This window comes from Ursus maritimus, unplaced genomic scaffold, assembly GCF_017311325.1.
Source record: "Ursus maritimus isolate PB19 unplaced genomic scaffold, ASM1731132v1 scaffold_6, whole genome shotgun sequence".
Taxonomy (NCBI): Eukaryota; Metazoa; Chordata; class Mammalia; order Carnivora; family Ursidae; genus Ursus; species Ursus maritimus.
Genome location: NW_024426774.1, coordinates 14,036,996 through 14,109,084, shown reverse-complemented (window position 1 = coordinate 14,109,084; position 72,089 = coordinate 14,036,996). Strand labels below are relative to the sequence as shown.

The 72,089-nt window shown below is 39.1% G+C and overlaps 1 long non-coding RNA gene across 1 annotated transcript; it reads right to left on the bottom strand.

The window, feature by feature from the left end:
• Positions 1-27,065: 27,065 nt before the first annotated feature.
• Positions 27,066-61,719, bottom strand: LOC103671710. The gene is made up of 3 exons (XR_571033.2): positions 61,585-61,719; positions 59,390-59,449; positions 27,066-27,178 (listed from the first exon to the last, which is right to left on the bottom strand). It is a non-coding gene; the product is annotated as an uncharacterized LOC103671710 (long non-coding RNA).
• Between the last annotated feature and the right edge of the window lie 10,370 nt (positions 61,720-72,089).

The following is a 72,089-nucleotide window of genomic DNA, read 5'->3' as shown; positions in this document are numbered from 1 at the left end:
TATTTTAAACAAAGATGTTCAAGCAACATAACTCATTCAAGGTAAAAGACTGAATGCTTTCCCCACTAAAATTGGAAGGAAGCAAAGGCAAAAATGCTTACTCTCGCTGTTTGTATTGAAAATGGTACTAGAAGTCTTAGCCAGTGTAATAAGATAAGAAAAAAGAAAGAATACTACATATTGGAAATAAAGAAATAAAACTGTCTTTCTCTGCAAAAGACATGATAGTCTACATAGAAAATCCCAAAGAATCTACCAAAAAAAAAAAAAAAATTGCTAGAACTAATAAGTGGGTTTAACAAAGTCACAGAGCACAAGGACAACATAAAAAATCAATTTTATTTCTCTATATAGCAATTAATAATAGGAATTCAACATAAAAATATAATACCACTTGCAATAGTTCCCCACACAGAAAAAAAAAAAAAGTAGGTACAACTTTAACAACACATGTGTAAGATCTACATACTGAGAAAAGCTAACCACTGATGAAGGAAATCAAAGATCTAAATAATTGGAAGACATTCATGGATTGAAAGACCCAATATAGTTAAATGTCAATTCTTTTCAAACTTGGCAATAGTTTTATAATTATTCCAAGCAAAGTGAGAGATATGTGGTTTTTTTTGTTTTTTTGTTTTTGTTTTTGTATAGACATTTTCTAAAATTTATATGGTAAGGTGTAAGAATTAGAGTAAAACAATTTTGGAGGCAGCCAGGTAGCTCAGTAGGTTAAGTGTCTGCCTTCATCTCAGGGTCCTGAGATCAAGCCCTGCAACAGGCTCCCTGCTCAGGGGGGAGCCTGCTTCTTCCTCCCCTTCTGCCCCTCTCCCTGCTCATGCTCTCTCTCTCTTCATCCTCTCTCTCTCTCTCAAATAAATAAAATCTTTAAAAAAAAAGCAATTTTGAAAAAGAAAGTTGGAGTATTTATGTTATCCAATTATAAGATTTACTCTAATGTTGATATGTAAAACAATAGGGATGAATTTCAAAGGCATAATATTGAGTGGAAGATGTCAGTCTCAAAGATGACATATAATTCTGTCTATATGACATTCTAGAAAAGGCAGAACTACAGTGACTGAGGTCAAATTAGCAGTTGCCAGAGATTGGGTGTGAGAAAGGGTATGACTGAAAAGGGGAAGCACAAGGGAGTTTTTTGGGGTGATAGAGGCGTTCCGTATCATGATTATGGTGATGGTTACACAAACCCATACATGTGGCAAAACAACAGAACCGTCTAATCCAAAAGGTCAGTTTTACTTTATGTGAATTTAAAAAAATTAAATTTTATCTCTAAGGAGGTCTACTTAGATGGTACAAATAAAAAGAGAAGTACATATTTAAAAAGTGCTCTGTCATAGGGTTTCTTAATGGTATATAAACCAAAATGTCTCATAATCAAAACACCTTAAACTTAATGAAGCATGGTCTATATATATTATTTTAAAGTCATCACATAAAGATATCCTCTAAAGTGTTAATTAAGGAGGGCACGTATTGCATGGTGCACTGAGTGTTATATGCAAGTAATGAATCATGGAACTTTACATCATAAACTAGGGATGTACTGTATGGTGACTAACATAATATAATAAAAAATATTATTTAAAAAAAATTAAAAAAATAAAGTGTTAATCACGGTTGTTTTAGGTTGTGAAATAGAGAATTTTTTACATACTTTTCATGTTTTTTAGAATGAGCAAAAGTTCTTTTTATAAGTAGGAAAAAAAGAGTCGAATAAATACTTAAAAAAATTAAGAACAAAAAATTGAAGCAAGTGGGCCTTGTTTGTCCCAATTCTGCAAATGCAAAGGGTTTCATCCAAGGATGTGATATGACAAGGTGATTCACCAAACTCGGAACTCCCTGAACATTTGTTTAGTTCTTATTACTCACACCTATCCTCTCACCAGATAATTCCTCAAGATACACACATCACGAACTATCTGCAAAGCAATAATCAGTTTGGGATTATTTCTGGCAACTGTAAATGTGTTATAGTTGGAGAACTACCCACAAAAGTAAAAAAAAAAAAAAGCAATTTTTATCTTTATTAGGGAAACAGAATACTGTCTGTGGCTGCTTCTTTTTAAAACTCAAATTATGGGATGTGATGAGAAAGCCAATATTTCAGAATAGGTAAAATAATGCTCGTGGCAGATATGCATTTGTTTTCTGTCTCTGCCCCCTCATACAAATACATTTCCACACGTCAGTCCTCTGAAGCCCTCCTCTCTTTGTATTCCATCAGTAATGACTCCAGTAATAACGTCAGGGGCAGGAATAGTAAACATTTTGTAAAAGCAAATGGCTTCCAAATGTGGACTTTCTCTCAGCGAGCATGTCCCTCAGAGCCTGACCCAGAACACAGGAGCAGGTAGAAATGTCAAGCCCAGAGCACTGTGACAGAATCAAGAAGTTAAATGTGTGAGGGCTCAACTTGAAAACCACCTGCAGTCCCCCCTCTGTGGCTGCAGAGTTGACTGGCCAGTGGGTTCAACAGACAAGAATGACCCTTCACGAGGCCTGTGCACTGTGTTTGCCCAGAGGACCATTTACGAAGGTATCTAAGCACACCCTGCACTATGGGCAGGGGTGTGGTTGGGCAGGGGAGGGGAGGAAGTGGTTGATTAGCCCCCCTGGCCTTTGGATCTTGGGTCTAGAGAAAAATCCTTTAATTGTACTAAGACTCATTTTCCACATTTTCAGAATGGCCACAAAACCTCCGGGAATTACCACTTTGACTAACTAGGTCAGGAGCCTCAAAGCTGTTTATTTACTTTTTTGTTTCATGGGTACCCACAATATTATGGAATATTAATAAAAAAATAGTATACTACTGGATTTAAGAACTATGTTTTCAAACATTTTAAGGATGTGACTAATGAAAATGGCAGTGACAGAATAATTATGTACAATTTTATTAAAGCACTCTGTCACAAGGGATGTGTGTGTTAGACCAAAATATTTAGGAAAACAACAACAACTTTTATTGCTGGGTGGTGGGATTAAGAGTAATTATTTCTTTAATGCTATTTATATGTTCTCAATTTCTTTGTCTAGAACGCATATTTCTTTAAAAAAAAAAAAACCCTGAAAAGTAACAGTCTCAAACATAACTGTTATCTCTACATTTTGGAATTAGATTGGATTTTTATATCTTTATAAAGTGGAATCTCTCTACTATAATTTCATGTTATCAATTAAAGATGTATTACTTTATTATAAAATTATATAATTTTAAATACTAAAATAGGAAAAAAAATTTTTGGCATCTTAATCAAAACCATTTCACTGTGTTAAATAAGTATTTCAAGCCACCCAGAAAATACTCCGTTGGCACTTCCCGGCTCTTCCTCCTGTATGCCCACGTCAGAATCCCCCACGTTCTGCATTGCTCCCCTTCAACATTCTCATCAACTCTTAGGCAATTTCTTGGTCATTCCCTGATGATAAAAATCACTCCAGGGGCAACATGGGACCAGCTCCTGTTACAAAACAAAAGGGGTTGTTTTAAAAAGCAAAGAATTTCTAGTTCGACTGCCATCTAGAATTTCTAGTCTAACAGCTTCCAGCCATCAGGGCAGCTGAATGAATTTTGAGAAACACACAACACTGGGACATCCGAAGGTGATTTGAATAAACAAAGTAAAATAGTGCTCACTCCCCAACCAGGGGGCTTCATGCTCCATAACAAACAGCTTCATCCTGGTGGCCTACAGCTGCTATAATCCCCTCTCTGCCAGAGTGGGGCCTAGAAGCAGGGGTCAAGACATCAGAATATACAGATGCCAGGCTTTTGCTGAGTCAGTCGGGCAAACGCCATCTTCAAAGGACCTCCCCCCCCACCCCCTCCCCATTTGTCCCTTTCAAGAACTTGCTTTGCTCAGGAGAAAATATCAAAATTCTTGCTGTTTAGTTTTTACAGGAAGCCAGGGCACTGATAAATGAGAGCTCATCCATACATGTTTTTACTTTGTTACCTAAGAAACTATCTTCAAAACAGAAGTCCTCATAAATACTCTGGAGATGCATCAGACACTCTCCGGCGCTGTGCGACACTGTGTATATTGTTTGGCAGAAGTTCATTGGGGGAAGATAAACTAGCACATTTCGCCAGGATTCTATTACTCTTGACCTTGACCTTGGCTAGAGGCTGTTTCCAGTTACACTCCATCTTAAAGACAGTGCCTACTCTTTCCCCAAGGTTCTGTTTTCCCTTCTCTTTTCAGTTGTCCTAAGTACAACTCTCAGGATGCTGCATCATTGAGAGGAAGAAAATCCTACCGCTGCTTCTCCTCCTTCGATTTCTCATTGGAACACAGCATTCAAGTGCACCAAGACATCCTCTTCTTTAAGCAATGGAGATTGCCTCTTAGTACTTGAAGTTCACAAAACCGTGTAATAGCGTATCCTTAACTATAGGCACTCTGCTGGCCACCAGATCTCTAGAACTTACCCATCTCACATAGCTGAAACTTCACACCCATCGAACAACTCCCCATTTCCCCCATCTCCCAGGCGCTGACAGACACTATGGTATTCTCTGCTTCTATTAATTTGACTATTTTAAATACCTCATATAAGTGAAATCCCACAGTATTTGTCCTTCTGTGACTGGCTTTTATCACCTGGCATAATGTCTACCAGGCTCAGTCATGTTGTCACAAATGGCAGGATCTCCTTCTTCTTTATGACTGATTAATATTCACATATACGTATATGTTCACATATACGTATATGTGAATATATATTAATATTCATATACACACATCCGAAGTTTGCTTTATCCACTCAATATATATATTAATATATATTAATATTCACACTAATATATATATTAATATTCATACACACGCACACATCTAAAGTTTGCTTTATCCACTCACTGGTCAATGGACACTTGAGTTGTTCCCATACACCAGCTATCATAAATAATAATTTTTTTAAAGATTTATTTATTTATTTGAGAGAGAGAGAGAGAGAGCATGAGCATAAGTGGGGGGAGAAGCAGAGGGAGAGAGAGAATCCTGAAGCAGACTCCCCACTGAGCACAGAGCTCCACGCAGGGCTCCATCCCAGAACCCTGAGATCATGACCTGAGTTGAAATCGAGTCAGATGCTTAACTGACTGAGCCACCCAGGGGTCCCTGTCATAAATAATTCTGCAGTAAACATGGGAGGGCAGATATCTCTCTAGATCCTGATTTCAGTTGTTTTGGATATACCTACTGTCTTGATTGTCGTGATGGTATTGTGGGTGTTTCTTATATTCAAACTCATCAGATTGTATACATTAACTACATTGCAGTACTTTGTATGTCAATCGTATGTTAATAAAATCTTTTAAGTACTCGATCCTGGCACAGTATTGCTCACTATATCTTCTTCCCCCTGACAGCGGTGACCCAACTCATCAGCACCCGCTCTGCAACACGAAGTTCCCAAGATTCCACTTCCAGTGTGGGGTTGACGGGTATGGCACCCTGTCCCCGTCCATTGTTCTCCCCAGCTCGGGTGGGCTCATTTCCACCATTCTGAAAAAGGAAAAGCTTCCCAGTGAAGTGGAACCAGAAACTACGAAGCTTGTGCAGCCCAAACGACTACTGCACCTACTCCCTGAACCTAACCAAAGGCTTCGCGAGTAAATTCATTCTATGTAAGAATTAGAACCGAAGCTGAATATTGCATAATTATACAGTGTTGAGCCGTTCAGGTTTAATAGTACCCTTAAAAGTGAAAATAAGGGCTAATATTTATTAAACACTTACAATATGTTCTTTACATATATTATCTCATGTTATCCTTAAAATAATCCCATATGGTGGATGTTGTTATCCCAGTTTTACTTATGAGAAAACAAAAGCTTGGCAAGGATAAGTAATTTTCCCGTAGGCAATCAAATGGTCACAGGCAGAGAGCAGGTTTGAAGCCAGCTCATTTCATTCCGAAGGCCAGCTGCCCCACCCTGCTCTACCCTATCCCAGTATAACACAGACAGATCTGAAACAATACCAAAAAAAGAGAAAATCCTTATGAATAAAATACCTTCATACAACTGACTAATATGTGAGATATATTTAATTCTTACAGCAAAATACGGACCCTCCAAGTTGTTAGAAATTATTTACAAAAACCATGAGGCCAATTCTGACATCTAGAGATCCTACTATTCCACTAGATAAGAATATAAAAATCCAATCTCATTCCAACATGCAGAGATAATAGTTATATTTTAAACTGTTCTTTTTCAGTTTTTTTAAAGAAACATATGTTCTAGACAAATATTGAGAACATATAAATGGTATTAAAAAATTTAAAACCCTCATAATTCCATCTCCCAGTAATAAAAATTGCTTTGTTTTCCTATTTGTTGTTTTGGTCTAATGCAGCCATCCCCTGTGATAGAATGCTTTAACAAATATCTCTTTTGTTACTGCTTTTTCCTCGGGCACATTCTTAACATTTTTTTAAATCACATTTTTAAAATCCAGGAGTATATTGCATTTTATAATTTTCATAATTTATTGAACTACTCTTTTCCTCTTGGGCATTTAGATTTTTGCAAGTATCTCGTGTAATAATTAAACACGCACATAAATATATCTACATAGTTCTAGGTACTTGTCAGGATACATTTTCTTTTTCCCTATGGAATTACAGGGGTAACAATCAAAACGTATTTAAAGCCCTATATGAGCAATGCCAATTTGTCTCCCAAATAAACTATTTTCAGCTTGTTTAGGGGATGTGCCAGAGTCTTTATTCCCTTGCATGTTCACCACACCAGGTATTTTTAATCTTACTAATATGACAGGCAAAGAATGGTAACTTTTAAATTTTAATAAATTTTGTGTGGGATTAAATTTGTTTTTGTATTAACTTTGGAAATTTAAAATTTGTCCTTCACTTCCAGTTTTTTGCCCCATTTTGATCCAAGAAATTCTTAAAATTTATTTCTAAGGATATATAAAACATTAAGGTATAGGGGAGCCTGGGTGGCACAGCGGTTAAGCGTCTGCCTTCGGCTCAGGGCGTGATCCTGGCGTTCTGGGATCGAGCCCCACATCAGGCTCCTCTGCTAGGAGCCTGCTTCTTCCTCTCCCACTCCCCCTGCTTGTGTTTCCTCTCTCGCTGGCTGTCTCTCTCTGTCAAATAAATAAATAAAATCTTTAAAAAAAAAAACAAAAAACATTAAGGTATAAAGCTTAATCTTTGTTCCAAATATTTTCCCAAGTTTTTGTGTGTGTGTGTGTGTGTGTGTGTGTGTTGTAGATTTGGTCTATAATATATGTCAAACACATTTTTTTATGATTAAAATATTTCAATTTTATTATAATTCCTTTATTTTGTTATTTATTGGCTTTTTGGTTGTCTTTTTTGATTTTTTGCTCTTTCTTTCTTTCTTTCTTTCTTTCTTTTTTTTTTTTTTTTTTTTTTTGCATTAAAGCCCTCATATACCTCAGGATCAGGTACCTATTTACCTTTTTCCCCCTGGTTCCTTCAAAATTTCTCTTTTTATATTAATTTAGAACTAAGTGTGACAAAAGAATGAGTTAGGATTTTAAATAAATACATGTATGTTTTTCAAACTAGTTGTCATGTTTATTATTTCTGGCGAATAAAAATTAATTTAAGAGGAATGGACATCTGTAAAACCCAATATTCCCATCTAGGAATAGAATATGGCTCTCCTCTTTTTGTTGTTTTAAATTTTTTTATCAAAGTTAATAAAATAAAATTTCTTATCAAAGTTTTATTACGTCCTTAAGTGTGATTTGAACATTTTTGTTGGGCTGGATATTTTATGGATATTTTTATTAACAAAATGAATAAAATATTTCCCTGATCATCTTCAAACTGATGTGTATATCTACATGAGAAAACTATTGATTTTGATTTTTTGTTATTCCCGTAACTTAATATTAAGCTATTATTAATTAGAAGAAATATTTATTTGATTAACTCCTGGGTTTTGGTTAATATTTTTTGCAGCTGTAAACTCCAATTATTGCTGTTAAATGCGTGTGTGTGTGTGTGTTTGTACTCTCAAGAGTACGTTTTGGTATTTGCTTTCTGTATTATTATCATCAAATTTACAATTATTATTAAGCTTCTGTTTCCAACACTTAATATCATTACATTAATACTATACTATTAAATTATAGTGATCTTTGGGTCATTTTTTTTTTAAAGAAGGGTATGGGAGAAAGATATTTTCTAAGCCCTAATCTATCAAAAGAAGGAGAAATTCTACTAATTATGCTCATCTATGACATGAACAAAAGCTTACTTTTTTCTTCTGTAATGCCTTTCCATATATATATCAGAGTACAACCTTAACAAAGAAAGTAGCACAAAGCTGGGTTAAGTATTTAAAAGACATTTCAAGGCTAGGCAGATATACCAAAAGCATTCAGTTGCACAGAAATAAGTCGAGTTATTTTCTTATCTACTGAGTAAATCCAGTGGACTGTCTACATGGTTGCTGTTGTAAAGCAATGTTAAACATTAAGGCAGTAGAAATGCTGGCTGAATCTTAGAATATCTCCTAATTCCCAGTTCTCTGGAGCTAGCTAACCCAAACTGCGTAAGTCTCTAAGGGTTTGTCAACATAACACTTCAATTATCGTGGCATCTTTAGAACAAGGTCTGCCCACAATCAGCAGTAGCAGGTTTCCTAGCCAGTATAGAATCCTTTTATATCTCTTTCTAAAACACTTATTATTGATAAATGCTGTTGCATTATCCCATGTTTTCAGAAGATAGGCCGTATGTTCTTTGTATTTCTAGGGACAAACTTAGTTCTTAAATAAAGTGCAATGTTTAAAAATGTCTTATAATATACAGCCCAATCATGAGCAGTTGGAGCTAGCTTTAGAATTTGCAAGTGTTTTTTCCTTATCGTCAAGAGACTATAGAATTGCCACCTTTTAAGTAGAAAGAGGTTCTATTAAAATGCCTTGCTCTTGGTACAGAGAAAAATCTCTTAGTTTATTAAATTTTTCCTTTTTGCCATGTTTACATAAGGGCAAGAAAATTGGAGCTACCAAGAGCATTGGAAAGAAAACAATGTCTCTTTCTCCTGTCACCCCACACTGCACCTCTGCAATTCTTTTCTGTCAAGCAGGAAGGGTGGAGGGGAAGATGATAAGGATTATGGAAAGATATACACCAGGAGAGCAAGAAATTTCAGGTCCTCAGGAGAAAAGTCACTAAGCATTAAGTGAAAAACTAGAGGATGTTTAAGTTCAAACTAGTCTTGAAGGAGAGAAATCTATACAACCTCATTTTGACTCTGATTCTAGAATGGGATATAATTAGAGATGTTGAATTAAAGGAAGTTAGAGGGAAGAGAAAAAAGCTGGGACTAGACCAATCTTTGGTTTGCAACCATTACAGTTGAGGAATAAAGGAGTGTCTAGACTTTAAGGCAGGCTAAATAATAGTATTAAGAAAGTCCATACACACAAGTAATCTTGCCTATTTTGGAGCTAGCAGTAGCCATGGTAATTTCCCAACTCAATAGGTGGCTCTCCGGGAATAAGAGTCTCTGAATTGACCTGGATCCACTCTAGTCAGAGTCTTTCTCTTCATTCTCCAAAGAAACCTGTACACCAGATGATATTCTGCAATGAATCCTCTTCGCTTGAAACTACAGTAAAGTGGGTTCTCTATCTGTACCTTAATTCCATTTGAGACATTGCTAGGTAAATAAGTGGACAGATGGATACACACACACACACACACACACACACACAAATAAAAAGTACATGGATGAAAATAAGCAAATACAAATGTCTAGTAATATACTCCAATAGTTCAATAAAGTATATATGACTTAGTCACTGTTGCCAACTTTTAGAGATGACTCCTAATTGCAAATTCTGAATTTTTTCTTAGTTGTGCTTTAACCTCTCTCTATATTGAAGTCTTTGTGACTTTAGTCATATGCAGCTACAGAACAACTACATATTAGAAAGAATACTCTAAAATATCACAAAATTGTATTATCTTGTAATGGAACTTTCTAGACTTTGCATTTAGATACGTGTTTATTGCTTATGGAGTTGGAAATAATAGTCATGGCACATTTTCATTTTATAGCATTGGTTTATTATTAATACCATTCTGAGAAAAGTACTGGCAACTGGGGATTTAGGATGTGCAAGAGATGTCTGATTCTCTGTGGAAGCTCACTCTATGAAAACAGCTTAGAATCAGTGGCTTTACCACTGGGCTAATAAAATGTGGAGCAAAGTGTGCTGGGAGCTCCTTGTTTTCTTACTTCCAAGAAATGGTCAAAGGAAAAATGTCTCTGCCCCTTGAAAGCTGTCAAGTTTGACTGTGATGCTAGGTACCGCTGATGTGTCTTACAACCATAAAGGAAGGGGGAAGCCAAACTATTCAGCATTCCTCAGTTGGGATTCTCTTGTGGAACCACCAAATAAAGAAAATAATAGATGTGGCAATTTTCTTAATTCTCTTGAGGGTGGTTACAATAGTACACTGTTCAGATGCACAGGAGAAAAGTCAATTCATTATAGTCCATAGATGACCTAGGGCATTAGGGCTCAATTCTCTATAGATCTAGTTGAGGAAGGTTGTGTGATGAGTGAGATAATGTATCCACTGTATTATTCTGGATTTCTTTTCATGAGAAAGAACACATTTCCTTATTATTTAAGGTAATTAGAAGTGGACTTTTCTGAAACTTGCAGCTGAAAGCAATTTAACCTATATACCTTACCATGAGACATGGTGGATTTCAGTTTACCTCTCTGTTTCCCCATTGATGGATATAGGGCAGTTAATGTAAAGTCAGTAAGTACGTATTAGATAGCAAAGAAGTTTGGTATCTGTAAATAAACAACTATTCTTAAAGTCATAAATCATGCCTCCACTGTGAGTTCCTTTTAGAAGAGTGATAATTTGTTAGCTTCATTAAGATCTTGTGGTTTCAAGATATTTTATTCATCATTTGAAAAACAAAATTGAACTGTACTGAGCACTGTTAGGGTGAATAAACTTTTGACACTTAATGATTTAATAACTAGCAATAAGGGTAATTCAGTCTCAACAATTTGCTGACCGTTGACAGCAGAAGTATAAACCTGGCCTCAATTCATATATTTGCTGACAGTCCTTCAAAAGCTTAAAGACATGGTTGACAAGTGTGTATCAAGCATGGGGCAATTTATTTAAGATAGTCATGTCCTTGGAGGAAAGTCAGGGACGGTATTTTCTCAGCAAAGTTTTTCATTTGCCTTACTGTGGTGACAACAAATGACAAGCTATTCCTTGGGGACTGGTCCTTGTGAGTAGGCTGAGGAGTTGGGTCAGGTTTGTCACAAAGGTTTTTTCAAAGAGGGATTCAATTAATAATTAATTGCACATAATGTTGGTTTTAGTTTTACCGAGTCAGCTGTAGAATGACTTCATTCCCTATTTCTATATTTTATTTCAAAGTATTCCTACAAGAATTAAATCTGGGGCTACATTTAAGGCAGAATTTTGTGAATTTTCTTGTTACAGTTATCTGTCTATCACCTTCATTTTTTATAAAGATTTTATTTATTTATTTATTTGACAGAGAGAGAGCACAAGCAGGGAGAGCAGCAGGCAGAGGGAGAGGGAGAAGCAGGACTTCTGCAAAGCAGGAAGCCCGGCGCGGGGCTAAATCCCAGGACCCTGGGATCACAACCCAAGCTGAAGGCAGATGCTTAACCACCTGAGCCACCCAGGCGCCACTGTCTATCACCTTCAAAGTGAAATCTGATATATCATTTCAATATGTAACACAGATAAAAATGTTGCATTGATTGAAGTTGGGATAGGGCCACAGATCTCCATCCTCTTGTATCTATTCTCAGTCTTCTAATGGTAACTAAGTGGGCTTCAAGGAACAATTACCCAGCTTCTCAGAGGGTAAGTAAAAGTTTAAACATACTCATATAAATACACACCTATCCACTGTAGATCCTCCTTTAACTCTAACTTGTTGGTTGCAATATGGGCACAATCCCCCAGCTAAAAAACATGGTTATAAATAGTGGCTTCCATATTATTGTTACAGAGTTTTGATATCATCAGTGAAAGCATGAGGCCGTGGGCAACATATGACTCAGCAACAGATTTATCCAGGTGATAATCATGGAAATAGAGGTAAGGCTGTCCACCAGGAAGTTTGAATTCGAAGAGATTTCATTTGGATCCATTATTATTTGTGTTGAGGAAACAAGGTGACTTTACCATCCAGGTTGTATGGAGGGGTGTGACCTGTCTAGAAAATGGATTCTGCCAGGGCACTTAGAGGTACTGAGCTCATTTACCTTAAATCGAGTTCATAGAAACTGACTTATAGGCTAGACAATGACTTTAATTCACACTGAGAATTAAAATTCCAGAATAAAGAAGAATACTTATGCCGTCAGGTTGGCCATGCTCTCCCCTACCGGGAACACTAAAATAGTTTCCAGAATTTTGCTCTATAAGCATGGGGTCAGAGCTGGGAGCAGGAGAAAGGTGATTCTCCATCTCTGCCTTGGAATTAAGCCTATCAATGCTTAGCCCGGTCCATATGAGCATGCTTTCCCCTGGACCATGCAGGAGTAACAAATAGGACCTGTCTTTTGCTCCCCCCTATTAAATCTCCAAGTAGAAGCATCTTTTCTCTGTTAGTTCATCCTGTTATGGGTTGAATTGTGTCCTCCCCAAATTCCTGTGTTGTGGTCCTAAACTCACTACCTCAGAATATGATCTTATTTGGAAATAGGGTCTTTGCACATAATCAAGTTAAGGTGAGTTCATTAGGGTGGGTACTAATCCAACATGACATATGTGCAGGAAGAATGCACTCTGAAGATGAAGGCAGGGATCTGGGTGATGACTTTAGAACCAAACACCGACGGTTGCCAGCACACGGCCAGAAGCTAGGAGAGTCATGGTATAGATTCTCCCACAGACCTCTCGGAATGAACCTAGCCAATCAACAGCTTGATCTTAGACTTTTAGCCTCCAGAACTATGGACAATAAACTGAGACAATAAATTTCTGTTGTTTCAGCCACCCGGTTTGTGGTGCTTTGTTACTACAGTCCTAGGAAAATTATACACATCTTTTCTTCCATGATGTTTGCACAATTCTTATGTTTAGTTTTTCTTTCTATGCCCTAGATCACAACCTTTAGTTACATTTCTATTCTTTCTGCTCTGGTTTGGAAGATGCTCTGTGCCCTAAAGGGACTTCTGCAGAAATCTTATCTCATTGACTTGGATTTAATTTTACCAAGTTTTAGCTTTTAGAGGTGGTAATGCTTTTCATGTAAAAGTCATATTCTCTCATACTTTTATAGTGAATTTGCATAAAGTACTATCCAAGGAACTATCCTACTTTTAATTTGGCTACCTACCTACTCTGTGAGATGGAAAGAACCCTTTGTTACAACTTGTTATAATTATCACATGATATCCAAATTACAAGCATCCTCATCTTATTTGGCTACAATTACCAGATCCAAGACTGAGGATTTGATTTTCAAAAATAATGTATAAGACAATGGAGATATCAACAACTTAAAAACTCTACAGACTACCTGACACAATAACCTGAAGAAATAATCCATCATGTTATATTTGAATGACTTATCCATAAGCATCAATAGTCTACATTCCTGGGCATTGAGAACTACTCCCTCACCCTCACATGATTTAATTTTTGTAGAGGTTACTGAAAGTTCATTATTGCTTTCAATAATAAGAATAACTTGGGTATCTAGTATAGTTCATGTACTTGCTCTCACCCAACCATCAGTATTTATTACATGCCTACTCTGTGTTAAGTAGTGAACCAAAAGGACATGGTCCTCATTCTCATGTTATATATTCTAATGGGGAAATGACATTCAATAAATATGTAATTACAAATTGTGATAAACATTAGAAGGAATGTTATAAGAATGTAAAATCAAATGCCCAAGTAGCTTGTATTTTTACTAAATATATTAGGACTCCTCTCATTATAGGTGAGAGAAATCTTACACAAGTGAGAAAAAGCAACAATAATGCAGAAGAATGGGACAGGATTTTAGAAAGAGCAATGACAGGGTTGGCTTCAGGAACAACTGAATCCAAGTACTCTGAATTCTTGACACTGTTATCAGTACCCTTTATTTTCACTTCTCTTGTCTGCTTTTCTCTGTGTCCCAACTCCGTTTGCTTCTATTATAAACTCCCTCTCTCTCCTCTGACAATTTCAGGCTTTCATCTTCACAGGTTAGACACAGTGCATGAAGAGGGCCTTTCTTGCTAGTTCTGGTTCCTTGGTAGAAGAAGTACCTAGGAAATACTCCGATTGGCCCAGCATGAGTATTTTTTTTTAATTTTTATTATGTTATGTTAGTCACCATACAGTACATCCTTAGTTTTTGATGTAGTGTTCCATGATTCATTGTTTGCGTATAACACCCAGTGCTTCATGCAATATGTGCCCTCCTTTATACCCATCACCAGGCTAGCTGATCCACCCACTCCCCTCCCCTCTGAAACCCTCAGTTTGTTTCCCAGAGTCCATAGTCTCTCGTGGTTCATTCCCCCTTCTCTTTATCCCCCCCTTCATTCTTCCCTTCCTTCTCCTACCAATCTCCCTGCTATTCCTTATGTTCCACAAATGAGTGAAACCATATGATAATTGTCTTTCTCTGCTTGACTTATTTCACTTAGCATAATCTCCTCCAGTCCCATCCATGTTGCTGCAAATGTTGGGTGATCGTTCTTTCTGATGGCTGAGTAATATTCCATTGTATATATGGACCACATCTTGAATATTTTATTTGAAGGATGGGCAATACTAAGAGAAACTGCATGCAAACACCTCTTAGCTTAAACAGCTTTCATTTACATGTTTCCTTGAACCAGCTAAGCAGCAAGTGTGAGCAAGTAAGAAAGGATATAAGACCCATTCCTATCTATGCGGGGAATTGGCCAGTCTGACATTGTTTTGGCCTCTATTCATTCCCAGCCAATGTCTCCTGCTTTCTGTTGCCTTATGGTCAGTGTGTGCTAAGCTGAGAGTACCTGAGAGCAGCTCTAACGCAATGCAAGGGTGAACGCTCCTTGTGGTCCGGCAGGGGCTGGACATATATACTTATTAGGAACCTGGGTACTCGGCGGCCTCACATCCCAATGATTGGCAGCGGCAACCTCATATTCTGATTGCTTATAACCAAAGTTACCTGAACTATATATGGTGTTTATTATTCTTTATCAGCATGTCATAATTTTTGGTGCTTTCTCAAATATGTTTATAACCTTGGGGTACAGTGAGTGTTTATCTCTTTTGAGAGAAGTAGTCATTTGCTTACCCGTAACAGTCAACATGCTTTAAAACTTTACATTTGTGGAAACTGTGTTTACAAGCACAAGCTTGTGTGAGGCAGGAAAGCTTATTTACCACTTCTAAGCATAGGACACAGATTTGTATTTACTCCTGTTAAAATGAAGAATGAGGACTGTCACAGCCAAGAGGAGACTAAGGCGATCTGATAGTTGAATGCATTATGGTATCCTGGATGGGATCCTTGGATAGAAAATGACATTGAGCAAAAACTAAGGAAATCTGAATATAGTATGGACATGAGTTAATAAGTGTGTGTCAACACTGCCCATCAGTTGTAAGCAACGCACTGCACCAGTGTAAAATGTTCGTAATGGGGGGAACTGGGTAAGAGCACATGGGAACTCACTGTACTATCTTTCAAAATTTCTGTAAATCTAAAACCATTCTACACTTTTTAAGTTCATTTTCAAAAATTAGAATGAGACATTCTTTTCAAAAATTCATTTCACATATCAAAATGAATCCTATATCTGCCCATTCCTATCAAATCATCACTGTCAGAAGAATTGCATATTATGATTGAAAAGCAGAAAAAAACAAAGGAGAGGTGTTCTGGGTCTCATAAAAAAGTAGCAACTGCATTTGGTTAGTCATTGGTATTTGAAGCTGGAATTTATCAACAACCTTAATATACTTTGCTATTAATTGTTAATAGTGCATAGCTAAAACAATTTCTCGATGCTAAGCTGATGAACAGATTTTGAGATTTTAAAAAAATTCAATAAATATTCATTGCCTTTATTTTTATTTCTGACCTCATCAGTGTGCAGAATGCTTGATTTTTCTCCTTTTCCTTATGTGGAAACGCAAAACTAAAAATCCTACTTCCCCCATGGTTCTCGCATTCTCTCTTCCTGCCGTCCTGCTCTTCCTCCTCCCCTTTCTCCCACTCTACTGCCCACATTTACTAAGCATCTGCTCTGTTCCAGACACTGGGTTTAGGCCCCTTCAAGTAAGACACCACCTAGTGGGAGAGACACATGCACGGGACACAGAACTGAATTTGTTCTCCAAGGAGAAATAAGGCAGCTTTCTCTTCTTAGATCTTCACAGGTTTGTCCCCTTGAAAATTTACCTTTCCACAGCTCAGGATTAGAAAGAGCAATTGGCAGAAGCTGGCCAACGGCACAGAGAGCTTGCAAAGGGATGGGGAAAGTCAGGAGGCCCGCGTCCTCGGCCAGGATGGGTGAGACCCTGGGCAAGTTGGCCACTCCCGTGGCCCAAGCTATCTCAAAGGGCCACGGGATAAAGGGGTTTCCATCTCAACTTTGTGGTGTTTGATTGCAAGGGTGTGGGCTCTTTAAGAAACATTTGCTCCAGATGATATTTAAAAATGTCTAATTCTCCAAGGATTGGCCAAAGAGGGTTTTCCTGTTTTTCCAAGCTGCCCTGCAGAACATATTATACTGTCCAGAAATGATGTTTAAAGTTTCAATAGCTTCTGGTTCTCTGGGCCACATCACCTTGCAGTTGCCCTCAAATTGTTTCTGAATCACGTTTCCTCTGGCACGAAGCAGGAGCCCTCGGTTCACATTACGCCTTACAATGCACAGCGCGCTCACCCTGCTACGGAGGAGCTTTATGTCAGAATGAAAAATGATAAAGCATAAATGAAATAGCAACCACATGTTCCCTGTGGTGTGGCCCTGGGTCTGCGTGGCCTTTCAGCGCAGGGAGCAAACCCTCTTTGCAGCACTTGGTAACAGAGATAGGGTCTGCTGGGTGGGGGTAGGGGGGCTCTACCTTCACGAGCCGCTACCTGGGGTAAACTGAGGCCAGGAAGGGTTGCCTAGCTGGCCAGAGTCACCCCAGAAATGGCCGCTGTATACAAAGGGCAGCATGGTAAGTGAGAGGAGGGATGAATAGGATGGACCCAGGATACTGTGTTCAAGGCTCCATAGATCAGTCTCCCAGTGGACTCTACATCCTGATGGTCGACTTCTTTCCCAGTCATACCCAGCCATTTGTATTCTCAACTGAATTCCTGTGGCATCACTGTCTCATTACCACACGTCTTGTCACCTTTAAATCTATCCGCCACTCTGCGGGCAAAGTGAGACACTGAAAAGGAAATGTAGTTTCAGTTATGCAAGACAAATAAGTTCTGGGGAGCTCATGTACAGTGTGGTGACTGTAGCTAACAATACAGCATTGTACACTTGCTAAGAGGGTAGATCTTAAGTATTCTCACCACACACACACACACACACAAAAGAAAATGGTAACTATGTGAAGCGATGGATATGTTAATTGGCTTGATTGTGGTGATTATTTCACAATGTATACATATATCAAAACATCAAGTTGTACACTTTTTATAGACAATGTCAATTTGTCAATGATACTGCAATAAAACAAAAAAAATCTAAAAACACCTATTTAGTTTCCTCATGACGAAGCAAGTCCAGATTTCTTAACACAACTTAAAATTTCCTTGGTGCTCTTACTTCTCATCCTCCAGGACTCTTCAGGACACATCCACTTTATCTCTTCACAAACTACTCACATTTCCCAGCAGACTCTATGCCCATGGACATTCTCATACCCTCTTTCCCAGCCTGTGAGGCCCTTACCTCACACCGACTGCCTGGGGAATTAACACTCATTCCTCAAGATTAATTCAGACATGACCTCGTCTGTAAAGTCTACCTGATCATCGTTCTAGGAAAGTGAGTCTTCTCACAGGTCCGTATGCACATCTTTATTCCATCATTTATAAAACTACATATTGTAAATGTCTATTTACAATTCTGTCCCTTGGCTAATACAATGAGCAACTCAAACATAGCAAATATTTTCTATCCTTTGTTGCTATAGACTGAACGTGTCCCTCCCCCCAAATTCATATGTCAAATCCCAATGCCCAATGTATTGGCATTAATAGGTGGAGCCTTTGGGAGATGATTAGGTCATGAATGTGTAGCTCTGATGAATGGAATCAGTATTCAGGAGAGACTCCAGAGAGTCTTGCCTTTGCCCCTTCCTCCATATAAGGATATAGTGAGATGACCGCCATTTATGAACTAGGAAGTTGGCCTTCACTACACACTGAATCTGCTGGTGCCTTGATCTTGGACTTCCCAGTCTCCAGAACTATGAGAAATACATTTTGGCTGCTTATAAGCTACCTAGTATATGGCATTTTTTGACAGCAACCTGAACAGACTAAGACAGTTGTCCAGCGGTATGCTCAAACAAGCTTTGGAGAGCTAATTGTGCATAGAGAGCTAATTTCCCCACCTCTGATTCAGCAATGTCACAATGGTGGTTTAGAAACCAGCCATGGTGGGAACATTTATACCACAGTAATTGGCAAAGACTATAAATCACCGCCCCCCAGAGGAATTTGTTAAAATATTTACTAGCACACCACTGCTTGCTTGCATCCATCTTCAAAACCTAGTCTCTTAAAACAGGCTCTAAAACATAGTCTCTTACAAAAAGAGGAATGAGAGCAGAGGCCTGAGGGGAGCCCTGAACTTGAAACACAGGTCCCTTGGGAGGAGCCCGGCCCAGCGCAGGCTACCTGGGGACCCGTGAGCTCACCAGGCCGTGGATCCCCTGTTGTCCTCCTGAAGCTGGAGGGGTGTGCACTGCCAGTGTGTGAACCACCCAATTTATGGCAGCCAAGGACCTAGGGTCAGGGCAATACATTTTGAAAGGAAAATAGAGCTGAATGAGTAAATCTATGGATGAATGACCAACTAATGATGAACTAATAAATGGTGAGACCAGAATCCACTTAATCTCTCCAATCCTTTCATAATAAATTCTCATCTATAAAATGAGGATATCACATTGTACTCACCTGTAAGGACAATAACAAGGTGATCCAGATGGGAAAGTATTAAAAATATACATATACAAATCACCTGTGGTTCAAACGTACCTCTTTATCTCAATACTTGCCTAGAGATGGTGCTGGCGTGGGGGGGGGGGTTACGTGAAGGATTTAGAGCATCCTGAATCCCTCCTGTGGGTCACATAATCTAACTTTCTCCCTTTGTAAGTTTTAGGTGCCATCCCCAGTAATTTTCAGACTCTTGTAATACCCGAATCAAATTGACTGAAATACATACTATCTTGTCTGACTAAAGAATTATATGAAATTCAGCTTTCAAATGGCATCTGGTTAACAGTCCCCGAATCTCATTGAATCCTCGTTGTCTCCCAGCCGTGAGTTTGATGGGCCATCCCCAATACCTTGTACTCTGCAACGGCTTCAAAAACCAGAACTGACGCTCATCTTATTGCCAAAACCTGGGAAGAATTTCCACTTCTAGAAGTCTTACTAAAAACATAATGAGCAAGATGATTTGGGATCTAGTCTTGCTATGTTTCTGGAATACAGTGAGCTTGCTTGCATGAAAGAAGTAGTGATCTTTTGCTGCCTCCCCTGTATTTGCAACTTGGTTCAGAGTTGAAAGTCTGAAAAATGGGAAAACTGTCCCTTTACCACAATGGTGCCTGCTTTTTAGATCCAACACTCACCTCTCCCCACCCTTTCTATGAGGCTTTCCTTTTGTGAAACCATTTGGAGATTGCAACTCCCCTCACACGGTCGGTAATGACGGTACAAGCCTATGAGTGGAGAGGCCTTGTAGGCCAAGACTGGCAGACAGTAGGACCAAGGGGGAACCATCTTATCACTAGACCTGGAGCCCCTGGCAGTGCACAGACCTCAGGAGACCTGGAAGCTGGGGTGCCACATATACAGAAAGCTCAACTATTTTTCCAGAATTTATCTTTTTTTAAAAAATTGGAAGGAAAGATAACATCTTGATGAGATTCTTGGTAGGGTTTCTGTTTTCTTCTTTAAAATTTAATAACTTCTCTTATTTTCCATATATAAAATGCACTCCTTAGTATAAAATGGATACTCTTAATTTTGAGGCTGGGGGAGAACTATTCTGGCATGTTTGTGTCCGGGGAGGGCTTTCCAGCTATTCACTAGCAGGAAAAGGAGTTCTGGACTGGTCTTCCCGGTCAGTCAGAGGCCAAGTCAAAGCTTTGAGAAGCCAGGAGTGCATTTGCTCTTGGCAAGTCCACAGGGGATCTGAATCAGCAGATAGAGGGGAGTGTGTCTCCTGAGCTACCGTCTTCAGGCCTCCACTGAGCACGGTTCCCAGGTCAGAACTGGGGGAGAAGCTAGCTCCCCGAAAAGTTTCCTCTCCACCTTCTCACCCTATCACTCTGTCCACAGATTTGACCCATGCCTTAAAGGTCTGAGAGCTTCACAATAAAGCATGGGATTTGTATTTGTTAGAAGGCAAGACGTTAGCCCAAAGTGTAGCTAAAACGAAACTTACGTATTTTTTTTTTTTTCTCCTGAGGGCAAGAGAGAATGTCAGAGACTTTTCCTTTCACACCCACAGAATATAACACAGTTCCAGGCATCTGGTAGTTTCTAAATTGAAGCACAAAAATGTATGTTCAATTGTGTGAGAATAAACAGACTACAGCCCCGGGCACGCCTCTGTGTCACCTCTGAACGTTTCTAATGGAAATAACCCCGTGAAGACACTGAACCACAACGTAAGGGGTGGGCCTGTGAAGGCCAGGGCCGAGTGCTGGAGGGCAAAGCATGATCTTGATTCTGTGCCCAGTGAAGCTTCGAAACAGGAAGCTCAGACGGAGACAGTTACCATGATGGCCAGCACCAAGCAGATAGGTCTGTGGTTGGCGGCTGTGAGTGGCACTCCGTGATTCTGCATGTTATTGCAATAAGCACCGTGCCAATTCTAAAGAGAGGGGTGAATGGCTGGTCGTTCTGTAGGAAAGCCACTGAGCGATCACTGACCTAGACAGTCGGGCAGGTTGGGGGGCAGCTGCGTTTCTTTAGCTCCTCTATTTTCTTATGCTCCATCTGACCTCCGTCCTTAGCCCTTGGGTCAGAGGGCCCGTGATACACACGGCCGAGGCTGGAACTTGTACCCAGAACTGCTGGTCAGATGCCAATGTGCAGCAGCCCTGGCTTTTACTATTTCAGTGCTTTCACGGGCACCTCTGTCCTCCTTGTGAAATGCATTTTGGGGTCTAGAAGCAAGGTAATTTCTTTGCAGATGCAAGGCAAACTCTTTCTGACGATAAGGCATGCCCACAGTTCCCAAACTGGTCAGAGGTGCCCCAGGATGCTGCGGCCCATGCCCTGGGGTGCACAGGCTTTTCCAATTTGTTGTAATTAAAAAATAATTTCAAGGGAAGCATAGCGACACTGGACATCTGTCACATCATGAGAACTACTGGCTTTAGGTGGGGCACAGTTCAACATGAGGTTGTATCACATTCCTTTCGATGACATCATATTTTTGCAAAGCTAGGTTTTTGGTGGTTGTGAATAAAAGAAGAGCACTGTATGAAAATCAATGTGGGGCAGGAAACAGGAATGGCGAGCATCCAAACTGGTTCCAAGTTTTGACAAGTTGCACAGAGCTCAACGAGCACACTTAACCCATTAGTGAGTAATTGTGTTTTTTAAAGAATGAAATAAATATTTTTTTCTTTCTCTTAAGTTATGCACATATATATGCGCATATATATCTGAAATACATATATATTTCAAGTGGCTACTAAATTGTTAGAATGTAAATGTGTATCAAGTTATGTGGACCTAACTGTTTAATACATGGAAATATTGGTATTGATCTAGAGATACCCTGAAGAAATTATGGAGTCACCAGGGGCACTGTGATTCAAGAAAGTCTGGAACCCTCTGCCCTATGCAAAGCTGGTTGGTCATTCTCAAAGTACAACTCACAGGATTCCTATTCCAGTTTAGGCCCCGCAGATCTGAGGGGACGGAGGAAGTAACTGGCTTCAGTAAGCACCCCCTCAATATTTGTGGATGGATATTTTCTCCTAACATTTACTGAGCCAGGCACTATACAAAGCATTTTAAGTACATTATCTTATATAATTCTGATGGTGCCCTGATGAAGTGGGTGTTACAGTATTTGTATTTTACGGATGAGAAAACCAAGGCTCAGAGAGGTTAAATAAATTTGCACGTCACACAGCTAGTGGATGTCATCTGAACCCAGAATGGTTTCACTTGAAGCTCATGCTCTTTTCACCACACTATATTCTCCCCAGATGGATGGATGGATGGATGGATGGATGGATGGATTCCTGGACAAATCAAAGACCTGGGAGGGTGGTCAGGGAGGAAATTCCAGAGGGCATGGGATGGTAGAGAGACCTGGGGAGCAGAAGTTCTTGTGTGAAACCAAATGTATCAGTTAAGCCGTCTTCATTAAGGACTGAATAAATAAACCCGGAATGCCTGATAAATCTACACTGAGTTCTGCAAAGTTCCTCCTTTCTTTCACGTTTTGAAGATACACAAGACTGTATTCTCTGTTACTGTACGGTTAATTCCTAATGGCTTAGAAAGTCAGAGGTTGATCCAAGTTCAAAGAGGACAATCCCTTAGGTCTGCGCGTCCTTCTAATATTTCCATAGCCCACTAGCCCAAATACTTGGGATGTTTGAGATACTTCTGCCTGAATCAAGTATTTCTATTTGCATAAAATATTTAGATATTAAATTTCTAATGCTTTAAAAAAAACACTTCAGAGCAGAAGTATGTTTTCCTTAACCTCATTTGTTTTAAAGGAGAAAGAATGAGAGAAAAAAGAAATGCATCATGTTTTACATAAAGGAAACAGCTCCAGGCAAACCTTACTAAATATTTTAATGGTTTAAACATTCATTTTAGCGAGTTTTCTTTAATTTTCTTAACTTTGTTCCTTTTGAACTGGCTCAACCTTCATGTTTAATCCTTGGAGCTTTCAAGGAACAGCTCACAGAAAGTTATATACACAAATATAACAAACATTTCAAATAAAGCACAATGCATAAAACAGAGAACAGGAGAACGCTGACAACAGCTGCTAGATTTAACACTAATAGTTTTGAAAGATTTTGGCTTGAAGGTTAAGAGTATCTTATGACAATAAGCAGGCTTTGTATATAATGTCAACAGTCCTGTTGCAACATGTCCAGCTTTAATTTATTCTTTTTCATTTGTATAAGACAAATAATATAATTATGGATGTCTGGTTCATGACATTGAAATTTAAAAAAAAAGCTCAAAATCAATCATGTTTTTCAAGAATAACAACTTTTAAAAACCTCTGGCCTATATGCCTGGTAATAGCTACAGTTTGGTTTAAACATGATAATATGCTTCAAATCTTTATGCATCTATTTTATTCATATTAGTGCTTGGTGCTTGGGTGCTTCTGCATATGTGGAAGTGATTCAACTTTCCGCCCAATTTGCTTCTCCAAAGGGTACCATGATCGAAGCTGAGTCTAGAGAAGCGGGGTGGCACAAGGATCCCGCCCCCTTGGCCCACAGACCAGGAACACATGGAACTTTTCAGAACCAACCACTGGCCTGCCCCGGCAAAGGCTCAGAAGCCACCCTAAGCAGATCAGTGAGTGTTTTGCACACACGTGTACATACACAGAAACATACATGTACATAACACACACATACGCACACATAATTTTATAAATAATACCATTAATCAGGCTTTGCTTAAGATGTCAAATTGGAAGCCTCAGGAGAAGGGTGCTACGTAACGTTTAGGAGACACAGAGTAAAAGCAGCTCACGGCCCAATCACTATGTGGGAGGCAGAAGAGGCTGGCTGGAGTGCGGCTTTCAGAAGGAGGAAGGGCTCAACGTGGTGTTGGTGATGAGCCTCCTCTCCTCGAGAACACACAAGTCACCAGTGAACGCCAGATAAGGTGGTTGTGTGGCATGTGTGCTTATAAAGGACAGCAGCTCTCTTTCCACATCCAGGTGGGCTTATGCCATAGACCTCAGATCCAGTGTCCAGGTCTGGTGAGACCAGGCAAATGCCCCACTCTTGTTACCGAGGGTGTGCCTTGGCCTTGAGTACTATTCTCTAGGAGAAGGTTCCACAGTGAAAATAATAGCAATAATCGCAATAATAGTATTTATGAGTACTTACTATGTAACAGGCATTGTGATAGTGGTTTACTGATAGATGCGCCCTGATTCCTCACCACCATCCTACAAAGCAGGTATTATTACTCCTATTTTGCCCACAAGAAAACGGATTCAATTCTCCAAAATCCATGGTAAAGTCAGGACTCACACCAGATGTTTTTCGTTAAAAAATATGTGACTATAACCAATCTTTCTTTCCCACAATGAAAGTGCTGAGGATTGACCAAATGACCTCATGTGTGACGATGGTGTGATTTTTTTTCTAGGTCACAGTGCCCCCCTTTGTCACTCTCCTCTGAGTACTTAAGAACCCTATGCTCCCCCCACTCCCTTCTTCATCTTTCTATTCCATGATGCTTTCTTACGTGCCATCTAGAAGTACACCCCTTGCCTTAACCTTGGGATCCTTGTGGTCTGCACTGGAACACTGGCATCTGCCAATTACTTGAGCCCTCACCCTGATACATGGAGGCACACACAGGTAAAACCGGGACGTCATAGACTCAGGCCCCTCATTTTACTGGTAAGTACACTGAGGCCCAGGAATTGGTGAAAGGATAAAGAGGACATGAAAGGCAATTGTCTTTGCTCGTCCAGCAGATATTCTAAGGGGCTTTATTTTTGTGTGTGTAGGACCATCGTTGGTCCAGAAAATAAAAGGGACAAATGCAAGATCCGTGCCCCCCGGGCTAGCAGTGGAGAAGAGGCATAGTGGGGGAGGTAGCAGTTGCAGCTCCGTGTGGGAATACTCCTCCTGGGAGTATATGCACCATGTGCTGCGGGGGTGGGGAGGGCGGCCCAGGTACCCAGGTCTCCTGCCTCCAGTCTTTTAATTAGGCAAACATGCAAGAATGAGTGGTAGCCATTATCTGAACCTATAGAAATTGATGCTCTGTGCTTTTTATTTCTCTATCAAAGATGAGAGTGAACATTTCTTAAGCCCCAGAATTGAGAAGCACATTTGGCCTCTGTTTTCGTAGCCCAGAGGGATTTCCCATTTAATGTGGAACTTCTGCTGTCACTAGATAATGAGCTTCATGAGAATGGGGTTGTTCCTTTCCTGCTGTTTACCCAGTTTTAGCACAGGGCTTAGTACACAGAAAGTGTTCACTGTAAGAGTATCAAAGGAGCAAAGGCCAGACTTAGAGGAGAAACTGCACACCGGAAGAAGCCCTGTCTCTTTAATCAGCCCATTGCTCTAGAACGACACCCCATGCACTGTAGCAGGCCTGGGCTTGCATGCATGGTGCCTTCAAGTACCTGTGCACCTTCTATCTTCACCACTAGGACTCTGTGGCCTCAGCAGTGGTGGTCTCACTAAACCTACCTTCTCATCACAGTTTGAGACACAGACAAGCCACCATATGACCAGGAGCTTAATTCAGTCACAGAATCAGCTTTAGTGCAGAGCAAAGCTCCGTCAAGTTCAGGTGTCCTTAGGCAGCGTGGTGTGTAGTCGGGGAACATAAGCTGGTACCAGGATGCCTGGGCTGTCAGTCCAGCTCTGTCCCTACCATGTATGGGACACACTCTCCTGGATGTCCAGGAGGAGGAAGACGAAATTGTGTGGAAGATGGTGTCTTTAGTCTCATTTCACTCTAACATCCCATAGTTCTGTGGGATGTGACACCCTGTGTCAGGGAATGGGAGATAGAGAGTAACGTGGAAATCCACAAAAAACATCTCAAAGCATTTCACTCTGAGGCTATGAATGACTTAGCATGGAGGATATTTCAGTGTGTGGGAAATCAGGGAAAACCCCCTTGAGAAAGAGATGTTCCCCCATCTCACCCTCTGCCCTCAGTCCCATAAGGGGCCAGTTATTGTGAAAATAACATCCAGGATGCAAATATGAGAACTGTCAGAGCTCTTCTGAAGTCAGTTGAAAGGAGACAAGCCAAGCTTAAAGGATCAAGCCAGTCTCTCTCTGGGTAGCTTCTTCCCAGGATTCCAGGGCCTAGGGGCTTTAGTCTGCTCCCCGCAATAGGGCAAGTTACAGCCAAACTAGGCTAGCGCACCACCCTCCCTCACCCAACACAGAGCTGATTCAATACCGTGAACTGAACAAGAGCTTGGGCTTTGGAATTGAGAACATATGGATGACAGTCCCAGAAAAGTTAGGGCCCTTATATAAGACCAAACAGCTTAAAGGAAAGTAGCATTTACTGACTTGAATCAAGAGTTCCTGCAGAGATCTACACCACACAGGTGACACATTAGGTTAGGGGAAGGTGCAGTGCAATGTCCTGCTTACAAATTCCCCATCCAGCATCCAGCAACTGTCTTCCCACCAGCTCCTCTCCAAGCCCCAAGCAGTTTGTTCTATCCAACTCCCTCTGCATCTCTGTTCTACTTTGTCGCCTTCCTTTTTAACTACCGTGCTTTGCTTTTGAAATCCTGTGTTCTATAGCTCCTCTTCATGTCATAGATAGGTTTCCACATCTAAACTTGCTGACACCACAGTTACCCGAAATGTGTCTTCTCTGCTACTTTTTCTGACAGTCCTGCTTTTCTCTATGTAAACGTATGTACTCATCAGAAAAGCTCTTGGGTACGAATGGCAAAAACTACATTCAACTTGCTTTAACACATGCTCATTGTAAGAATATATGCAAGCACATAAAATTAACGCAAGAGTTGCAGTAACTGGAAACGTTGGGGACAGGGGACGGGACTCACCCTTCCATGATGCTGTCTCTGCTACTTCTCTCTGGCCTCTGCGTTACTCTCTCTAGTGTCTCGATAGCGTAGAGGACAAGGTCACCACTAGGTCTGCAGTCATCACATCCATGATGCTCCTTTATTGGTGAGGAAAAGAGATTTTTTTTTCTACTTGCTTTACTTAAGAGAATCATGGGGGAAACTCTGATTGCTATGGGTCATATTCCCATTCCCAGATCAATCACTGTCACCAGAGGAATGAAACATTATTATTATCTGGATCTGGGTCATGTCCTCATACTGTGTCTTGGGGAGGGGGTCAAGGAATTGGCAGCATGCAGAAACCCACAGTCTGAGTAGGGGAGGAGCAGGTCTCCAAAGAAAAGGTTTCTACTATCAAAATAAGGAAGCAAAGATGCTGGGCATATGGAAACAATAATTGTACATCACAGATAATAATGATTATAGCATAATTTGTGACAAGCCCAATGTGTGTCATGTTTTTACATATAACTACATTTCAGGTAGTCCTCATAACAAATATACATGGGAAGGTGCTTCCCCCGTGCACTGATGAAGAAACAAAAGATCAAAGGATCAGGCTGTAGAGATGGTGCCACGGCTAGGCAGAAAGCTGGAGAAATACCCACAGCTTGAAAAATGTTTCTGAATGTTTTAGTTTGCTGTTAAGTCATTCCTCTGGATGAAGGTAAAATGCAGTAAATATAAATGAGTAAATCTTACTGATTATGCATCAAATAAACATCAGACAGAAGAGATAGATGGGTATAGGTAGAATTGAAATCATGACTAATGAAGGAAGCTTTTGACCTTAAAAGTAGCTTAGAAAGCAAAAACCCTTGAAATTAAACCAAGTCTTAAATAGTCACTCATAAAAAGTCTAAATTGGAGAAATTACACAATTTGAAAATGGCAATTTAATAGATGGAATCCCAATTTTAACTCTTTAGCTTTACAGGAGATGAATCTTTTCATTATTATTTAGAGAAACTGACACAGTAAGTACGTAAGAGAAGCCAAAGATACAGGAATAAAGATGAAAAAATATTTGGAAAAAAAAACAGTGTATCATCCCAAGAGAAACAGCTATTAACGGCGTAATATATGAAAACGTGACCATGATTTGATGACAAAAAGTAAGAAATACCATAAATTTACGTGTATAATGAAACTGGACCAAAGAAAGTTTGCAAACCTCTGTGGAATAAAGGTGAACAAAATATAATAAACTCAAGTTCATAAGTATAACATTCTACGAAATGATCTTCATGACTTAGTTCATAATAGAGATATTTATTATGTTAGTATCTCAGACAGAAATGCATGGGCTAAAAAGAATTGAAGATGATAAAGGATTTAGTACAATGAGTAATAGAACGGATTTTAAAAGAAATTCTCTACTTATTGAACTGAGTCACCTGATGACTATCTATGTAATAAAAAGTTATTGGAAACGTGTGGGCAACTTCCTGTCAAAATTAAGTTGCAAACAGGGTCATTATTTACCTAGTGATACTTGTATCAAAACAATGTACATGCCAGCAATGTCTTAATATCAAAAAGTGATTTAAAAGTTGTAAGAATGACTTGGGGCGCCTGGGTGGTTCAGTGGGTTAAGCGTCCGACTTCGGCTCAGGTCATGATTTCAAGGGTCCTGGGATTGAGCCCTGCATCAGGCTCTGTGCTCAGTTGGGGAGTTTGCTTCTCCCTCTCTCTCTCCCTTTGTCCCTCCCCCTCGCTCATTCTCTCTCTCTCTCAAATAAATAAATAAAATCTTTAAAAAACTTACAAGAATGACTTTATGAATAATTTGGAGCATGATTCATGTCACTTAGTAAAGAGTCCTATAATACACAGTGTAGCTTGTCTACAGAATAGAAAGATCATTTTTTTTTTGGTTTTATATATTGACTTGTTTTACCCCATTAGTAGTAAAATATTTTACTATCCTCTCAGCATTTATGGACAAGGACTTCGGAGAACATAGAGAGTACTCTCTCGTCAGGAGCCAGCTGCGAATATTTCGTGTAGAAGGACTCAGTCATTCAGATGATTGGAAGTTGGATAATTCTACAGACAGAATAGAAAACAGAGAATGTTTTGAAGGGAGCAAAACTGTGGGGTTTTGAATACACAAACTGATGCCTGTTACTTGACCCATTGACTTAGTTGTAGAGGGCCACATAGATAAGGAGTGGGAAACAGGTCTATTATGATCAGATTGTGGGTGTCTTAGGTCCAAATGGAGCAATAAAATTCTACTGGCTCTTGTGAATGACTGGTATCTTTTTTTTTTTTATCAGAATACAGTGGCTTTGGGGTCTTAGTTTCTTTATCTGTAAAATGCGACAAACAATTCCTCAAAAGTTAGAATTGAATTATGTATATGAAAGAACCTGACACAGGATGGAGCCTATTGTAGATAAATGAAAAATGTATTCTAGTGTATAAAAGTACTCTGTTTAGATAAAATGTGCAGTTTTTTTTTTCCCAAGCTCATACTCAGATTGAGAGTTAAGGATTAACAGAAAAGTAATATAATCTCCCTAAAGAAGTTATTTCCTATCTATTCTTTAATCTGTTCATTAAATTATCTTTAGTACTTTAATAAAACAATAATAAAGGAATCCCCCAAATTTATTATATTGCATTCTATTAATAAGATAGCAAATTGCTAAATTCACCTTATTTTTGCATGACATGATACTCACTTCTGTTGAGTCATGAAATTATGCTGAGGTTCAGAGCACTTAGTTTGTTGTATATTTTTTGGCTCATATGAAATCCAAGGTAATGAGTTTTAACACTACAAAGGCTCTGGAATGCTTTCAAAAACATTTGCTTCCCACAAGAGAAATTAGCTGAACCAAGCAATAAAATGTGACATTAAGCATTCAATACTCCCATTTTTATGTAGTCCCAGGTCAACAAAAATGACCTCATTGGGGGCATTTTTCTAATGCCCTTGTTCAGAGTTCTACTAAAAACCTGTCTCTAGGAAGCTAATCAATAGTTATTTATGCACTGTAGACCCCTAAAGAAAGCCTACCTCATAAATTGAACTCAAGGCATTCTGGAAGCTTCTGAACCTAATGCAGTTTACAAGGATCCTCTGTCAAGCGGACCACCCTGTGTGCACACATATGTCTACATCTGTACATGTACATTTGCAATTTATCACTTTTACTTATTTAGTATTGTATCTTGAGGTCTTGAAGAAAATTCTAAAGTTGGACAATGATCAGTGAAATCCTATTCTTCTTGCCATTTTTAAACATTCATGTTTAGACTTCCTAGTTGTTGAATATCTAGTTTTTAGAATAAAGGATGTGTTCACCTCACCTGGAGTACCATGCTCTTTATAATCAAGGGAAAGCATTTCTCTAGGCAAATAGTAATTGGTCTAAGGAAGGGAGGTCAGGAGAGTGAGGAAGATCTTCATGGAACAGTTGTGAAGACTGGGTGTGCTTGGCCCCAAGAAGACAATGGCTGAGGAGTGAAGGGAGAACGCAGCGTCTGCATGTCCCTAAAAGACTGTGAAACAGAAGGGACGCACGGGCTGGGGAGGTAGATGAGGAGCAACAGAGTGATAGGGAGGCAGAGTTTAGATCACAGGAGGAAGAACTTTCTAATACAATGGTATAAACTGAGACTAGATCGTTAGATTAGAGAGCCCAGCTGGTGATGTTTTAGACCCATTCCAGCCCTGGGATGAAGGCCTTAATGATCTTCACAACATATAATTCTCCTGTCTTTCTCCCGTTGTAGTTCAGGACAACTAGTCAAGCCACTGTTTTCTATAGAAAAGACTTGCACAAGGAAGCATATTTCCTGAGGATCCCAAGGTTTCTTTCATTCCAAGGCTAGCTTTTAAAATTTTTGTAAAAGAAAAAGTACTTAAAGAAGGATATTTATTTTTGCAAATTCAAATTAATTTTAAGAAATTTTACCTTGACTCTTTTTTGAATTAAAGAAAAACAACAATTCTACCAGGAAAACTGAGACGTTTGCTTAATCAGGTTGGTAAACTGCTGTCTATTTTATCATGTCTAAATTATGGGTGCTTCCTCCCCTTCCTCCCCTTAGGCTACTCTATACCTTAATTAATTAATAGTAAGGAGAGAAAGCTTCCAGACAGCAGAGAACAGACTGGCCAATCAGCTTCATGTGTCCTTTATTTCTTTTGAAATGTAATACCCTAACAATTCACAGATGCTCCCTGCACTACTTTCAGCCTCAGCTTGGAATGATCCAAGTAGTCCTGTGTCATCAAGATGGCATTTGTTACTTGGTGCCTCGGGGCCAAAACGGAGGGCTGCTCATGGCCTATAGCCAAATTCTGGTGGAGAATGTAGAGGTTACCCTCTTGTCAAGGGCGCTCCTCTGTTCTATCACAATCCTGAGAGCTGCAATTTAATTATAACTTCTCCCTGAGAAATTCAATGAGGATCTCCATTCACTGTGCAACTTTTTATAGTATAATTTTATGTTTTGAGAGCTGCAAAGAGACACATGTTTCTCTGATCTATTTAGGGAGCCTCGACAGAAATTCGAACACATGAATCCTTCTAAGTACAGTCCATATCTTACTTACAGGTAGCAATCATAATCTCACCTATTCTGATGAGAAAGAGAAATAATTACTAGGGCAATTCTATAGAGGTTAGGAGAACTGCCAGGAGAGCTAGAGTAGCACCCAGAGTGGAGGGGACTCAGCAGGGGAGCAGATGAGCAGCTGTAGGCCTGCTATTTCTGTCATGGGTATTGTGGGTTTCTGGCTGTAGATCTCTTCAGCCTTCTCCAAAGTCAGAGCAGAATGAAAGTCCATTCTGGTTCCAAGACTCCTTTCTCCAACAGCTTTAGGTTCTGTATCACCCCGTAGCCATTCTAACTTCATAAATCAATGAATCAACCAACCACCAAAGACTTAATCTATATTGACCACACTTGAAGAAAGTTCAAAGCAGAGTCTCCTCTTTCATTTTGGCCTAGTCTAAAAAGAAGATTAGGCATGCACATGTAGAAAGGAAGGAGCTGATAGTTACCCTTGTCAGTTGAAAGGAATTTTCATATAGGCAGTAAACGTGCCCATTTCACCCATGTCCTTCACTAGGCTGGGTCACAAGAAGAGATATTTGGATGGATAACTATTTGAACCAAGATTCAATCAGTCCAGTGGGTCTCAAATTTGTTTAGCTAGTAAAATACCTGGAAATCATTGCCTTTTGTGAAAGAGTATGGAATGATTACATATATACTTTTATAATATACATACTTTTATAATGTATATATCTAATCATTCCATACTCTTTCACAAAAGGCAATGTGTACACACACACACACACACACACACACACACATATATATATATAATAATTAATGATTAAGTCAAATGCAAAAATTTGGGAGGAAACTGAACATAAAATGACACTCTGATTTTGCTTGCGAGAGCAAATTTGGAGAAGCTTTAAAAATACATCAGTCCCCATCCCCTGTCTGCTTCCATTAAAATAAGTTTTCAGGAGCTTGCTAGGGCCCCACCAGATTATGTACTGTCCCTCACCTTCCCAACCCACATGCAAACATAACTTCCACATCTTATCCTTCTGCCGATGTTAATAATACTCCCCTAAACCCATCGGGGCACAGTCCCGTCTCAGCAACATGTGAAGCCAATGTTGGGAGGTAATGATCTGTTTCCTCATCCTATTATTTCCCTCCACTTGAGGGCTCTGCCAGCTGACAAAGTGGGGTCAAAGAATTTGCTGCATACAGGATGAGATGGGTAGCTTTTGAGGATAAGAGTTGAGGCTTTCCCCAAGATGCAGGGATCACTTCCTCTCACTCCTTGCAAAACAAAGGAAGAGGGGTCAAAAGGTGTGAAGATCTTACATAATACATCACTCCCTCTCATCTTGAGAACTTGAGGCGTCTCTGGGCATGAGTTATATTTATTAGCACTCAGGATGATAGACTGTGTCACCAAAGTTGCCTTATGATTTTGTATTCACCAACACTCTGGTTCTTATTTTGATACACACACACACACACCACACCAGGCTACAAAAAAAAAAAATTGTTGATTTCATATACTGAATAATTCACCAACTGAAAATTACCCTCATCATATTAACATAATCACTTTCTGGCAGGCAAAAATTCAGAGGGTAATACTAATTTCCAATATGATTAATGTAGTTATTATAAGTTTTTCTATTCAAAGAAAAGTAAACTGGCATATCAAACTAATAATATTACTAATATATAATTAAAATTTTCAGAATATAGTTTCTTTCATGATGGCAACAAAAGTTAAATTTACTTAGAATTACTTTGTCTCTCTTTCTTTCATCTTATAATACTTTCCTTATTATAAAGATCATCTCAGGTGTTTATAATAACACCTTACTTACCTGAAAATCACAAGGCTGACAACTCCATATATGGAATATACCATGTTCCTACTTTGGGAAATGTAGGAATCTGGTAAATTTCTTTTAAGAATAAAGTAATTCTATGCATGCCCTTCTATAGAATTTATATTTATGTGTCTGAGTTAATTGTTCTATTATATTATGATGGCATAAAATACATCTTAGCTTCCTTTTCATCTCTTGGCCTTTGGTTTCCCTGTAGCACTGCAATGAGTCATCAGTTTCTGAGGGATAACATACCTTTCAAAAATATACCTTGAGGTAACCCTACATAGAGGCATTGACAACTACTGTTTAGAAGGTCCAAGATATTCTACAAACTTCAACAGAGGAGTAGCCTAAGTTTTCTCCCCTCTGAAGCTCAGCTTCTCCGTGGCAGAAGGAAAGAGTTGGAAGACACAATCTTTAAGTCCCCTTCCAATCCTGAGATTCTGTGGTACTCTATAATCCATTCTTTTGTACAAAGTAAAATAGCATTCATTTTCACTCAAGTTCTGCCACTGCATGGAAAGGCCATATTAAAACGTAATGGCTCATGTGTCAGATCCACTGAGAAATGAGGTAGGTCCCTGGCTTCACAAGATGATCATTATGTTGTGGGGAGCTACAGTCCTGTGCAGTATCCACCAGCAGGGTCACCTGCAGAAGTTCCACCCACACTGCCCTTGTCCAGCTCTGCACCCAGAGGACAAGCCAGCCAGTTGCTTCTGAGGGAGGTCAGCACCCCAGCACCTGCAGAGGATCTCTGCAGGGAACTGAGGAGATATCACCTCTCAACAAAGAGCTTCTGAGGCTCAGTCAGAGGAAGCCATGTTCCAGACACCTTCCTTCTGTTGCCACTCCTCCCACTCAGTCATGTCTTCCTGCAGACCCTGTTTCAGAATCTAGAGCTAGGTCTCTTTTCAGAGAGTGCTTTCTTTCTCCTTGGCTCTTTGCCTTCTGGTTTACACTAACTAATTTCTCATGAAGTAGATTTTTGCATTCACTTTTTGTTCCTTTGAGCCCCCAGCGATTTTGACATTGCTACTTATTCAGGGAAGTCATTGGGTTTTTACCAGCCTCTTCTGACTCTATTCAGAGCACAAGGAAAGAGATACTTTTTTTTTAAAGTTAGTTAGTTAGTTAGTTAGTTAGTTAATTTATTTGCCGGGGGGGGGGAGCACAAGCAGGGGGAGCAGCAGGCAGAGGGAGAAGCAGGCTCCCTGCTGAGCAAGGAGTGGGATGCAGGGCTCCATCCCAGGACCCTGGGATCATGACCTGAACCGAAGGCACCTGCTTAACCAACTGAGCCACCCAGGTGACCTGGAAACAGATATTCTAAAGAGATGTCAGCTTCAGTCTAAGGGAAGGATATACACACTCAGAGTGCACAGAACAGTAGACTACATTTTCTTCTTCCCTAGCTCTGGTGCTCAAAATGTAGGACAGAGGTTCCTCATCTACTAGAACACAGGTATTACCTGTGCGGCTCTCCCAAACCCTACAGCAGCCACCACTTGGAACACAGACTTACTGGTCTGCATCCCACATGTGCCCTCTATCAAGGCGGTAGGGCTCATAACACTCAGCAATGTCTTATGAGGCTTTTTTCTAAAGACCTTCTACATCCCAGAAATTAGCAGAGGCAAATCTGCTTCTCATTATCCTGATAGTCAATGATTTATACCTTCTAACCTGGGGGAGGGGAGAGTGCCTAAGAAGGTGAGCCATTTGGCAAGTTATTAACCCTTCTAGGAGAATGTGCTTCCAGCACTTCTCTGGAATCAGTTAAGTTGCCATTCCTGGTCCCTCCACCCCAGTGAACTTCATGGGTAACAAACTTATTTCATTTTCTTGGACAACCACCGTAGAGGCAGCAGGGATCTGTAGAAGATTTATGAACCTCCAGAAGCCTTAGCTATAGGGCTTCAAATGGGACCCTTGTTGACAATGCTGCTTCAACCCAGGGACCTGGTAGGACTATTTGAGGGAAGAAAGCCATGCATATTTGAGAGTCCCAGACTTCGGGTAAGTGTGACCCCAGAAAGGAGAGGATAACTCCTCTAAAAAGAATCACAGTTGCATGGGCAGTTGTCCACTCTGACCTTTGGTAGTAGCAGGAGCAAAATGTCAGCCTAGCCATCTCACTGCAGACACAGTGGTTCTGCCCTTGACTCTTGGTTCATGGTCACTCATGAAAGTACTGGAGCAGCCTTTGCAAAGACATTATAGCAACTGGTGCTGGTGGCATTAATACTCCTTCTGATGGAAGTTGCATCATTGTCCAGTCTAAAAATGCATGCCCGTAAATTCTGATCTTAGCAAAATGAAAGTGACACAAGCAGGATCCGTTCCTCAGGAATTCCCTTATGAATTCTTGGACAAATAAATGACAGAGGCCTGAGAAATTAGAACACATGCTCATCTGGACATGTGGAAGCCGGAGGATTATTCTCTGGGATATCAGTGCACAGGCCCATTATCGTATCCCAAGGAGTAAATTTGAAGATTCCAGTTTGTATAACAAATTACCACAAATTAGTGCCTCAAAATAACATGAAGTTGTTATCTCATTGTGCTATGGGTCAGCAGTCTAACTCACTGGGCTAAAATCAAGATGCTGGCAATGTTGTGTTCCCTTCTGGAGGCTCTAGTGGGGAATCCATTCTGTTGCCTTGTCCAGCTTCTAGAAGCTGCCTGTATTCCTCAGCTCATTACCTGTTTCCTCATCTTCAAACTCAGCAATGGAGAGTTGAGTTCTTCTCACACTGCATCACTGTGACCTCCTCTTCTACTCCCTCTTCCACTTTTAAGACCTTATGATTACATTGGGTAATCCAGGATAATCTTGCTATTTAAGGTCAGCTACTTAGCAACCTTAATCACACTTTGTTTTATAACCTAACATATTCACAGGTTCCAGGGATGAGGACACAGACAGCTTCAGGAGCACAGGGATGAAAGTGGATATTATTCCGCCTGTATCAGTTAAGCACTTAGCACAAAGAGTCAGCCATTAGACTAGATGTCGGGTTTCCAAGAGGAATAACTCTCAAGGGCTTCCAACACTAGGAAATGGGCAAAAAGTAATAAAACAATGTGGGGAAGTGATAAATAATCATCATAGGATAATACCAGAATGCCAATCCCACCTTATGTTGGAGGCTGGTAGCATGATAGAAGATTTTCTGGAGGTAGAGATGCCTGAGTTTAGTTCCTAATGGATCAATAGCCACCCAGTACATGAAGAAGAAGGCATTCCATCACCCACATCCCTAATGTTCCCCAAACATGGAAACTTTCCCTCTTCTATTGCTTGGCTGATGAAATCTCCTGCAAATCACAAGGCTGATAGCAGCCAAATGGGGAATTCATTGAAGATTTTCAGTTGACAAATATATGCCGAGGACCCGTGACATGTCAGAACATATGTGGCTATCAAAGCTGCAATGAAGGGCAAGACACATGCCTTTTTGGTGTTAAGTATTACAGAGGAAGACTGGAAAAGTTCATGTGAAAAACGACTTAGGAGATAGGCTTATGAATCTGTCCAGAGAGGTGATGCTTTTCAGATCCCAAATCTTACAGGAAGAGAACAAATCTTCAGTCTCCCCAAATTCCTGATGAACAACAGATGCTACCCCCTTGAAGTTTATCATCACAAACCAAAGTAATGGAAAGTCTGGGGCTCAATGACTAGGTTGTAGTTCTGGCTAACGTACTCCTGTGCCAGGGACAGAGATGCTGCAATCCACAGACGCCACTATCATACACTGCTTATGACCCTACTGTTTACTTCCCAGCTCTTTCCATGGCACTGCTCTTTGAAGTGACCAGTCACTGGCCATGCTCCTAACTCCAGAGCTATTCCCTGTCCCAGAGTTATGGAGTTTTACAGGCTTTTATGGGTTATAACAGAAGCCTGACTATCATTTCCATGTTATTTCTATGGGAAAACGTACTACTATTCACTCCTAAATGAATTATAATGAAATTCCAGAGTATAACTATCCAGAGGTTAGGGAAGGACTAACCTTTACAGGGACTTAAAATTTTACCTGAAAAAATGCAGCTAACTAAGCTCTCTTTAATCACTTGTGTGGCTGCACCACTTTTATTAACTTAACAACCAGTAACCAAACATTGTTTGCAGCAAGCAGAATGGCAAATGGAAACAGCAGGCATTTGGAAGCAATGGATCTCTGCTCAAATCCAGCTCTGCCACATACTAGTTGGGAGATCTTGGATGAGTTACTTAACCTCACTAAATACCAATATCATCACTATAAAATCAGCTTAAATCTGTCACACTCACAGGATCAATAGGAAGATGAATGACTGAAGATATGTAAACCATGGGCCACCATCACTGGAACAGAACAAGCACTAAAATAAAAAAGCTTTTGCATCAGCAACCTCTGCATTTATGTGGCCACATCACTGTTGGTTTGTTGTGTTGACGTGTCCCCTACTATCGGGAATTGGCCTAGTCCCCAAATCCAATTCCAAACACCTTTGAACAAATAGCATTGAAAATGTACCCCTGTATGTGTGTGTGTGTGTGTGTGTGTGTTGCACTATTGAATGCACAGAAACAGAAACTGGCTCTGAGTGCTTCTACTGAGTTGATGGGAGGCAAGAAGGTGATAAAGGAGAAAGAACTTCAATAAACTCTTATTTCTGGGACACTGCTGGCCCCTGAGTGCCTCGGGCCCTCACACTGACACAGCAAAGGTACATAGTCATGCCAATTACTGCAGAACACTTTAGAAAGGTTCATTGCTATGTATTATAATCCTGAAAATACCACATTCATACCAATAGGCTAGTCTCTGCAACATAGAAGTTCCTGTTTCTCCACCACAGAACTTTAAGACACTTTGAACATAAAGAGAGGGATGTCTGGAGAAGGTATATGTGCTTTGGAATTGACATTCCAACTTTTCTGCTGGTGGCTTTGAGGATCTTGAGCAAGACCTTTCTGTAATCCTTTCTAGATCTTGGTTTGTGAGATTCTAGAACCCCCAGTCCCTGCTGTTTTTACTGCTCTCAGCCCTTCAGAGCCTTCCAGAGTAAAATTTCTAAATTGGCATAGAAGGACTTCTTTGGCATCAAATGATTCTTATGAAACAGCACACTGATGAGTTAAATGAAACGATTCAGAAAAATACCGATTAAATTTCCCCTTAAATACCCAGGGGTTTAGAAATTAAGCAAAACTGCTTGGCACTAGGCAGTCTGGATTTTAACAAACTCAAAATGTTTGAAAAGTGTTCAAGATGTTTTGACAAACAGAAAATGCCACTATGTTCTCTCCTCTCTCCTGACATCACCCTTCATCTGCCCAAAAGAAAGCAGAATCAGGGTGTTCAGGGTCTGGAGATCGGCTAGTGTCCCAGGAAGGGCTTTCTCTCATCAAATGGAATAATCCATAGTCCTTGTTTTAATGCTCACTAGCTTCTTTGTTCTGCTGCAAAGTGATACAGCTAGTTTGCTTGATCTTAAAAATGAAACAAAATAAAACTGAGTAACTATGAATAGTCTAAAGTGATGACCTTAACCAGTGAGGTCATATTTTTAAAGAAAAAAAAATTATTCCAATTATGTGAATAGAATATGTAATGTTGCCTGGCTTGAGCAGTGAATGCAATGAATGTGAAATGCCACCACTGTCAGACTTACAACATCACCACCAGTGGTCTGGGACACTGACCCTCACTTGCCTGTTCAAGGAGGGTTGTGATGTTTGGCAGGAAATAGAAAGAATCCTGAGAGGCCATGTGGTTGAGTGAAAAGAGTACTGAAGGAGAAGTCAGAGTCTGGGCTTCAGCCCCAAACCACTGCTGCATCACCACAAACAAGCCCAGATTCACACAGAAAGCAGCCGCCCACGTTGACCCCTCCTAAAAAATGATGTGTGGGTACAGTCTTTGAGGTAACTTCCAGTATTGGAGCATTCTAAGATATAGTCAGGTTATACTATTTGTACCTCCAGAAACAAGGAACATAGTTTTAAAACTTATACTGATAGATAAATCTGGGTCACTGACTTTCCAGTTTAATATAATTTTTCTAACAAATATTATCCCCTGTCCTAAGTGAGGAGACATATATATCCTTTCTCCTCAATGGAACTATATTAATAATACTCAGCCCATCCATCCATCCATCCATCCATCCATCCATCCATCCATCCATCAATCTACCCAATTTTCTCAGCATCTTGCATACACAAAGTGTATTCATTATCTCTTCTGCTTCTCAGAACCCTGACATGGATCAATTATCTATATCTCCAAATAATGCTCAAGGAAACTGATACTTCTCAAAGTGAATTCCTCAAGATGACAAAATGATAAGTGGCAACGCTGGGACTGAACTCAGGTCTACTGGGCTTGAATATTTTCCTTGTAACATGGGCTGTACTCATCCCATCATCATTCTCTTCTCTAAGGCTGCAGAGGGAAGGAAGGAAGGAAGGAAGGAAGGAAGGAAGGAAGGAAGGAAGGAAAAGAGGAAAAAGAAAGGAAGGAAGGAGGAGGAGAGAAAGGAAGGAAGGAAGGAAGGAAGGAAGGAAGGAAGGAAGGAAGGAAGGAAGGAAGGAAGAAAGAAAGAAAGAAAGAAAGAAAGAAAGAAAGAAAGAAAGAAAGAAAGAAGAAAGAAAGAAGAAAGGAAGGAGGGAGGGAGGGAAAGGAGGGGAGGGGGAGGGAGAGAGAGAGAGGAAAGAGAGAAAGAGAGAGAAAGTCATAGCTTTCGAGCTACAGAGCAGCAGCAAGCCAGTAGGCTCTTTCCTGCGGTTTTGATGACCCAGAGCCATTTGGATAATTACCAGGCTGAGACTGGTGAGACCCAGCCATTCTTTGGCAACTCAGTATAAGGATACACGAGAAACAGTTTCCATTGTCTACTCCCAATTCCCCAGTCATGTCAGCAACCAAGCTGGGCTGGTTTGGGTTTTCTCATGGCAATCAGAGTCAATTTCAAGATTTAAAAGCCAAGTTCATGCTAGAGAACACAGAGCCACACCTTTTCCCTTGTCATTTTATATGATCTGTAAACTCTTTCTGTAACTGCGAAATCAGGAAGCTGAAAGGCACCCAAGTGATATTATCATAGAGCTGGGGTTGATGTTTTATAGCACATAGGGACTGATATCAGAGCCACAGAGATGAACATGTTATCATAATAGTTTCAAACAATCACCGTGTACCCCAGACATTTATCATGCTTTACAGCCTACAAAACCCTGTTAAATTTATTACATCACTTGGTCAGCAATACAGCTTTGTGAGTTAGAAAAGGTGAGGATTTCGCTCCTGCTTTGCAGATGAGGAAAGTGAGAATTGCCCTCTTGGTAAATGGCATCCACCCAGTTGCCTGGAGGGGAAGCTGGACAGGATCCTCTCACCTCCATCTCCCTCACTTATCACAGCTCGTTCATCACCAACTGCTGGCCTTCCCTCCACCCAAGTATGCATCAGATCCATCCACTTCTCTGCATATTCCCCACGGCGGTTCCAGTCAAAACATCATCTGCCCCTGTCTGCACCTTCACAGCAAGGATCTCACGGGTCTCCGTGTTCTTCCCTGCTTTCTGATGCTCAAATCTGATCTCCAGTCCTTCAGCGGCATGGCACAGACTTCAGCGTGAATCCAGACTCTTGATTTTTCCCGTCCTCCCCACAGCCTCTGTTTCTGGCTCATTCTCCTCACCATGTCTCTCTCCTTTGTGCTCTGTGCTCCAACCACACTGGGCTTCTTTTAGTTCTCAAACTCCCCATGCCCTCTTTTGTCTTAGCGTCTTCCCACATGTCATTTCCCTGCTGGATGTCTTTCCAGTCCTGTCCCCTTCTTGTCCCCATTTCCCTTTTCCATATCGATTTGTCTTCCTATCTTATTTCCCTATGACTTCCCTCCCCCAGGACTGGAATCTACATAGCCCAAGACTTACTCAGCGCCTGATTATCATTTAAGAAGTGTTCATGAGCATATCTTTTCAGGAATAAGTGAATGAATTAAGTCTCACCAAAGGCCTCAAGCCAGGGTTTTTACACATCAGTTTACATTTTGCCCCAACAAACATCTATTTATATAGAATAACTGTGAATAGTACCTCTCTGTTTAAAATTGTCAGGTCACCTGATGGCGCGTACATGCAGTCAAACTTTCCATCTTTCTTCCCAGACAGAGCAGCTGCCCTGAATCCTGAGTCCTTTTCTGGCTCACTGAAATTGGCCTGTATCGTGGAAAAGAACTGGGTAGCCCCCTTCCCTCTCTCCCTTGAGCCAAGAACCAATGTGAGGGAGCCAGCTTTGTGGCCATTCCTCAAAGTTCCTCTCCGCAAAGGGCTCCTTGAATCTTAAGAGTATTCAGAACCCTAAGATTCCTGGGTCATGAGGTTTCCTGACTTGCTATTGCTACAAAGTGCAGGAGGGGAGTCTGGCACGTCTAGAGGGGTTTATGGGTTGCAGCAGCATTGAGGCATTAAGCCATGGGCATTCTGGAGAACCAGATGGCTGAGTAGGGAGGACCCCAGCTCCTACACTATTGCACATGATAGCAAAGTAGACACTCTCCTGGAATAGTATCAGAGGCCCTGATTCAAAGCTGAGTCCATCTCAGAGCATGTAAATCATAAGCCAGAGTAGCCACGCTGCAGAACTCCTCTTAGTTTAATCCAGGGTTCCTCACCTGCAGCACTATTGCCATTGTGGACGGGATAATCCTTTCCTGTGTATGTGTGGGGGGCTGTCCTGTGCACTCTAGGATCTTTAATGGCCTCCTTGGCCTCCACCCTGTAGAAAGGAATAGTAACCATGCCCCTCTACACCCCCAGATGTGGCAACAAAAGTGTCACCAAACATTGCCAAAATCCCTTGGGAGAATGGGAATGAAGTTGAGAACCAGAGATTTAATGGAACATAGCACCTTGGGCAAGTTACAAAAAAATGCTTCTCATCTAATTTTCCTCATCAGCCTAAAAGAAATAATTTAAAAAAAAACACTAAAAATGTTTCTAATATTTTTGTGATGACTAATGAAAATATTAGGTGTGTAGTATTTAGCCTAGTCCTGGTGCAAAGTAGGTGCTCAGAAAATATAGCTGCGTGAACATGCAGAAAGTATGTTGCCCATGAAAGAAAGTAACTGAGACTCTAGGAGAAAGAGAAGTGCTGCCAGAGTTGTCTCCTCTGACCTTGTAACTGGGAGCCAGGTGACCCCCAATGCACATCCACAGGGACAGAAACTCCAGTGGGGAGAGGAGTGTAAGAACACTTTGCTAAAGCCAACAAACTTTACAAATGCAACTCATTTTGCCACACAATGAGATTTCTTCTGGGGTCTTCTTTCCGCCTGCCTCCAGAAGGGATCAATTTTATGTGTGGGTGGTGTATGTCGGGGGTTCTGCTATGGACAGTGTTTTTGTAGAAGCTGTCCCAGAAGGAGGTCCATGGTGGCCTCGCCAGAGAAAGGCAGCAGCACATGCAAGGAGACACATATGCAACACAGGAAAGGCAGAGGTCTCACTGGGAGGCAGAGGTGGGTATGAGACTCAGTCCTGCTACTCGTGGGAAATTTGGCACACAACCACTCTGAGCTTTACTTGCTTCGTTACAGGGAAAGGGTAAGAAGCAAATGGAATAATATGTGCAAGTCACTTGGCATAGAGCTGGCACATAGCAATCACATAAACAATGTAAGCATTGATAATATTAACTATTACTGAACCAGCTTGCGCCATTATTGTTTTTAGCACTACCATCATTATTGCCCAGGGTGGTTTACAGAGCATTATTGTTATTAACTTCAGACCTGCCACCTTCTGGTCAGCAGGGCCATCCATCTGTCTCCTGGATTCAGGAGGCTGTGATGTAGGCAGGTCGTTTTAGCCCACTTCCCTGTGAAAAACATTTTGGGTAAAAATCTGTATAGTCTCTGGTCCCAGGACATCAAAGTGGCTTTATCTCTCTTGGCAGGTTAGGCTACTAGGAATACTGAACATTTTTCTGTCACACCCATTGCCAAGGGTGCAATTTGGGAAAACAAATAGGGATTTACAGATAGCAACTTTCCTCTTCTTCTATTGATAGCCTGAGATAATTCATGGCTAGGTTTGGACAAATGCAAAAATGTGCATTTAGTTTGAATTTGGATTCATTCCTCATGAATATTAGTCATCTCAGCCTAAAATGCAAGCCCTTCTCTGTTTCAACAGATGGGAGGATGCACTGTGGAATCATACTATAGCACAAGGGGAAAACAAGAAGGTTGAAATTAAATTTAAGGATAAGTCTTGGCACAGTGGCAGCAGAGTGTGCAGCACCATATATTNNCCTACAAAATAAGGAATGTGCTCTTAGGTGTGGCTTGCATTCTTGCACAAACAATGGGATGGGAATATTTATAAACCATGTTTGCTTGATGATTTAACTCACTGTAGGAATATTTTTTGCATATAACTCTTCATAAAGAGTTTCCTTTTACTGAATGCCTAAATCAGAAACTGGCTCAGCATATGTCAGGTTCCATTGTCAATGATGAAAATACGATGCTGGAGCCGTGCTACCTTTCATGTCCCCTTCTGCCAGTTGACATTCCACTGTTTCCTGAGAGCACGGCTGGTGGATCCTACAACATGGCAGAAAATGGACCAGTGTTGGACCAGCTGGTGATCCTGAGGTGTGTGTGTTGTGTGTGCGGGGCTGGGTGGGAGGATAAAGAAGCAGGAGAGAAATAGGGGGGAAAGGAGGAGGGTGAAATAAAATGAAAAAGGAAGAAAAGAATTGGAGCAGGAGAACTTCATATTCATGCTTTTTTCCACTTCAACATACCAATTAATAAAATTCAATAGAAAATGCACTTGTTAATTCCACTGATGAATTTTTGTTGAGCACCTACTATGTAATAGGCACTGGGGCAAAATTAAACTTTAATGATAATAAACCCAGAATTCATCTAACATCAAATAGCTTGAGAACATTAGCTCCAATGATTACTTTTTAAAAATTTCCATTAACTGGCGTGCCACATGCCAATAAAATAATAATTCTTGCCCTATAAGAATAAACAAAAGGCAGGGTGCCTGGATGGCTCAGCCAGTTAAGGCACTGACTTGTGATTTCAGCTCAGGTCATGATCTCCGGGTCATGAGATGGAGCCCACGTGGGGCTCCACGCTGGGTGTGGAGCCTGCTTAAGATTCTCTCACTCCTTCTCCCTCTGCCCCCTCCCCACCTCTCTCTTTCTCCCTCTAAACAAATAAACAAACAAACAAAAGATGACACAAGATTTTGAAGTCTTTCTATATCAAAGAAAGAATGGTATTCACTATGGTTCACTGTAATATATTTTTATTAACATCGGAATTCACTGAACACAAACCCTATGCATTATATCTAACACACCTTTTAATGTCATGTTATTAATTATCTAGGAATTTCCATTGCCTTCTAGGTGACCAATCAACTTCTTAGAAGCAGTTCCGGTTAGCTAGGGGTCACCCAGAAAACTTTTTTAGATATATAAAATTTAGAACTTCAGTTTTGTAAGAGATTCTAGAGATCATGGTGTCTGAACACTCCTCCACTTAGAGATGAGAAAATGAAGGAAAAGAAATAAGATGACCGGAACCATTTCATTGCAAATCTTTCTAAAGAGTGGATCAGACACAGCTAAATTTTGTTGAGTACTTCTTCTGTAACTGACTTAGTTGCAGACACCTTCATCCATATAATCTCCTTCAATCCTTTATAGAACACCTTCAGGCAGATATAATGTTCCATATTTAACACAGAAGGAAAGAGAAGTTTTGAGAAGGTCAGTGCCTCATCCTGGGTCACACACAGTTGATCTCCTTACTTCAAGATAGAAGTCTCACTATGTATATTGTAGTGAGTAAAGAAGAGATGATACTACCCAAATTCTCAAACTTCCTCGTACCTTTAATAAAATAGTTTGATGAAACTATTTTGTCATTAGCCTTTGTATGCTATAGACTTTTTTTCTTTTCTTCTTTTTTAAGAAGACTTTTCCATGTATGAGATTTTTGTGAGTGAGAAATTAAGATATAAAACTATTTATTTATCAGATTCCCAGAATCCATATCATACCATTGGCTACATCAATTATCTATTTTCTAACTCTTCTTAGAAGAAGGATTTTTTAAATTATTAAAAGAACATTTTAGGGGCGCCTGGGTGGCACAGTGGTTAAGCGTCTGCCTTCGGCTCAGGGCGTGATCCCGGCGTTATGGGATTGAGCCCCACATCAGGCTCCTCTGCTATAAGCCTGCTTCTTCCTCTCCCACTCCCCCTGCTTGTGTTCCCTCTCTCGCTGGCTGTCTCTATCTCTGTCAAATAAATAAATAAAATCTTAAAAAAAATAAAAGAAAAGAACATTTTAGATAGTAACTGCAAAAAAAAAATTGTCGGTGAAAACAGGGTCACTTTCATAGCTTATTAAAGAGGAAACAAATTTTTTATAGCCCCAGCTTAGCTCTAATTGGGTGAGTAATTAGGGCTGATAACAGGATCTTACTGGGTGGAGTAAAGCAGTCGTACCTAGGTGACTTGCCCCCACTGCAAAGCAGCTTTCTCAAAATTACTGGAGGTGATATTTTATTTATTTATTTATTTATTTATTTATTTATTTATTTATTTATTTGGAGAGGGCACACATGTGGGCGGGGTGGGGAGGGGCAGAGGGAGAGAGAGAATCTTAAGCAGGTTCCATGCCCAGTGCGGAGCCAATGCAGGACTCCATCTCACAACTCTGAAATCATGACCTGAGCTGAAATCAAGAGTCTGTTGCTTAACCAACTGAGCCACCCAGGCATTTCTGAAGTCTTGTTAGCAAAGAGTCAATGCTGATTTCTAGAGATAAATGAGCTGATGGTCATGCAATAATCATTCAACTATCTGATTAACATCCCCAGTCAATGTCAGAAAGTCAAGGTAAGTGTGGAATGTGGGTCAGGGAGTTCTAGTATAAGGGGGTTTGCATTATTCTACTTAGGGAACTTTTTCTTCTTCTTTTTTGTGGGGGAGGAGGGGCAGAGGGAGAGAGAGAATCTTTAGCAGGCTCCGTGTCCAGCACAGACCCCACCCAGGGTTTGATCTCAGGACCCTGAAATCATGACCTGAGCTGAAATCACGTCAGGCACTTAATGAATGGAGCCACCCAGGAACCCCCTGGAGGTAATATTTTAAATAGATTTCTTGCTCCCAACCTCAGGGGTTTTTAATTCAGCAAGTTTGGAGTAGTTCAGAAATTTTTATTTTAATTAAAGCTCCCTCCAGTGATTCTGTTGTTCATCCATGTAGAACTATCAATTATATTAAGAATATTTTATTTACATCAGATATTCTATTCAACTCTGAGCTTTGTTATCTCATACTTGTGAAAGCTTGGGCAAATCAAATAAGATTTCTGAGCTTCATATTCCGTGCTACAGATTGAGAGGAAATTAAGCGTTTGGTGGTGCCTTGGCCACCACACAGGGCCATGCTCTCCTTGAGATCCTATGTGCGATGGGTGCTAAACTCAAAAGCTGTTCACAATGTCCATAACTTTTGTTGCCATTATGACAACTCCATAGGTAAGAGACAGGTTTTGAGTGTCTTCTCCATGCCAGGCACTGTCCTTGGTATTTTGCCTTCTCAACCATCAATTTTCATGATTGCCTGGACCAGCTGAGTACAGAATTTTCTCCCTGTTGCATCTGCCAGCCTTCCAGGTGCCCCTCCCCAACGCATTAGCTCTATTTACTTTCCCGTGATCGCTGACTTTTGGATCCAGTTCTTGTGCTCTGCTTCCCTGCTTGGATATAGTACTTTGCTTCGTTACACACGTGTTCCCTCCCTCTCTCTTTCAAGAGATTCCTGAAATTCCAATCTAGACATAGGTCCTAGGAGTCTGTTTTCCTGGAATGGGCCATCAGAAAATAATCATTCTGCAAGTTATTATTTTCCGCCTTTTTACAGATGAGAAAAATGAGCCTCCATTATAAGAAACATGCCCAGACTCCACCACTAGTAAGCAGCAGAATGGGAATTTGCAGCCAGGATCTATGTAACCCTGGATCCTGAGATCGTTCTACCAGATCATTCTACTTCCCAGAGTTCTCAGGAAAATGGCAGCCTAGGAGGAGAAAGGAGACTTTCATTTTTTTGACATCGCCAAACATTTTGCTGTACTTCAGAAGTAGATTGATTATACTATGCCTTTGAGAACCTGTCCTCATTTTGAGGAGTGCTTTTAATTTCTCAGATCAATGCCCCCACTCCTTTAGTCTATGGAATCTCTGTTCCTAAAGGGAAGACCCATTGTTTTTCTGGTTACTATCTATGTCAGAGAACACAGAGTTCTCTCAGAATGAATTCTCTGTGCTTATACTCAGTGCTCCACCTAGTTCTTTTACCAAGTCAACCTCTAGCTGCTCTCCTAAAAGTAGAGGAATTTGAAGAAAGAGCCTAAAGGTAACAGGAATCACTCTCTTTCCCTTTATATCAATTTCTACATTGTGTGATTCTTTCATTATGTCTGTAATTCACATTTGTCTACTAGTTTATCCCCAAGGCCTAGCATAGAGCTTGGGATAAAATTCTTGTTCAATAAATAAATGAATGAATGGATTCTTCAAAGTTTTTATACCAATAATGAAATTTTAAGGGGAGTTGAATTTGAAGACCACACTGGAGAACTATTTGTCATATGATATAAACTTAAGTAGAAAAATCCCAAGATTTGCCTATTGGTCATCCACCAAAGAAAACATAGTTTAGGCCATCCACTGTGTTAATAGGTTCTTTGATCCATGTTAAGGAGAGGCAAAGCTGGGCAAAAAAGGTACTTACAGGACATAAGGCATCATTGTTTATGAAACTAGATTGTATTTAATAGTCACCGACCTCAGAAGCACAGTGTACTAGGTTCCAGGAGTCAGGCGGGTGCTGGGGGTGGAGAAACACTTGCAAAAGAGAGTAGAGATCAATGTTAACTAAAGTGGCCAGGGAAGGCTTCGCTCCCAGAAAGAATGAGCAAATACTTGGTGATAGGAGTGTGCCTGGCACGTACCAGGATAAGACCTGTCTTTTCGGCAGGATCGGTTCTGGTGCAAAATAAAATAAAATAAACCTGTAGGATATCATTTGGGACAGAGTGAGGCTGGATTGTGGAAGGTATTTTTTATTTGTTTGCTTATTTGTTTATTTATGTAAGGGTAAAGTCTTGACCTTTAGAGCTCAAACACAATTATTCTCTCCCCTAAGAAGAGGGTCTCATTGGCTCATTGTAGTGAGAACAAAGCTGATTTAGCCATATGTAATTTTCCCTACATTTAAAAGTCCTCCATGTTTCTTTCAACTCCTTAAATTTTCAAAGGAAGGGGGAAAAGCATGTTTAGTTGCTTAATATTTCTGTATATCTTAAAGGACCCTTCATATTTATCATCAGAGACACACCAAAGCACATTACAAGTAATGTAAGCCAGCTGGTGTTTTGCAGGCCAAAGTCAGTTGATGGTTTAATAGTAAAAACCATCTTTTTGTTAACATTTTTCTGGAGCACATCACCAAAGAATGCATGGCCCCTTTGTACATTTTTCAGAAATGAATGGTCTTATTAGCTATTTTCTTAGGTTTCTGAATACTTCTAGGACATGAAGGATTGGTCTGGTTTCTTTTGAGAACTCTTTCAGGGCTGTGTAAACCACCTTCTGAACACTTTTTCATGTGGACTTCTTGGATTCTCCAAATTTACCCACTTAGATCATGTTTAATAAACTTACATAAGGTCAGCAGACCTTCCCATCTGGGACATAAGCTAACCTGTGTTTTCTGTGCTTGTCGAAACACTGGTGATTGAAAAAGTAACTCAGAATAGCTATTAGAGATTAGGCACTTTCACTGTTCCCTTCCATCTAAAAACATTGATTGAGTCACAATTCACAGGTTTCACTCAACATGGAATTCAAGAATGTCCACTCAGATTCAAAGGAGAGTACGAAAAGGTAAATGCTCTATGCTTGCAGCCACTTATCAATTCCCCAAACATGCCAGGCTCTTTCCTAATCCTTATCTTTACACATATTGTCTCAAATTTAATTCAAGGTCCATCTCAAAGATTCCCTCCTCCAGGGAGCCTATTGTATCCTGCTTCACCTCTTCCCTTCACCCTATTCCAGGTGAGTTTATAGGGAATTGCACATAGTCTTATTACTATATTACATCATCAGCCTATGAGCTACCTATAGGCAAGGACTGTACCTGATTCATTGCTCCGTCATCTAGCCTTGTAGCCATCATGGTAACTGGAGCTGAGCTTTGAAATGTCATGATGTCTATACTTGATACACTGTGGGAAGTTATTACATAACCTGCATAAGGAAAACTGAATAAAGAAATAGTTCTAGGTAGAGTTTTTGTTAAATACACAGATCTATCTTCGGAACAATATAATATACAAAAGGAAAAAGTATTCCCATCATATATAGAGCAACTGAGTTTAGTGCATCTAAAACTTTCTCAGTAGAGTTCTTTTTGGAGGTAATCCTTAGATCTAAAATCTAAGATCTAAAATCTTGGATCTAAGGCTTTCCTCTAGGAGAACTTTGGTGGGAAAATTTTAGATGCACTAAACTCAATTATCTAATTTTGTCTTCTCGACAACACTGAGGAAGTGGTTACTATTCACATGTTACAGATCTACAAACTGAAATGCAAAGTAGTTAAAATGCTGGCTTGGAACTTAACCAAAACTCATGAATTTAAATGCTACGATTTTCTTTCTGTTATATGAAGTAAGCTAAAGAAAGGGTGAATGATATCATAAAAGGTACCAGAAAAACTCCAAACTGACTCTGATGCAAAAGAACTGCTTTGATCTTAGAGGGGCAGAGTAAGATCCTGTCTTAACCTCTAAGGATTTGGCTCCTAGAGATTTTCCTTTGAGTTTGGGCCCTTCCTTTAAGGAGAAGGTCATAAACTCCCAGGGCTCCCAGGAATACCCCTGTTCCTGGTCACCAGGCATGGTTTTGTGCAGGGAAGATGGTGTACAAAACCCCAGTGGCAAAGGAAGAAGATGAGTCACTGTAATGTGATGATTTCCATTGGTGCAGCTGGGCAGAAACATGGCTTCTGCCAATATCCGCTGACATCTCCATGTGCCAACCCCCCAGAATAGAAACCCCTGAGAAAAACCAGGAGCATCCCTCAGAAATATAAGAAGTCCATCTGGGGTTTGGTTACATGTAAAGATTATACACTGAGCATCTAGGCTTCTGCTGTTTTGCCCATGTGCTGAATTCTCACCAGGCCTCCCCTCCTTCTGCCTCTTGAGTCACCCAGCAGACAGCGATGCTCTTCATTAATTGTCTCTTAGAAGCTCTTTCTATCCTAGAGAAATAAGGCATCGCATGTACGAAATTCATATTTTGGCAACTACCGCCATTTGCCATCTTTTATTGTCCTGCAGATTTCACTGTATTTAAATAAAGTCTTTTTGGTGAACTGGGACTGTGTACTCCCACCAAAGGCAAAACCCCAGGCAGAGACGATGGCTTTGCTAGTTTGTTTGCTATTCCAAGTGACACTTCCTCAGACGTTTGCTGCCCTGCTGTGCAAACATAGTTACGCATGAAATAAAGTAAAAACAAAAAAAAAAAATTAAACAGTAGTTAGTGGTTGGATGTTATTTCCAGTTTGGAACCACTGACGAGGCTGCTATAGAAAACTCTTCCCTCTGTTATTACAAAATAACGGTTTGTGGATGGTGAAAAGAAAACACAACTGAATTTTCTTTTAACTTCAAATACAGAAGCTAGTGCATCTATCATTATCACCACATTACAATACATTATGGGAGAAGGTCATCATAACTTTAGATGGGTTATTTCCATCCATGTCTCTCATCCTCTCAAAATTGTTATACCAGGACCAGGCTGATGCCAAATGCTCTGCTAAAGAAAACATGCCAAGTTGAAGTGAGTTAATTAAAGAGAGTGAAACAGAAAAGGTCAATGCATAGGACCCAATACCGAAGCAGGTTTTGTCACAATGCATTTTGAGACAGCAGCGTCAAAAAGAGCCCTGTTTCTCTTTCACTTTTGTCTTTATGTCCACTTCTGTTTTACCCTATAGATTACCTTTTATCCAATGACCACAAATGTGGTCCTTGTCATTATTGACGCAGTCCATCTAGGAATAACAAAAAAATGCTTCCACTTCTTTCCTTCAAAGAATTTTATCATTATCTCCCTGTACTGATACTACCAATCAAGATGATAAAAACAGTAATAACAACAAAGTAGTTAATATTTACTGAGGATTTGTCAGGTGTCATGTAATATTCTTATTTAAACCACATAACAACCCCGTGGGGTGGCGATTTGAGCCTTGGTTTGTATTTTAGCTACGTGTCTAATTGGATGGTCTTCATTATGAAACATTTTCAATGGGAAAGTCTGAGCTTATTTAATCACCATATCCCTCAGAGTCCCTAATTAGTCCTTCATCAGTGCATGTAGACCAACTGTCCACAGGAAAGTCACATGCTCCAGAATACTTGAGGAACGTGGCAATATGTCTACTCTAAATAACCAACAGAGATTATACCAGAATAATAAGTATGCCTAGGCAAAAGAAAATACCAGTGCATCAAAATGCAGCTCAAGTTCACCCTCTGACTTAGGTTATCATCTTCAAGGAAAATACAAGCAAACTAACATTTTCAAGTGAATATCTCTTCATAATGGGTACTCCATTTACAAATGTGGTTCTTAGAAAAGGATACATGAATAATAATTGCATGGAGTGAGGGACAAAGAGCTCTTTGCTATAACATTTACCTCCATTTAATATTGCTTAGCAGCTGGAACACATGACCTTGAGTCAGGGCACTACGGTTTGCATTGCTTTTAAAGGGGCTGCCTGCCATACATGCGGGCACTCAGCTGTTAATAGCCATAGAGCTTAGCGTCATCATTCAGATTTCTCAGATGTTTTCAGTTTTTAGATGGAAAAGTAAAAATAACTGGTCCTTTTTTTCCTCTCTAAAATGAACTAAAACCAATAAGGAGAACACAAACCAAAAAGGGGCATGTTATCTTGGACAAATCTATGGAACACCTATAACTTCAAACCACAAAGTATGAAGAAGACCTGCTGTGAGAAATGAAATGGGAACAACAATAGGAGAGAGGCCCAAGAAAAGCCCCTGTCTTTTAAGATTTGGGGTCAGAGCCAGATTAGCTTAATGACTTGGTATTTGGATGTTACGAAAAGTGTGTGTGTACTCCCAGCAGGAGACTCTCTGAATGCAGTCTGACCGCATGGAGCAGCAGGCAAACTTGAGTTAGAAGGGCAAATGAGCACTATCTCTGAAGAAGCAGATGGTGTTAGAGAAAGAACGGGAACCAAATAGCCCTGAAACTTAAAGATAAGATTACATCATCCCTCTCTACCCCCCCCAACACACATACATGCAAACACACTGTCACACTCTCACACATATGAATCATGTAACATCATGTAGTTTTACTGTAGGCAGAAGAGCTTTCCTGTTCGTCTGGCTCTTGCTTTTACCTACAGGGCAGTGTTGACGAGTAAGTTTCTATAGACAGACTTTCAAGCTCCCTGCTTGCCTGCTACTCAAATTTCTTCCAACCACAGCTTCCTCCCACTGATCCCCTCTCCACAAAATCTGTTCATAAATGTCTTGTCCAGGAAGAATTCCCTCCATTCAAAGATAACAATAAAAAAATAAGAATTTTACTACTAGTATTCCTGGTGTTAGTAGCAAGAAAAATAAAATAATAAAACAACATCTAATCTATGGAACATTTTTTTTCTGTGAAATTCAACAAGACAAATTGAAGGTAGTTGAAGAACCACATCAGAAAAAGTGTACTGTAAAGCAGCAGAAGTTTTACCAAACATTGCCCACAAAATTAGCACATTTAAAGGAAATATGGCCTGTATGAGGAAAAAGCCCAATGTGGAGCTAGTGGGGATCAGTGGGTAAAAGATTAGAATCACTAAACAGAGGGCAGGAAAGAAGTGTAAGGGGAAAAAAATCAGAGAGAAGCAAGAAAAGAAAAAGAAGAAAGAAACAAACAGATACTACTGAAAAAATTAGAAATAAGGAAGGCAGGATTGAGAACCCTGAGCAAAACTTTTTAAGAGTTTAGAGGATTAATGATGATGGATGTGGAATACATATAAAAGAGCACCAATATACGCATAACTGGTGTCCATGAAGAAAGGTACAGGACAAATGGAACAGGAATAAAATAAAAAAAATATTCAAATACATACTCGGGAAAGCTTCTCTGAAATTCAGAAATACTCAATTTTCACATTTAATAGGCACATCATGTCTCAGGAGAAAAATAATTCAGATCAGTCAAAATCAATATATATTCTAGTATGTTAGTGGGTTTAGTTTATAAAAATAATCCCAGAGACATGCTCAACAAATCAAATCAAATAACATAAGATGGCAAAACAGGTATTTGACATTCATGTTGGCCATCCAGCTTCTGAATATCGTACTATAATAGGTAATTCTTTCTGAAGTATCAGTCTTGGTGAAGAGCAGTGACCAATCCTAATGTGAGTGTTAAAAATGTCATCTTTTGACATGGGAGTTAGTAATCTGAGGAGAATGAGGTGAGGGAACCCTCTATCCTTGGCACTGACAGCAAGTAGTGGCTGGAAGGTCGAGTTTCTGGCACTGATGCTCGAATGAAATTTACAAGTAGCAGTGGTGAAAACGGTAGTCTCTAGTACTTGTTAGAAGCAGCAAATTTCTGTTTGTCTTAATTTGTTGTAATTTTTGGTCTTTTGATGAAGAGAGTTAATTATGCTCCTCAATTTATTTGCTTTAGTATGATTGGTTCAAAGGTGGTAACTACTTTGTTTTACTTATGCATTCATTCCCTTTTATCTCCCAAATTTCCCTTTCACACTGTAACACTTTTTTCCCCAACCCTTGCCCCCTTTCCCAGGAAGCCACTGATAATAAGTTCTGCAATTATAGGTTAAGTTTGTATTTTCTAGATTTTGTATACATGGAACCACACTTTACATACTCTTTTTTGTCTGACTTTTCACAAAGCATAATTATTATTTTTTTAAAGATTTTATTTATTTATTTGAGAGAGAGAGAGCGTGAGCAGGAGGGAATGCCAGAAGAAGAGGGAGAAGCAGAGCCCCCCTCCCACCCCCGGAGCAGGGAATCAGACTCAGAACTCCATGCAGGACTCAATCCCAGGAACCCAGGATCGTGACCTGCACTGAAGGCACATACTTAACTGAATGAGCCACCCAGTGCCCAGCATAATTATTTTATAATTCATCTATGTTGTGTGTATTTAATAGTTAATTATATCGATGTGTAGTAATTCATTATATGACATGTTGCAATTTGATTACCCATTAATCTATTGGTGGACATTTGGGTTATTTACAGATGCAGGCTGTTAAAATAGGAGTTGCAACAATTATCCATATACAATTCTTTATATGGTCACAGTCTTGCAGTTCACAGGTTCGCACCTAGAAATGGAATGACTGAATCATATAGCAGGTATATAGCTAACATTTTAGGAAATGCCAGACTGTTTACTCATGGTTGTACTATTATACATTCTCATTAATAGTGTAGGGGACTTTCAGTTTCTGTATATTCTAGACAACACACAATATAGTCATTTTTTATTTTTAACTATTCTAATAGGCAGGTAAAATTATATCACTGTGATTCAATTAGCATTTCCCTAATGATTTATGATGTTAATAATCCTCTCATTTGTAAATTTGCTACTCATATATTTGTTCAATCCTCTGCCAATTTTCAAAAAAAATGAATTATTGTTTTCTTATTATTAGTTTTGAGAATTCTATGACATATATTCTGGATACAACTTTTTATCAGTTATACAACTGGCAAATATTTTCTCCCAAACTGCAGTTTATCTTTTCATTCTTTGGTTTCCAAAAAGCAGACATTTTTCATTTTGAAGGGTAATTTATTACATTTTTTTCACTTATGAACCATGCTTTTACTGTTGTATTTAAGAACTCTTTGTCTAACTCAAGGTTATACAGATTTTCCTTTCTGTTTTCTTCTAGTTATAGTATTAGGTTTTACATATAAATTTAAGATCCATTTTGAGTTCATTATTAACTGTATAAAATATGAATTGAAGTTCACTTGGTTTTTTGTATATGGATATCCAATTAATCCAGCACCATTTGTTAAGAATCAGAGAGAAAGAGAGAGACTATCTTTTTTTTAAATCTTTTTTTAATAATAATATTTTTTATTATATTATGTTAGTCACTATCAGTGCATCCCTAGTCTTTGATGCAAAGTTCCATGATTCATTACTTGCATATAACACCCAGTGCACCATGCAGTATGTGCCCTCCTTAATACCCGTCACTATCTTTTTTTTTTTAACACTGAATTGTGTTTGCACTTTTATGGGGAAAAAAGTTGTTCATAAACCGTTGTGATTCTGTTGCTGGACTCTCTACTCTGGTCAACTGATATATTTGTCTATCTTTAGTCCAAGACCACAACACTTTGATGAAAGTGACTTTTTTTTTATTTTAATGTTTTTTTATTATATTATGTTAGTCACCATACAGTACATCCCCGGTTTCCGATGTAAAGTTCGATGATTCATTAGTTGCGTATATCACCCAGTGCACCATGCAATACGTGCCCTCCTTACTACCCACCCCCTCCCCTCTGAAGCCCTCAGTTTGTTTCTCAGAGTCCATAGTCTCTCATGCTTCATTCCCCCTTCTGATTACCCCCCTTCTTTATCCCTTTCCTCCCCTACCGATCTTCCTAGTTCTTATGTTCCATAGATGAGAGAAATCATATGATAATTGTCTTTCTCTGCTTGACTTATTTCACTCAGCATTATCTCCTCCAGTGCCGTCAATGACAGCTTTTCCCCTTTTATCTGCTTGATCTAAATTTTTGATGCAAGTATGTAAAATCTCCCACTTATTTTTATCATAGTCTCTTATTTCTAGCCTTTTATGCTTTACATACTTGAAATTCTTTTTCAGTGCATTAAATTTCATGATTATCTTATTGGATTGTGTGAATTCACAACATAAAAGCTACCTTCTTTGACCCATTTGAAGCTTTTTGCCTTGATGTTTCTTTGCCACCTTTACTTGATTTTGTTAGCGTTTGCCTGGTGTATCTTTATCCATTTCAAAATTTTCAGTTTTTCCATGTTGTTTTGTTTAGGCGTATCTTTTCAAAACAGTACACAATTGTTTATTTGTTTCTCGTGTATTGAGTTTGAGAAGTTCTTTGTAGATCTTGGATACCAGTCCTTTATCTGTAGTGTCATTTGCAAATATCTTCTCCCATTCCGTGGGCTGCCTCTTAGTTTTTCTGACTGTTTCCTTGGCTGTGCAGAAACTTTTAATCTTGATGAAGTCCCATAAATTCATTTTATCTTTTGTTTCTCTTGCCTTTGGGGATGTGTCATGAAAAAGGTTGCTTTGGCCGATGTCGTAGAGGTTGCTGCCTATGTTCTCCTCTAGAATTTTGATGGATTCCTGTCTCACATCGAGGTCTTTCATCCATTTGGAGTTTATTTTTGTGTATGGTGTGAGAGAGTGGTCAAGTTTCATTCTTTTGCATGTAGCTGTCCAATTTTCCCAGCACCATTTATTGAAGAGACTGTCTTTTTTCCACCGGATGTTTTTTCCTGCTTTATCAAAGATTAGTTGCCCAAAGAGCCGAGGGTCCATTTCTGGGTTCTCTATTCTGTTCCATTGGTCTATGTGTCTGTTTTTGTGCCAGTACCATGCTGTCTTTGTGATCACAGCTTTGTAGTACAGCTCGAAATCCGGCATTGTGATGCCCCCAGCTTTGTTTTTCCTTTTCAACAGTTCCTTGGAGATTCGGGGCCTTTTCTGTTTCCATACAAATTTAAGGACTATTTGTTCCAGTTCTTTGAAAAATGTCCTCGGTATTTTGATCGGGATAGCATTGAAAGTGTAGATTGCTCTGGGTAGCATGGACATTTTAACTATGTTAATTCTTCTGATCCATGAGCATGGAATATTTTTCCATCTTTTTGTGTCTTCCTCAATGTCTTTCAAGAGCAATTTATAGTTTCTTGACTATAGATCCTTTACGTCTCTGGGTAAGTTAATTCCAAGGTAACGTATGGGTTTTGGTGCTATTGTAAATGGGATGGATTCCCTAATTTCTCTTTCTTCAGTCTCATTATTCGTGTATAGAAATGCAACTGATTTCTGAGCATTGATTTTGTATCCCGCCACATTACTGAATTGTTCTATAACTTCTAATAGTTTGGGCATGGATTCTTTTGGGTTTTCCATATAGAGTATCATGTCATCTGCAAAGAGAGACAGTTTGACTTCTTCTTTGCCAATTTGGATACCTTTTATCCCTTTTTGTTGTCTGATTGCTGTTGCAAGGACTTCTAGTACTATGTTGAATAATAGTGGCGAGAGTGGGCATCCTTGTCGTGTTCCTGATCTTAAGGGAAAGGCTTCCAGCTTTTCCCCATTGAGAATAATATTTGTTGTAGGCTTTTCATAGATGGCTTTTATGAGATTGAGGAATGTCCCCTCTATCCCTACACTCTGAAGGGTTTTAATCAGGAAAGGATGCTGTATTTCGTCAAATGTGAAAGCGACTTTTAATAAGCCCTAAAATCAGGTAGTACTATTCTTCCATCTTAGGTTCTTTTTCAAAGGCTTCTACTACTTGGAATTTACATGAATTTCAGAATTACCTTGTCAATGTTACAGAAATGTTCACTGAGATTTTGACTGGGTCTGTTTTGGAATTGTAGATTAATTTAGGGAAGACTGACATTTTAACAAATCTGTATCTTCTGACCCATCAACACAGTATATCACACCTTTTATTTAGGTCCTCATTTCAATTAGCAGTGTTTTTATAGGTTTTAGTATCCATGGCTTATGTATCTTTTATAAGACTTATCTCAAATTGTTTCATATTTCTTATGCTTATTTAAATGGTATTATTTTTAATTTCAATTTTTAAATGTCCATTGCTAGTATATAGAAATAACAATTGATATTTGTATATTGATCTTGTGTCTTACAACTTCGTTGAATTCACTTATGAGCTGTAATAGTTTTTGTAGATTCCATAAGATTTTCTACAAAATTGATCATGTTATTTATGAATAAAAATGATTTTGCTTCTTCCTTCCTAATCTGGATGCTTTCATTTTCTGTCGTTCAACTGGCTAGAACTCCAGCTGAATAGCAAGAAAGAGAGTAGACATTCTTGGCTTGTTCTTGATATTTAGTAAAAGAGCACGGAGCCTTTCCCTATTAAGAATGATGTTAGCTCTAGGTTTTTCTCAGAGACCTTTATCAGGTTGAAGGGATTCCATTCTATCACTTGTTTGCTGAGAGGTTGTTTGTTTGTTTGTTTAATCAGGAATGGATGTTGGATTTTATCAAAAGCTTTTCCTGCATTCTTAATGAATGTAGATCTTCATTTAGTAAACAACAAAATATCTGTTTCAAGATGTCAAGTCCATTGTCTCTTTTACAAAATGCTGTATGTGTGAGTGTGTATGTGTATGTGTGTAATTTTAATCTAATCTGGTTCTGTCTTTCATTTAGTGAGATTAACCAATTTTCAATTAGTGTACACTCTGTTCTCTTGGTCATTATTTTTTCCACATTATTTCATATTTCCAAATTTCTCTATTTTCTTTCCCCCCACCTTTTGTCTTCTTCCCTGCATTCCTGGGGATAATTAAAATTGTCTTCCCTGGCTTAAAAAAATCATACATTCTATTTTTATTCTCATGGCTTAGATCATGACACCTACATGTGTTGTATTATGCGTTTTTGTCATTTCAACTTACCAAACATCTCCTTCTCCATGAAAAAGACAAACTTCTCATTTTCTTTCAGGTTTCTTCGATCTATAACAAAACATTTCTTAAAATATGGAATGAAATAATAAAGGTGGAATTTCAATTCAGTAAAGAAAGATTGATATGTTTAATAAGTGACACTAGCATAATTACCTACCCATTAGGAAAAAAACACAGTTAAATCCCTATTATGCTCCATGTAAAAATTAATTTCACATGGATTAGAAAGCTAAATGAAAAGGACATAAAAATATAGTTTTTAAACTAAATTTTAAACTAATTTTTAAACTAAATCATTTACAAGAATATTGATGTAACTTCAGGATAGGGAATGCCTTTTTTTGGGCCAAACAGGAAACCAGAAACCATAAATGAAATCATGGCAGATTTCTCTCATTCCATGAAATTAAAAAAAAAATGACACATTTTATTTGCTTTATGTTTTTTTACCATGATTATTATATGCTTTTATAAATAAGACATTAATAATTACCTTTCTTTTATTCCTGCTGAGAAAAATACGGCTGTTTTTGCCACATAACAAATCTTGCTTATTACATCTCTCCATCAAAAATAACCTATTCTTTCTTTTTTTCTTGAAAAAAAAAATGTATTTTGCAGCCCACCAACATCCTGTACTAGGCCAGCTGTCATCATGGGATTTATTTTCTTTGTACTTCTCAGCTAATGCCAATGTATTGTGTACCTCTGGTTTTCTTTTTCTCACTCATTTTTTTAAAACTTATTGCCTTGAGTATATTGTCTAGAAACTTCCTGAGAATGCTGCACAGGAAAATTTCTATAGATTTTTTTGTATCACATATTCTGATAACTTTGTTATGTATAGAGTTCTAGATTCAAACTGATTTATTCTTGGGGCTTGGAAGAAGTTCTTCCATTGCCATCACGCATCGTTATTGGTGATAGGAATTCTGGTGTAAACTTGATTTTCATCTTCTGAAGTTATGTGTTACGTGATTTTACCTGTTAAGGATTTTCTCTTTATCCTTTGTGTTCTGAAATATTGGAGAAAGAATGGAAGAATGTGTGTGTGTGTGTGTGTGTGTGTGTGTGTGTGTGTGTGAGTCATCGAGTGGGGTGTGTGTGAAATGGGTGTGAGTCCACATGACTGTGATCGAGAGTGTATGTGACTTTGGAGTGTATCCATGTGTGTGGTTAGGAACGTGCATATATAAATGTATAGTTTGTGCATTATGAATGTGAGTGATGGTGAACATGTGGGTCCATGTTTCCGTGTGAATGAGCATGTGTGGTATGCCTGTGTGTGTGCGTGTGTGTGTGTGTGTGTTTTACCTTGAGGTCATCTGGATGATCCTTTTGAACTGAAAAATCTTATCTTTCCACTTCTCTGCTAAATTATTTTTTTATTACTTATTTATTTAACTTCCTCTCCATTTTCTACTTCTAGTCTCTCTTTCTAGAATTTTATTAAATGTCAATTTTGTTAGTAATTTATATGGCTTATCTATTCTGTCATATTTATCTGTTTTTTTACTCCCTTCTGGTAAAAGTTATCAATTTTTGCTCTTAGCACTTTTATTGAGCTTTAAATTGAAGTAAACTATTTTTAATTTCCAAGAGATCTTTCCTAGTTTTTTTCTTTTTTTTTTAATTAAGGCATACAAAATGAATCTCAGTTTATTTGACACAATACCATTTCAGTGCTTCTCTCCAGGAATGCATTGAAAAGTAAATAGTGTGAGATTAATGGGCATTTCATTTGTAGTACATGCTAAGAATTGCAATTGTATATTAAATTTCTCTGATTATAATAGTAACACATGTTCATTGTATCAACTTTAGAAAATGCAACCACTACTAAGAAATAACAGCGTAACACCATTTGGCTTCCTTTCGGGCTATATTTTTTTGCTTGTATATTTGCTTTTATTTTTAAGTTATTTAATTCTTGTTTCCTGTTTTATGACCTTTTCCCCCCTAATATTCTTTGTAATACCTTATTCATGAAATTAATTCTTGGAAAGCAGTTTTTAAGCTAGTGTTACACAAAACACTGTCATGTGTTTATTCCTCGTAGTTTTTCATTTTTTTTCTTTTGTTACCACAGTCTATTCTCATTTTATAGAGGCAACAATCTTTCTGAATCTAGTATTTGTAACTTTTTTTAAAGTTCAGTTATGCTCCATGAATTCTCTATTTACCTTAGGTTTAGTCGATCTTGACTTTTAAAAATATCTTCATTAGTAGGAGGTTCGGGTGGTGTAGATGGTTAAGCATTCAACTCTTGATTTTCAGCTCAGGTCACGATCTCAGGATTGTGATATCAGGGTTGTGAGATTGAGCCCCATGTCAGGTTCTGCACTCATAGGGAGTTTGCTTGAGATTCTCTCTCCCTCTCCTTCTGCCCCTCTTGCTTGTGCTCTCTCTCTCTAAAATAAATAAATAAATCTTTTCAAAAATACATCTTCAGGAGCCCTATTTATTTTCCTCATATTTCTGGTAAACTATTTGTTGTCCATTATATTTAGGCATGAAGGACACTTGATTTTTTTAGGTAGTTGCAATAATGTTCTCATAGCACTTCTCAATGAGCTCATTGGGAACTCTATGTCTGGTGTAAAAATTGTCAACTAGAAGGTTTTACTTTAAATCTGCAGGTAGAGTGGAGATTGGCATTACAATATAAATAATAGATTTAGAAGACTTAGCCTTTCTTGAGAGGTAAATTGAGTACTGTCAAAGGAGAGCACTCTTTTTGGTTTTGTTTTTTCCGTTTTGTCTGCTAGGCAGCCAGTTGTGTGAAGGTGGGGGTGAAGATAAGGAGAAACAATAAGGCTCTAAACCACCTTTAATTAGTTCTTCTCTTTGGGGGTCCCTACTTTGTACCTGAGTAGGCCCTCTCCCATGTTAATCCATAGGGACTGGATCTTACCTCTTTCTATGAGCTTACATGCCCGTGTGGAGAGGCAGAGGGTATATAAGGAAACAAATCAACAAGCATTGTAGTTTCAAAGAATGATTGTAAGTATGAGAAAAACAAAATAGGATGATAGTTACGAAAACAGACAGTGTAAGGTACTTTATCTTTTGCTTCAAAAAAGTAAAGATCCATTTTCAGAGTAAATATTTGGAAAGAAAAAGCATGGTGGTTCTGATTTCTTTGCTTTCATCAATGTTATATTACTTGCACTTTAGTAAGGATAGAAATCAAATACAAACAAGCTTTATTCTTTGAGGTCCACTGATTTGAACAGTTGTTTTTGAGACAGGACTTTCAATAAAGAGTATCTTTATCTAGAAGTAAAATTTCTTAAGCAAATGAAAGTGGCTCCATAATTGTGGTAAATGGGGGGAAAGGGAAGAATACTTAAACAAAACATAAAACCTTACTTTAAGTTCAGTTAATGCAAATCACTCATGTCTATATGTAAAATAGGAACTCTGTATATGTCCACAATCATAGTTTCTGGCACCATGGGCTTTTGAAAATAATAAAACTAAAACTGCATTACTTTAAAAATATCCTATAAAGCAGACTTCTTACCAAATTAGATTGACCTTTTCCCTTGTTAGTCCAAATCAGTGGAGTTTGACTAAATGCCTGGGAATATATAGAAAGGACCAGATGTCAAAAAGTCAGGAAACTAGCAAAACCCTAAATTTCACATAATTTCTGGCTCAATTGTGAAAACTCAAGGGAAGCAGAAATCTTTCTGTAAGTATCTGAAGAAAGAGCCTGCTGAGAGGTTAGGAGTGTTTAGAAAAGGTAGGTGGGAGGATGAAAGACAGGAAGAAATCAAGAGTTTTCATGTTAGAATACCAGTCCAAACGGAATCAGCATATTACTTGGGCTATGATTAAAAAGTATGTGCACTGTCCATTTCTTCCCTTCAACATCATCTACCACTACCTGATTCTTTCACTTTATAGCTCTCACTGAAGTTTCCAATCATGATTAAATAAAAGTATTTTCCAATTTATGTTCCATGGAATATGAGTTTCACAGGGAATTAATTTGTGTTTCAGGATACAAAGAGTTCTGTGACCAAGGAAGTTTGGGAAATTCTGTGTTAAACTGATACTTTCTGTTTATTGCAAAATTTCTCAGATTCTTTAGTATGCTAGCATGCATTATGACTCTCTAAGGTGAGCATAGTATACATACTGTTTCCCAAAGGTCCTGAGTATTTTTATTTTGCAGAACAGCTTTTAGGGATAGATACTTTACGTTGTGCGGTAGTAAGCATTCAGCTAACAAAGAAGCTAGAGTTCTGAGATTAAAATGTAGAAAAGGAGCCCAAATGTTAGGGGAAGTCTTAGTCTATTCTATGGATTACAACATTTCAGTTAGGATAGTACTTCTCAAAACATTTGGGACAGAGGGCCAGTTTTGTTTGTTATGTTTAAGTTATTAATTTCATCTTTATTCAGACTTTTACAAAATGCAATGATATATTACTCAGAAAATAAGAAAACAAAACCATAAAATACAACTTACGAAATATAACTCATTACAGTGTGAAATTGCTATTGAACTTCCCAAACCTAGACTCTCAAGTTCTGTTTTCCCAATTCTGTCATTGTAAACCAGTAACAGCATTTGCTTACTGATACCAGTTCACACTCTGAGTAGTCCAGAGTCAGAGTATGTGCACATAAGCAGAATTTACACCATAAGCTGTTGCTCTGAATTTGGCTGAAATGGATTCTCTCAAGGCCACTGCCTACCCCCACTCCCCATAGATGAGTCTATGGGAATCATGGCAATGTCTCTGTGATGTGATATATTTTTTCTGAAAACTGAAACCAGTAATGACCTCATGAGGCTATCACAATATAAATACCTTTTCTTTCCACTTTCCCCCTTTTCCCACAAACAGAGAATCGTAAAGGCACGTAAAAACCCCAGAGTTTGATGCAGGCTTTTTCCTTCTGTTTGTTGTCCCAGTCACAGGATTCCCTCCCTGGCCACAGAAGTAGATTATCTTGTCAGCATTGATTTCCAGGTCTCTAAATACCTGAGTGGGAATCAGTACTGGTTACATGATTTGGCCACCCTAAAAATAACTCTATGCTAAATGTGAGCAGCTGGAGTTCAAAATTGCAATCAGATCTTTTCCCCAAAATATCTGTTATAGTGGTATGTGTAGGGGGGTATATACATGCTTTTCTGTGTGTTTATGGATGTCTTTTTGGGGGGATACTTTGTAGCCCTATCACTCATGGTCTTAGGCCTTTGCTTTTTCTATTTCTTCTGTGAACTTCTCTGCTGGAGCCTATGGAACTCTCTCTGCTCACAGTCAGAGATCTAGAATTCCTGGTTGTCTTCTTCTCCAAATGCTTATGCAAATCTACATCTCCCAGAGGACCTATTCTAACACCGTGTTCTTTCTTTTGATTGGATGAAACCATCAATAGGATGTGATTTTTTTACTTTTCCCTGCTAGACCTCCTTCACACTCTGCCTCTTGTTTCTATTTACTCTTAATTTAAATTATCTTTGTTATGGATCTCAACTTCCATGCTATAGTGACAAGAGAAGACAATGGATCTACTAATGGCTTTTAATTGATGGCTTTTGATGGAGGAATTTTAGCCTATATACATCACCAGATAATATTTTAAGTCAAAGAACCAAATGGACTCAGAGTTATGAAAAGGCAATTTCCCATACTCTCTCACTTATGGTGAGCTTGTTACTGGCAAGAAATCATGTTTATTAAGAAACTTTTTTCAGCACATAAAATCTTGAGCTTCTGATTCCTAAATGTAACACAAAATTGTCCATTTGTCTTCTTGTTTGGATTCCACGTTTTCTACCCAGTTACATCAGACATTAAAGGGAATTTAAACATTTTCCAGAAATCAGTTCGGCCCTGCTTTCTTTCTATCATGAGAGGGTGCCATGTTAGCATTTTCAAAATAAGATTGATAGACACCACCTCCAAAAACTTAGCATTCCTAACTTGACTACTTATTTGCAAGGAGAAGGGAGAGGAAAAAAATAATCATATATCAAATGCTGGGCTGGCCCACATTTCTTTTCTGAAAATCTTAAATGTATCAGGAAATTTTTAGAGCAACATAATAGTGAGAAATGGTTTTGCTATTCTTTTTGATATTTCACACTTCTCTCACTCAAAACTGAAGCTGGCATACACTGGTCATTGTACTAAAAAAACAGTGACAGAGAGGAGGCATTTCATAAGGAGGAAGGTGGGAGATACATTTATAACTGGTTGCGATCAAAATACCAATAAGACTTTTTAAAATTTTTTAGAAAATCTTGCAGAGTTTAACAGTGAGAATACAGGTATCCAGTTTACTAAAAACATAAAACCCTCAAGGAAATAAGCTATTTTTTTTTTCTTCTCCTTTACCAGTTGCTTTGCTCTCTGGAGGTCTTGTTGAGTTACACTGTATGGCCTGATTAAGGATCCACAAGGCATCAAGAATCAAAGTCTCCTGGGGCGCCTGGGTGGTGCAGTCATTAAGCGTCTGCCTTGGGCTCAGGACGTGATCCCAGCGTTCTGGAATCGAGCCCCACATCAGGCTCCTCTGCTAGGAGCCTGCTTCTTCCTCTCCCACTTCCCCTGCTTGTGTTCCCTCTCTTGCTGGTTATCTCTCTCTCTGTCAAAAAAATAAATAAAATCTAAAAAAAAAAAAAAAAAGAATCAAAGTCTCCTAAACTGCCACCAAACAGGGGACCAAAAACTTTATAGAGTTGTTCCCACCCAGTAACGAACACTGAACAACCTTCAAGTAAAGAACGGAATTTTACTGTCAACAAAAGTATACCAGTTCAACTTCTCTCAGTCTTGATAAGGTTGATAATCAGTGCTCCTTGCTTAGCAGAACCTGGTAAATAAACAGACCTGACAATGTATCCAATATTGTCTACATATTATGGTTTCCTGCTACTCCAGCAGGGAATGCCACAGTAGCAACAGATAAGGGCATGCTAAGATTTAGTCAAGACACATATTTTAAATAGAGGACAATGTGATCCTTGGGCCTTTTCTAACTACTGTATTTCACCACCCGAAGAACAAATACAAGTCCTCTACCAATTCAATAGAAAAGAGATCCCTAGCGTAGCCCAGATATTTCCTGACTGAGATACGTTAAGAATTATCTTACAATCCCGGTAAAATCAATGAAATCAGTGCTCTGCACTCAAGGATAAGGTCTGAGAAGCCAACTAATACTTGAGTACTTGCATGCAGATTAACAGTACCCTGTATATGTGTGGGTGGAGTGGGGGTAGAGCAAATAATGGGGTTACCAGGTTGGTTTGTATTTCTCAGTGAATTGAGGCCAGCTACCCAGCAGTCTGACCAACTAATGTGCATCTCATTTAATGTAATAATATACATTAAGACCTGTCAGGCTCTATTGTGGAAAATGAAGAACTACACATTGTACCACTTCATATGGAAGTCTGCATATGGAACCCTTTAAGGGTTCTTAAGAGACCCATTGGGGTTTCTAATTATTGTGAAACATCCCCTGGAATCCAGAGAGAGAAGGCTCTTGGCAGAATTGCTTCTGCCATTTCAAATGTTCACTGTGAAAATAATTAGATGATGAGATTTAGACAGAAACCGCTAACGAATATTTTTTTTAAGTCTCCTTTGCTTTTTAATGTACAGAAAATGAAAATCTGAAATCGGCAAGCACGAAAGGAAAACAATATGGTGCAGTTCATTCTGGGGGTGGGATTGGAGGGGGGGTTCTTTTTTCTGACTTTAATGCTTGGCTTCCTGTGGTTACAAGTGGGGGGGATTTTTTTCATTTTTTGAACATTATACAATCCTGTTGAAAATTGGACGAAGGGTTGTTTTTTTAAACTTCTGTTCTAACTTTCTAAATCTGAGCAAGCCCCCATTGTTCCTCCAAGATCATGTCTCTTTCTTCAGAGGGAACCCTGACATTAGAGAAACTTGCTTTAATCAAGCTTTAAAGTTATCTCCCCCTCCACACGCCCAACCAGAACCAAAGAAACCCCATCCTCTGAAACTGCGAGCCAAGCTAGCATGTAACCAATTAGGAGCCATCACTTGTACCCAAGACACAGAACATATTTGTTCAATTAAAACAAACAAATATGATTAAGAGTTTAGAAAGCCATACTTAGGGAAAGATGGACATTTCAAAAGAAATGCTGGGTTAAAAAGGACATGGCTGTGATAAAAGTAAGTTGCATGAAATCAGAAAGGTGAATTGAACAAATGAGAACACAATCTTGTGCAAAACACCAGGGTCTTTGGGCTGAACACATGAAAGCTCACACTTTGCTGCCTGGAACCCAGTGACTTCACTCACATGCTTAAGACACCCCAGTTCTGAGACTTTATGCTTCTCTTCACCCACCCACAACACCCTGATTCACAGCACAGGACCCAAGGCAGAACTGATTTAATGTCATTCTTTCCTATTTCAAGCTCCACAAATTTGAGGACTTTTGTGTTTCACCAACTGTGTATGCCAGACTGAGGCAGTTCTCCATTTATCCTGATGTCTGTCGGTACTGGACTGGAGAGTGGCTGCTGCTGTGTCCCGCCCACCCACTCACATTCTCTCCAGGTGCTTCCAGTTCAGGGCTGGTTATTAAATACTGGATGGACTGTCCTCGCCATAACAGATTCAAAGCAGAAATCGTGGTAAAATTTACTTAATCTAACATTGGTCCAAATGTCCCCTCCCCTTCCCTGTTTTTTTGATTTTGAGTTAAGTAAGGTCTAATGCAGTTCAGATTTCCAATCTCTCTTTTGGCTCTTCATGGATCTCTAATGAGTCTGCAACCATCAGTGAGTAAGGCCTTCATGAAATATCCAACGAGCATCATATCAGGTGTGGTACAATAACTCAGAACAAAGGATATAATACTAATCCTGTCCACATAGAATTTTCAAGGAGAGGAGGATAGTTAAGATACATAAATATTAATACATATGTATTGAATGCCTACAATCTGCACATTGATTACGTAGCTCTTGAGAGCTAATATTTTATCAGTAATACAGTTATTTAAACTTTGTACTACACGGAGGTACCATTTTGGCTTTGGTTTTGGTTTTTGGTTTTGGTTACTCTAAACATACAGAATCAATATAAATTGTAAATTCCAGCAAGTCTCCCCCCAGTGTTTTTCCTGTCTCTGTCCCACATGAAAATGTAAGGGTGATATCCTCAGGATGCAATGCATCATGGGTTTTCTCACCCACATTTCCTGACCAGATGTCTTCAATGAATTGCTGTTTCTAAATAGACCTAATTGGCAGGACTGTCAGGAGATCAACAAATATATATTGAGCATTTAAAATATGCCAGTCTCTGTTACAGGTGCTGGGAAAAGAGAGTAAACAAAACAGACAACATCCTTGCCTTCGTGGAGGTTATATTCTACTGGGAGAATTAGACAAGATGTAAAATAAATAAGTACCTAACATATTAGGTAAGATGGCGGTGTGTGCTATGGTAAAAAGAAATAAAGCAAGAAAGAGAGATAGTGAATACATGAGAAGTTCAATAGTTCAATTTTAAATGTTGGTTGAGTACCTGTTATATGCTACATGCTCTCCTCGGCACTGTTTATATTACATTGAATAAAGTAATAAGGGACCGAAATCCATATTGTCAAAGAGCTTATATTCTACTGAAAGGAGATGATAAATAGAAAGGTAAATGACTAAATATATGGCATATTAGATGATAATGAACAGTAGGAAAAAAGTAAGACAAGGCAGGTCCATAGGGAGTATGAAGGTAGGGACATGTTGGGTAAGTCTCACTAAGACAGCAACATTTGTCCAAAGATTGAAAGAGATGAGCTGTATGATATTTGGTAGAAGTCCAGAGGGAATGTCCTCAGGACATTCAAACATCAGTCTTGAAATGAATGGGACAGTGATGTCTATGTGGTTTTTTTGGTTGATACAAACCTGGGATGCCTGCATCAGTAGAAAAGGATGGCAGGATCAAGTATTTTCCTGTCTTTTTCCATGTAGTCTTATTTTCACAAGCCTGGTGAAATTTATTATTTTTTTCCCCTTAATACCACACATATCTACAGATAGTGGAAATTCCTTTCAGATATTAACATGTTTGTCAATGTCCTTAATTTTTACCATTGAACATGTCTTTGCAATATTTTGTTAGGAAACTGAAAAACAAAAACAAAAACAAAAAAACAGCTACAGGAGTTGCTCATCAAACACCACATTAAGCCATGAGGAATCTTATTTAATCTTGAAGACAACTCTGCAAGATTTTCATCATGTGTTCCAATTTTATAGGTGAGAAAACTATTCAGCAGAACTATTTTTTTAAAGACTTTATTTATTTATTTGAGAGGGAGAGAGTGAGCAAGTGAAAGAGAGAGCATGAGAAGAGGGAGAGGGAGAGGGAGAAGCAGACTCCCCACTGGGCAGGGAGCCCGATGTGGGGCTCGATCCCGGGACCCTGAGATCATGACCTGAGCCGAAAGCAGACGCTTAACCGACTGAGCCACCCATGCGCCCCTATTAAGCAGAACTATTAAATGAACCCTCCAAGATTGGTCAAATGATTTCACAGATTAATGTAGTAAATGCTGGCATTTACCAAATCTATGTTTTCCCTCTTTATCCCACATGGCCTTGTGGCAGAGACTGCTAACTACATCCCCAATATCCATCTTCCTCCGTATTTCTTAGTAGCAAAAATTTCTATATTGTTGGGTGTAGCAGAGTGACCAGCTATGGGACATTTCCCAGGTTTTCTTGCATCTAGAGAGTAGTCAGTGAGCTTAAAGGAGAAGTTGTTGTGTGGGGCTTACAAAAAAGCTCTTTAAGGGGTATGACTCAGATGGAAGGTATATCATTTTGTTCACTCCCCATTCCTTCTGATTTCTTCCTACAACATGGATGTAACAGTAAGATTCCCAGCTGCCATCTTGTGATCTTGAGGATGGATGCCGTGTGTTAAGGACAGTGGAGCAAGAAGATGAAAGGGACCTAGAACACTGATGATCGCTCTCTCGGGACTGTCTCCCTCTTGATTTCTTTTACTCAAGAGAAAAGTAATCTCCCAGTTGGTTTAAGACACAGTTATTTCACATCATTCTTAACAACAGTTAGATGTAGTTTTAAACTCCTACAAGTCTTCCCTATTGTAGACTCTGCTGGGATGGGAAGTGACAGACTAACTTTATTGGGCCACATTTACATAATCGTTATTAAAACTCTTTGCTTCAAAGGCAAAGAAACTTTTATATGGAATGCAGTGCTTGGCACATGGAACATATTTTTAGAAAATCATGTTGAATAATGGAGTAGTAATATTTTACAGAAATAGAATTCCAAATGATAAGTTCTAGTATATAAGCAAGGCCCCACTTAAGAACTACTGGGTCTTGACTGATGAATATAGTGTCCACTTGCTTGGACATGACCAAGATTCCTTGGCTAGAAGTGACACACTCTTATGGTAATCTCAGATCTTCTACAGCTTCAATATTCTTTAATTTTCTAGCAAAAGGAATCTTCATTTCATTTAAGAATCACAATACCTCGATAATTATGGAATTATGTTCTTACAAAGCAAACTAACCTAGTAAGAGTTTCTTTGCTATTTCATTCCAAATCAATAAGTAAGGATTAGTAATGTATCTGTCCATGTGGTCTACAGCTCCAACTGAATGCCTCAGTAAATTTAACTCAGCTGATATGACCTCAGTGAGATAAAGCAGAGGCTGACCTGCCATCACATGCTGAGCGTGAAGAGTCTTCTCAAAGACATTAAAACCAGAGATCCATTCAACCTCTGGATAACAGGCATTCTTAGCAAAGGACTATGGTTAGCTCAGTTTGTACAAAAGTAACTACTCTTATATTTGCCAGCTCTGTCATCTGCATGCCTCAAATTATTATTAGATGCATACCAGATCTCTGAGTACATGCAGGTGGAGAACAGCCTTCTTCTTATCCCAAAGAGTTACCGGTATATTCTATTAAGGCCCAAAGCCTAGAGTACCTGGGGGTCAAACATAAGATAACCCTTGTGACCTTAGGCTTCAAGGTGAGGAGGGAAGGGAAAGAGAAAGGAAGGGAGAGGAAGTACGTGTTTGCATTTCTTACCTATAACTTCTACTTGCAAAGTTTCTCTCCCTGGATTCCTCCTCTACCCAAATACAGTTGAGTTCAACAAATATATGGAGAGAGATCATTAATGAAAAATACTGTCCTAGGTGTCATGGATGTCATATAAAACCAAATCAGACATAAACCCTATCCATTCTTCAAGATATACTTTAAAATCTACATCTTATGGGAAGCCTTTCTTATCCCCCTTTCCCCACCCCAAACCCAACATGGTCACTCATACCTCTAAACTCTGATAATCTAATACTACAATTCTAGAATTCTGTAATTCGACATGTTCTGTTCAAGGCACTTAATTTAATGCAATTCCACAGAACATTAAGTAACATTTTCTTTCTAGGCCATGTGGTAAATCCTACAATATAAGGGAAAACAAGACACAGTTTTTGCCTTCCAGGAGCTATTAATTTATTGGGAGAGAAAAAAAAACTTAAGCAATTGATTATAATTCTCTGAGTATCTACTCCGCTACTTAAGACAAATGACCTAGAAGGACACACAAGAATGTGGCAACATACAGACATTGGCTGAACAATACCCACCCCACCTTTACTTTTTGACAA